The 72,089-nt window shown below is 40.7% G+C and overlaps 6 protein-coding genes and 1 pseudogene across 6 annotated transcripts in view; all 7 read left to right on the top strand.

Moving 5' to 3' along the window:
* Positions 1-674, top strand: part of LOC113933422 (olfactory receptor 6N2) — a 954-nt gene extending 280 nt beyond the window's left edge. Inside the window, exon 1 of the mRNA XM_027613486.1 lies at positions 1-674. This exon is cut by the window's left edge and continues 280 nt beyond it. Within this exon, the coding sequence (XP_027469287.1) occupies positions 1-674 (674 nt within the window).
* A 5,473-nt stretch (positions 675-6,147) lies between these two features.
* On the top strand, positions 6,148-9,393 carry LOC113932662 (olfactory receptor 6N1). The gene is given in 3 exon segments (XM_027611950.1): positions 6,148-6,247; positions 8,259-8,645; positions 8,647-9,393. Coding segments are annotated over 2 exon segments (1,116 nt in total). The 5' UTR covers positions 6,148-6,247; positions 8,259-8,276.
* Positions 9,394-28,784: 19,391 nt separating this feature from the next.
* On the top strand, positions 28,785-29,735 carry LOC113932663 (olfactory receptor 6K3-like). The gene is given in 1 exon segment (XM_027611951.2): positions 28,785-29,735. A coding segment is annotated over 1 exon segment (951 nt).
* A 3,166-nt stretch (positions 29,736-32,901) lies between these two features.
* On the top strand, positions 32,902-46,248 carry LOC113932664 (olfactory receptor 6K3-like). Its single transcript, XM_027611952.1, has 5 exons — positions 32,902-32,959; positions 35,985-36,110; positions 41,561-41,643; positions 41,701-42,556; positions 46,097-46,248. Exons 1-5 carry the CDS (start codon positions 32,902-32,904, stop codon positions 46,246-46,248), a joined length of 1,275 nt encoding a protein of 424 aa, XP_027467753.1.
* Positions 46,249-46,830: 582 nt separating this feature from the next.
* Positions 46,831-47,556, top strand: LOC113932665 (annotated as a pseudogene).
* Positions 47,557-51,938: 4,382 nt separating this feature from the next.
* On the top strand, positions 51,939-60,539 carry LOC113932666 (olfactory receptor 6K3-like). Its single transcript, XM_027611953.2, has 3 exons — positions 51,939-52,071; positions 52,174-52,957; positions 60,482-60,539. Exons 1-3 carry the CDS (start codon positions 51,939-51,941, stop codon positions 60,537-60,539), a joined length of 975 nt encoding a protein of 324 aa, XP_027467754.2.
* A 3,375-nt stretch (positions 60,540-63,914) lies between these two features.
* On the top strand, positions 63,915-64,868 carry LOC113933486 (olfactory receptor 6K2). Its single transcript, XM_035722549.1, is given in 5 exon segments — positions 63,915-63,955; positions 63,957-64,171; positions 64,174-64,605; positions 64,608-64,747; positions 64,749-64,868. Coding segments are annotated over 5 exon segments (948 nt in total).
* The last annotated feature ends 7,221 nt before the right edge of the window (positions 64,869-72,089 follow it).

Below are 72,089 nucleotides of genomic sequence, written 5' to 3'. Positions count from 1 at the left end.
TTGCAGGATGCCTCCTTCAGACCTACTTCTTCCACTCCCTAGGGGCCTCTGAATGCTACCTTCTTACAGCCATGGCCTATGACCGATACCTGGCCATCTGCCGGCCCCTCCACTACCCTGCAGTCATGACCCCAACACTCTGTGGCAAGATGGCTGCTGCCTGTTGGACTTGTGGCTTCCTGTGTCCCATTTCTGAAGTCATCCTGGTCTCCCAGCTCCCCTTCTGTGGCTATAATGAAATTCAACACATCTTCTGTGACTTTCCACCTCTGCTGAGCCTGGCCTGCAAGGACACAACCACTAATGTCCTCGTTGACTTTGCCATCAATGCCTTCATCATTCTTATCACCTTCCTCTTTATTATGGTTTCTTATGGAAGAATCATTGGTGCCATACTGAAGATAAAAACAGCAGCGGGGAGAAAGAAGGCCTTCTCCACCTGTGCCTCACATCTCACGGTGGTTCTCATTTTTTTTGGCAGCATCATCTTCATGTATGTGCGCCTAAAGAAGAGCTACTCTCTGACACTTGACCCGTCACTTGCTGTAGTCTACTCTGTACTGACACCACTGGTCAACCCAATTATCTACAGTCTTCGTAACAAGGAACTCATTAAGGCCATCAAGAGGACCGTCTTCCGGAAAGGGGGGAGAGCTAGTCCTACTCACCACTGACTCTCTACCAAGGTCCTTCTTCCACTTCAATGTTGGCCTCAGAAAAGTTCCATGCACCTTTGTACTGACCTTGAATAATCTTCCCATTATCACACCTCTGTGGATCTCATCTCCTCTTGCCTTCTCAAAGACATAATTTACGTTTTTCTTTAATTTCCTACATCTTTATGGTTTTCCATTTTGTACTTGATCCATGCTTTCAGCACTTAAGAATACTTTAGAATCTCCCTTCTTAATAAGCACACATATCTCCTTGGCATACATTCTAAGCCAGCTAGAAGTGCATTTCTCTGCTCTCATTTCCGATTAAACTTCACAATGTGATTAATGACACAATCTACCTCCTCTTCTTCACTTCCTACCCACTTTACATCCCATTGCAATCTGGCTTTGGCTCAGCCTGCTGAACAATACTTTGCCAAGATCATTAATGACCTCCATGCTGAATCCATTAGACCCTCCTGGTCTTTCCTCTTTCTTGAACTCTTGATACACGTGACCGGCTCTTACTTCTTAAAAACAGTTTGTCTCTTAGCTTCCTTTGCATCATTATCTTTTCATTTTCTCCTTATTCCTTGAATCCATCTTTCTATCTTTTTTGTCCTGTCTTACTAGATGCTTGAGTTATTCTTGCAGCTTTAAATTTCCTACCTAGGCCAGAACTCTTTGAGTTCTTCAAATACATTAAGATCTGTATGGCTCCAAGAACTTCGCACTGTTCCCCCCCAACACTTCATTTGGTTCACTTCTCATTGTGTGAGTGTTTGTTCAAACGTCACATTCAAGTGACATTATCTTCGAGGGCATAATATATGTGATCACCTAATGTATGTTACCTAATATATGTTACTCATTTTTTTCTCTTTTTTAAATTATGTTTGTTTCCTTCCAAATATGTATCACAACTTATATGTATCTATGTAGATAGATACTGACTGGTATCAGTATAGATATAATTTATTCTTCTTTCCTACAAGTCTATAAACTGCATTTGGTCTGAAATCGTGTCAGTTTTGTTACTTGCTCTATGTCCAGAATCTAACAAGTGTCTAAACTTGCTGAGTATCAATAAAAATGTGAAGAATGAAAAATATAATGAATCTGACCCACTCGTCTCACTAACACATTCTGCTCCCTACTCTAATCACTACTGGAACCCACTCTTTTGTACAGTGCCTTGATCCACTCCAGTTGAACATGCCCCTGTCTCCTCTACAACCAGCTTCAACTTGTCCTACCTCTGCCATTTAAATCTCTGGATAATACCGACAACCCTCACTAATCACTAACTCTGCGCTACTCTCAGTTATTTTTCCTGGATCTCTACTTCTTTATTCACAAACTGTGGTGGGCAGGTAAGCTGTCTTTAGGTGATGTTCACCGCTAACATTATATGGTTCTAAGACCCCATTTAACCCTTGACTTTCTTTTACCTCAAAAGATGTCTTTTGGGGTCTTGAATTCCAAGACTAGCCATTTGTCAGAAAATGAGAGTTTTTTTCTGAGTCACAAGTTTCCCAGACTCTTTTTAGATTAAGATTTTTATCTTAGAATTAAGATTAAGAATTTTATCTTAAAATACATTTATTAAATTTTCTAAGTATTCAAGCAATTACTTCAAACATAAGACTTTTCTTAGCCATGCAGATTAATTGAACATTGAAACTATTTTTCTTGTGTACAGATATGGATATGAAGTTATAGAAGTTCCATATTTATGTGTGTATGTACTTACATATGTATATATATAGACACACAATATGCAAACATATAAACATAAATAAACATACAACTTCTGCAGAACAAAGAGGGAAGAAATCATGATCCTCCTTTATGGATGAGACTGCTTCACTATTTCTTTACCTATATTTTAATTTCTCTCCTTTGCTATTTCTGCATCCATTTTTCTCTCTATATTATTGTATGTTACAACTATTATTTCTCCATATGGTCCTTAGACATATATGGAGAGCAGAAAGCTTTCACACTATCCCTTCCTATTCTCTACTCTGAGAAAGACAACATATTCCTCCTCTCCCCTCCCTCTCCTCCATGCTTAGTTTAAATAGAGCAGAATGAGAATTTCCATGGAAAACAGAAAGCAAAGCCTTCAGAAATTATAGAAGGGAGCACTCACCCGTCTTTTGGCTTGTTTCCTAGTTTGTTTTACACCCTCTATCTGATTTGTTTTATTCTACTTCACTCTAAGTAAATTGTGCACTTTGTGCAGCTACTGTGTTTGGAACCATAACCTTTTATTATACAGAACACACAATTTAGCAAAGAAATGAAAAAGTGTAAGCTAGAAGGTGACTCTGGATCTTAAAAGGTATTGAAATATCCATACAGAACACTCAGTAATGTGCAACTCAGTGAACTTTCACAGATTCAATCTTTATGTAAGGACAGGATTCAGAACAGGACAGTGGAAACATCTCCAAAATTTCCCCCATGCTCCCTTACATCCAACACAACTCCTCTCCCGCCCCGTGTGTGACCACTTACCCGACATCTAACACTGTAGGTGGATTTTATGTGTTTTGGTATTTTATATAAATTTGTTCATACAGTTTACATTCTTGTTTCTGCTTTCTTTCACTCAACATTATGTTTATGAGCTTTACCTCTATGTCATTTCATTGTAGTTCTTTTCCTCTTGTGGCTGTTGTAGAATATACCACAATTTGATGTTATTTATTTACCTTCCACCATTTCTTGCGCTCTTCATTTCTTTGTGTAGTTAGGAATTTCTATCTAGTATTATTTCCCTCTGCCTGAAGAATTTTCTTCGACATTTTTTGTAATGCATGTCTACTGACAATAATTTCTTTCACTCTTTTCCTGAAAATGTCTTTATCTCACCTCTTTAAAAATGTTTATTTTTTTATTGTGACATATGGTTGCAAAGGACCCAAGTAAGATAAATGCTAATTTATACATGTGTTAGGTTTTATAAGAGCCCTGATTCCAATATCAGGAGACCAATGAGAGGAGATGAGTAGTTGATGAGTTAAGGATCTGGACTACTCATCCTGATCATCATCAATTTTTTCATTTTTCACCACAACTGTGAGACATCAGACACTGTGCCAAGCACTCTAGGAGGTGGGGCATAAAGTGAGATTTTAATTTCAAAAACCTCACAGAGAGTTGCTTTGGAATGATAAGATGTATGAGAGGAAAATATCGCAGCACAGGACAGGGTAGAGTTGGAAGCAAAGTGAGGAAGGACTACTGGGAATTCAGATGTGGGAAAGATTGGTGTTCGCCACAGACAGTCAAGGAAAGAAAGTGGGGGTCTGGGTGCCCAGATTGTTAGATGTCTGTGGATGGCCTTAGGAGGAGGTATGTTCTCAGGAGGGTACGCTGCAAACAGAAGGGTCAAGACTAAACACAGGGACCCGTTTGGCAAACAGTGAAATGTCTATGATGATGCTGAAAACAGTATTTATAGCACGAATCTGGACGAGAACAACAGGGATTTTCCACAGAGCAGAACTAGGGATAGTGGGTGAAACTCAGATGTCAGGTCAATGGAGGGACTCAGTTTATCACTGAAGCACTTCAACAACAGAGAGAATTGTCTTATGGGGAAGAAGCTTCAGCCTCCCCTTTCTTTTCTTTTCTTTTTTTGGTGGTGTGGTTTGAAAAGATCTTTTATTTTTATGAATTGATGGGAATATCTGTTGCATTTAAAATATTTTTAATGATCCAATGAAACCCAAGACTATGGCAGTACAAAGAGAATTGATATTTCCTAAAGTTTCTTCCAACATGGACTCAATGTCTCTTGGTGCTGGAAACTGAATTACAATAGTAATTAGAAATAGTAAAAGAAAATGAAATAAAAAAATGTAAAGGGAAAACCATCAGTAATTTTCTTTTTCTATACCGAGTGGGGGAAAGTGAGGGAAAGAAGGGAGTGGTCAGAATCCCGAGAATTATGACCTAGGGAATTGAGAGGATGTGCAGAACCAGTTTCAGGGGGGAAATAATGTTTGGCTTGGCCATGTTGACTTTGTGTGACTTTGATGTCCCAGGATCCAGGGAGCGAAGAACAGCAGGACATCGGTGAGCAGAGAAGCAATGTGCGGGGTCCCCTTATCTGCGGGGGACACGTTCCAAGAGCCCCAGGGAAGCCTGAAACCACAGATAGTACTAAACCCTACATATACTATGTTTTTTCCTATACATACATACCAATGATAAAGTTTGATTTGTAAATTAGAGTTAAATTTTTAATTATAAACAAGTAGAAGTTAAGTTTTATAGAAGTATAAAATAAATATAAATATACTGTAAGAAAAGTTAGGTGAATGTAGTCTTTTTCTCTCTCTCAAAATATCTTACTGTAGGGCACCCACTCTTCTCATGATGATGTGAGATGATAAAATGCCTACATGATGAGATGAAGGAGGTAGGTGATGTAGGCATCATGATGTAGTGTGAGGCTACTCCTGACTTTTGGATGATCCGTCAGAAGGAGGGTCATCTGCTTCCAGACTGCAGTGGACTGCAGGCCGATAAGAGGGACTACTCTATAGCTTGAGACTAAGTCTTTGGAGTCACGTGGAAGCCCTACCCTCCAAAGAAGGAAAGGGCAAGACATTGCCTTCCAATATTCAACCGTGAGGCCGGCCCCCCATTCATCTGGAAGTTTAGTCAAAGTCACTGGACAACTCATCTGTGAGTGCAGTCGGGAGGCCAGAGATGGAGCAGCCGCTCCAGGAATGGTGCTTTGTATTTATACCTGGAGGGGAAGGAACGTAAAACATCCACAATAAATATGATCTGAGTTGGATAGAAATGTTGAGATAATCTTTTCTAGGAGGCACATCTGCACCTCAGATTTGAAGGAGGTAGAAGGCAGAATTGGACAATGGACAGATATGGATTTGGAGTGAAGAAAACTAAGGCAGAGGGGAAATATCTAATATTAAGATGGCTATTAAGGTCTTGCTGGAGAAAGATCACTCATAAGGATCCCGCCCAGAAATAGCCCTCCCGCATCTTCGTAGAGAAACATCCTATCTTCAGAATGAGAAAGCTCTTGGTAGAAGACGGGGTATGTTGTCTAGGTTTAGAAGATAGTGCAGCCAGGAACCAGCAGAGTACATAAAATTGGGTTTGACTGTGATGAGGGGACTGGAGGACAGAAAGAGGAGACTGAATGCCTTCGTAACACTTTGCTTTTACACAAGTGTTCCCTTGTGCCTAGAATACCTTTCTTTCCTTTTTTCCACCTGGCAAATTCTGACACTTTATTTCAAATAAGAATGATGTCTTCTGTGAGGTGGTCCTGACATCCATGCCCAGCCCACGGCTCATCCCCAGCTCCTCTGGCTCCTGCGTATGCAAATGAACGGTTATCCTACCCAATTTGCTTATTCACTTAACAAATATTTATTGAATCATTATCATGTTCCAGACACAGCTGTGGGCCCTTGAGAGTCATCGGTGGATGAACGGAACAGAAAAACTCCCTGCGCTCTGGGGCTCACATTCTCGAAGAGGACAGAAACAACAAATCATTGCGACAACAGACAAGGGCGTTGGTGATATGCTAGGACGTGGTAAGTCCCGTGCAAAGGATTAACTGTGGATGGAAGGGTGGCGCTGGGACAGGACAGGGCTGTGTGTATGTTGGGGGGCAGTGCTCAGGCAGGGCTGCCGGGCAGGGCGGATCTGCACGAAGGCTCCGAATGAACAGAGAGGCAACCCAAGTGGAAACTTGGTGGGAAACAGCTGCGACAGAGACTATAAAGTGTCAAGTCACTGAAAAGGTTTGAGCAGGGAATTGACTTAACATCAAAAGGACAGTGTGGCTGCTGTGTCGAGATAGGTGACGGACAAACAGGGAGGATCTGGTAGGAGGCGATTACAGTGATGGAGGTGAGAGATGTCATGGCTTGAACCCAGTGAAAATAGATCCTGGATTTGAGAGAAAGACAGAAACAAGGAGCATGGTGAGGATTTGGGCCCGTGAGCCGCAAGACCGTGACTGCCTAGGTTGGAGAGGGGAGGCCGGGGTGGGGGCGCCTGCAGGAGTGAGGTTTGAGATGGCTGTTAGTCGTCCTGAGGGAGGTGGGACCAGGCAGCTGTGTCTGGAGTAGGAGAGGCAGTGTTGGCTGGGAATTGATTTGGAAAGTCTTCAACATATATGGTGCTTTCAGCCGTGACATTGGATGGCATTGACAAAGGAGTGAGTTTACAAAACAAAGAAAAAGGACAAATCAACACTGAGCTCTGTGAATTAGAAAGGTAGGGCAGAGAGAAAGAACTAGCAGGGGCAGCTGAGGCGTGACCACTCGGGTAGGAAGAATCTGAAGGATGGCGCCCTGAGAACCAAGGAGGAGAGTATGTCAAGGAGCGGGACACAGACCTTGGTCAAGGCCGGCCGACAGTCGGGCAAGCCAAGGAATGGGAACTGGCAGATCTTACATAACTGGTGTGAGTGAGGAGGCGCGATCTGATGGACTGCCCGGTGGGGAAGGTCTGATTAGAATGGTTTTAGAGAAAACTGACGCTTTGCGGAAGTGTTGCTGCAGGAACAGGGGAGGAAAAAAGACCAGTGGCTGTGGGATAAGTGAGTCAAGAGAAGGAATTTGGGGGGCTTGTTTTTTAATTGTTGAATAAGTGAGAATAGGAGCATGTTTGCACGACGAGGGAATGTTCCAACACACAGCAGGTTAGCAATTAGTTGCTTCTCTATTTTCTCTATTAGAATATTCATTTCCTAACTTCAGGTCTCCTATGTTACTCATCTGTTTAGCTCCTGTTCTAAGAATAATGCTTCCAATACAAAAAGATGTTCAATAAAGTTTTGTTACATTGACCTCCTAATACAATTTAAATATTTACCATCTGTGAAGCAATAAATCCGAAAAGGGCACTTGAGGTTGGTGGAGGCAGACAGTAGAAGGGAGGAAGTGGCCACAGTTTGCAATAGAAATGCAAGAGATAGATTTGCCTCCTCGTTTTCTGTGACTCTCAGATTTACTCAACCCCCCTTCGCCTTGACTAAGATTCATGCCAGTGTCCAGAAGACTGACACTCTGACCTCCGTGCCCCTGGAGGATGCTGCTAGACCTGAGTCTCCATTAGGACACAGGAGGGAGCCCAGGGTGAAAGGGAAGATTCTTTGGTATCCAGAAAGTTGAAGAAGAAAATAAATTGAAATTATTAAAAAAATGTGCAATTGAAATGATGTAATCTTGGTCCACTACACACTACCAGTATTTCATCCCTATAAAGGATAATTTATACCTAAGACAAGGAATATAGATAAATAATATATGATAAGCCTTAGATGAAGAATACTAAAGTTTCTCAAGCCTATATAGTTTCCATTAAGCAAGATAATTGGGTAACAGGATGGATTATGGGGGCCACAAAATGGGCTGTGAGACCAGAGGACTTAAAAATCTGGTGACAAGAGTGGTCACTCGAAGGAGGCTGCTGGCGGGGATCCAAACTCTGGCCTCTGAAAGCATTTGCTGGGAACACTTTACTCTGGAGGTGGCAGAGGATTCTTGCTCACTTCCATGGCTCCTTCTTTCTCGTCCTTCCATGCCTCACATCTAGGGACATGAGTGGTGAACCATGGACCATGGGAACTGGAGCCAGGTGACAGAGTTCATCTTGGGCTTTCCCCTCCTTCAGGGGGTCCAGGCTTACCTCTTCATCTTGTTACTTCTCATCTATCTCACCACCATCCTGGGAAACCTGCTGATAATCCTGGTGGTGTGCCTGGACTCCCGGCTCCACACCCCCACGTACCACTTTGTCAACGCCCTCTCCTTACTGGAGCTCGGCTACGCCGCTGCCACCGTCCCCAAGATGCTGCCGAACCTGCTCAGCGAGGAGAAGACCATTTCTTTCTCTGGATGCCTCCTGCAAATCTATTTCTTTCACTCCCTTGGGGCTATTGAGTGCTATCTCCTCACAGCTATGGCTTCTGACAGGTACTTAAGCCGTCTGCCGGCCCCTCCACTATGCCACCCTCATGACCTCAGAACTCTGTGTCAAGATTGCTGTTGGCTGTTGGTTGGGAGGCCTGGCTGGGCCGGTGACTGAAATTTCCTTAGCGTCTGGTCTCCCTTTCTGTGGCCCCAATCGCATTCAGCACATCTTTTGTGATTTCCCTCCTGTACTGAGCTTGGCTTGTACTGACACATCTATCAATGTCCTGGTGGACTTTGTTATCAATTCCTGCAAGATCCTGGCCACCTTCCTGTTGACCCTCAGCTCCTATGTCCAGATCATCCGCACCGTGCTCAGGATCCCTTCAGTTGCAGGCAAGAAGAAGGCCTTCTCCGCCTGTGCCTCCCACCTGACCATGGTTCTCATCTTCTATGGGAGCATTCTCTTCACGTATGTGCGGCCGAAGAAGGACTCGCTGGACTGTGACCGTGCCCTGGCCGTGATCTACTCCGTGCTCACGCCCTTCCTCAACCCCTTCATCTACAGCTTTCGCAACAAGGATATTAAGGAGGCCATGAGGAGGCAGCTAACGAGCTCAGGGATATGGGATGAAGGTGGGGAGGGCAGGCCAAGCGGGAAGGCGATGTATGGTGACTCTGGGTGTCGTCAGTCACTACAGATGAGAAATCAAGCATCGAGTGCTTTTCTGCACGGGACGCAGAGCTGGGCCAAGAGCTGCCTGGTTCTCAGTGCCGACACAAACACCATACTGTGCTGGAGCCACACACGCAGCTAGCAGCCAGATGGGAACATGGTACAGTGTGGTGGTTTTCAAATCCCAGATGTTTGTATAGCACACATGGGATTTTTGTCAGCTCTGTGTCTAACCTACTATGAATATATATATATATATATGCATATATATACACACACACAGCAAATTTGATGTATATTTAATATAAATGCATTTAGTCATATTCTAAACAATCATATTTGTGAAATAAATTTTAGAACAAAAATAAATTGTTTTTCATGCACCACTTACCCTTAAATGGTATTTCATGTGTACCAATTATTTATGTATTAAAATGGGAGACACAGGCATAGTAGAAGAAAACATTTTAACAACATACATCTGGGTTTAAATCCTAGTTCATTCAGTTACTTATTAATTACATGATCTTTAGAAAGTAACTCAAAATCTTGGAGTCTTAATTTCATCTGTTAAAAATATTTTTTTTTTATTTTTTTAATTGTTATGTTAATCACCATATATTACATCATTAGTTTTTGATGTAGTGTTCCATGATTCATTGTTTGTTCATAACACCCAGTGCTCCATGCAGAACGTGCCCTCCTCAATACCCATCACCAGGCTAACCCATCCCCCTACCCCCCTCCCCTCTAGAACCCTGTTTGTTTTTCAGAGTCCATCATCTCTCATGGTTCGTCTCCCCCTCTGACATACTCCCCTTTTCTTCCTCTCCTGTTATCTTCTTCTTTTTCTTTTTTCTTAAAATATGTTGCGTTATTTGTTTCAGAAGTACAGAACTGTGATTCAACAGTCTTGCACAATTCACAGCGCTCACCATAGCACATACCCTCCCCAATGTCTATCACCCAGCCACCCCGTCCCTCCCACCCCCGACCACTCCAGTAACACTCAGTTTCTTTCCTGAGATTAAGAACTCCTCATATCAGTGAGGTCATGTGATACATGTCTTTCTCTGATTGACTTATTTCACTCAGCATAATACCCTCCAGTTCTATCCACGTCGTTGCAAATGGCAAGATCTCATTCCTTTTGATGGCTGCATAATATTCCATTGTGTATCTATACCACATCTTCTTTATCCATTCATCTGTCGATGGGCATCTTGGCTCTTTCCACAGTTCATCTGTTAAAAATATTTTCTTGAAGGTTGTTTTGAGAATTAGTGATAAGGTCTATATACCACAGACAAAGTGTCTGGCATGTAACTGATAGCAATATGTATACATATATATATATATATATATATATATATATTATTCTGCCCCAAACCTCTCATCATTATACTGGGCCTTAGAATAATATCCAGGAAAATGTAATTATGCAAGAATATGCAAAAAAATTCCCAGATACTGTTCCCCAGAGGAAAGGAGCGAAGGAGCCAGAGGGTGTACTAGAGAGGCGAGCCAGCTGGCTGCCCTTGGGTTCTGGCCAGCTGTGCGTGTCAGTCTTGGGGGCCTTGACGTCCATTCCCAGTGGGAGTGCAGGCGTCGAGCCACTGGCAGGAAATAGGATTACTCTTTACATTGGACTAGTTCTCTATTCTGCTTTAAGCTAATTATTTCCTTAAACAAATGAAAATACGTGAAAAATAATCTTATATCTTAGCATATGAGCTATGTGGTGATTTAATTATTTAGCTGGTGTTAGGGATTATTATGCATCTGAATATCTACTATGAGTAGAGAATCAAACATTGACTATAAGAAAACTTGCAATTTTGTAGAACTTTCAACAAAAGCCCCCAAGTGTTTCTATTCCCACCATCTTAAAGATACCCATCCATCCACCCATCCAGTCCAGTAAGCACATGGCTATTTAGCTCTAACTCTATATCTGGTGCCATGCTAAGGCTTACATAAAAGGATGAACAAAACAGAATCTGTCCAGTCCCTGCCCTTAGGCTGGTTGGAAAGAATTGAGAATATAGATATCAACATTATCATTAATTTATACTCAGTTACAGTAAGTTAATAAAAATTGTGGTAATTAGTAATAAAACACATACACTCTCTCTTCGGGAGGAAGTTACACTGAAGCTGAAAACTAAAGGATACATCAGAATCAGCCATTTCATGAGAGCAATGATTGTATTCACTTCATAAAATTGGAAATTTAGACCCAGGAAGGTGGAAAGACTTGCCAACAGTACAGGAAAACAAAATCTTCGGCCTCCCAGCTGGGACCCTCTAGTCTTTAAAAGGTCCCAGAAAGCAGAGGAAAAAAGGAGAAAAAAGATGAAAGTACCAGTGAAAATAGTTGATAGCTAGGTTATGGGTCTGGAAACAAGCAGGCAGAGGCCGCCAGGGTGCTGGCAACTGAGGATTTGCAACGGCAGGGGTGAAAGCAGGGCTCACATTCAAGAGAGTGAAGGACAACCCACAGAATAAGAAAAATTATTTGCAAACCATGTATCTGGTAAGGGTCTTATGTCTATCATATATAAAACACTCTTACAGCTCAATAATACAAAGGCAAATAACACAATTGAAAAATGAACAGAGAATCTGAGCAGACGCTTATTCAAAGAAGATAATGCAAGTGGCCAATAAGCACATGAAAAGATGCTCAGCATCATTAGTCATCAGGGAAATGCAAACCAAACCCACAATGAGATTGCACTTCACACCCCATCGGGTGGCTAGCATCACAGGGCCTGATACCCCCATAAGCTGGTGGTGGGCGGGAATCATGACCCTCACTCAAGGCTTGTGGAAATGTAAAGCCCTGCAGCCACTTTGGAGAACAGCCTGGCATTTCCCCAAAAGATTAAACATAGAGTTGTCACATGACCCAGCAATTCTACTCCTACGTGTACATCCAAGAGAAATGAAATGAAAATATATGCTCACACAAAAACGTGTACCTGAGTATTGAATGGGGACCATCCAGAGGTCTACTGATGGAGAACTGAATGAACTAAACGTGTACATATCTAAACACTGGATTATATTCATACAGAACAAGCAATGGAGTCCTCATACCTACCACAGCATGGATGAACCTTGCAAGTATTATTCTGCATAGAAGAAGCCAGACACAAAAAAAGGCCACGTACTCTGTGATATCATTCATACAAAATATAAGGGATAGAAAAAATCTGTAAAACAAAAACTGGATTAGTGGCAGAAGTGTGTATGGGGGGGCACCTGAGTAGGGGGTAGTGATGGCTAAAGGATACAGAGTTTCTGATGAATCAGTAAATTCTATCCCCGAAACTAATAATACACTATATGTTAACTAACTTGAATTTAAATAAAATCTAAAAAAACTACTCGAACCTAAAAAAAAAAGATGCAGAATTTCTTTTTGAGGTGTTTAAAAAGTTCTGAAGTTGACTGTAGTGATGGTTGCATGTATCTGTGAATTTATTAAAAGCCATTCTATTGTATACTTTAAATGGGTGAATTGTATGGTTTGTAAATTGTATCTCAGTAAAGCTGTTTTAAAAAGTAGGGCTGAAGTTCGGCTCACTTGATGAATATTTGCTTTACAACCGACTGCAGTGTACTGGCTGGAAGTTTGATGGGAGGCTCTGGGCTTAACAGGTGCATGAATACAGTCTCCCGGGAACACCACCACACTGTCCCCTGGCTTGTTGACTGGACTTTGCTCTGGATGTCTCCACGGGGCAGACATCTTTAAACATGATTCTTAGATTTAGGGAGACAGACAAAGAGAGAGACATGAAGTGGGGAAGGGGGGAGGTGGAGGGTGAGTGAGCACGAGAGAACTACTCTAAGTTAAAAAAGACTTAGATGGGGGCGCCTGGGTGGCTCAGTTGTTAGGCATCTGCCTTCGGCTCCGGTCATGATCCCAGGGTCCTGGGATCAAGCCCCACGTCGGGGTCCCTGCTCTGTGGGAAGCCTGCTTCTCCCTCGCCCTCTGCTTGCCTCTCTGCCTGCTTGTGCTCTCCCTCTCTCTCTCTTTGTCAAATAAATAGAGAAAATCTTAAAAAAAAAAAAACTTAGACGACACAACACAGAGTAACATGTCACAGAGTAACATGAATCTTCATTCAAATCAACCAAAAGTGAAAGGACATTTATGGGGTGGGTGGAGGCACTCGACTGTGGACTGGGTATCACGTGCTATTGAGAAATTGTTGACTCTTTAGAGTGTGACAGTGTATTGTGGTTAGTAAAGAAAATGTGTTTAGGAGGAAATGTCAACATCTTTGGAATTTATTTTAAAATATCTTGGGGGCACCTGGGTGGCTCAGTTGGTTAAGCGTCTGCCTTCAGCTCAGGTCATGATCCCAGAGTCCTGGGATCGAGTCCCATGTTGGAATGCCTGCTCAGCAGGGAGCTTGTTTGTCTTCTCCCTCTGCCTGCAGCTCCCCGGCTTGTGCTCTCTCGTTCTCTCTGTGCATCAAATAAATGGATAAAATCTTTTAAAAATACATTTTTAAAAAAGAGATGAGGTAAAAATGACAAAATATTGTGTATTATTAAAATTTGAGATCTAGGGGCTTACTATTTTCTATACTTTCATGAATGTTTATAAATATTGCATAATAAAACATTAAAAAAAACCATATTTAAAAAACAACAAGGAAAAAGGGGTGCCTGGGTGGCTCAGTCCATTAAGCGTCTGAGTCTTGATTTTAGGCTCTAGTCATGATCTCAGGGTTGTGGGATGGAGCCCCTTGGTAGGCTCTGTGTTCAGCTCAGAGTCTGCTTGAGATTCTCTTCCTCGCCCTCTGCCCCTCCCCCCACTCGCGGGTTCTCTTTCTCTCTCTCTAAAATAATAAATAAATCAATCTTTAAAATAAACAAACAAATAAAAAACAAGGAAAAAGGATAATCATTAAAAGGAGAATTATTTTCTGTATTTTCAAACTAGCAGAGAAAAACGTTTGTAGTGAAAAATATAAGAAATTCCATCAATCCAACTAGAAAAAGAAAGGAAGGAACAAATTTTGAGAGAAACGAATGAAGAAAACAGAAACCATAAGTATTTTGGTAAAAACACTTCCAAACCTTCTAATTAGACCACAAAACATGTAAATGGTTAATTAAGCCCACCTATTATAATACAAAGATTATCATACTAGATTTTTTAATGCAGCTATTTGCTTCTTATAAGAGAATCGATCTAAATGTACAGACACACAGAGACAAAGTATGGAAGGAAACATAGAGAACATGTTTGGTGCAGTGATATTAATAACAAGATAGAATTTATGACAAAGGCATATTAGCAACAATATTGAGAGGAACTCTCAAGATATTATAAGGAAAATTCCACCCCAAACATAGCATTCTCATCTGGGTTGCATCCAACAACCTAGCTTTGAAGCATGTAAAAAAGTGACAAAAATATGGGAAGAAACTAAAGCTTTTTGACATCTTTCCGAAAGAAGTGAAAATAAGTGTGCCAGGAAATAATAAGGATATGGAAAAATCAAACTAAAGCTATATGATTAAGCTTTAGTTGTATGTAACATATAAATTATATACATCAATACAATATAGAAGTTACATATATTATATATAAAGTTATAAAGTTCTATGTGTACAACTTTGTATATAGATAGATCCTGCATATCAAACATATAGGGGAAATACTTATATATGAAGCATTTGTAGAGTTGATATAGCTTGTAAAGAAATTCTGTTTTGAAATATAGTTATCTTAGTGACTACTTTCTCTGAACATAATGATTTTAGGTGGATGAAGGGAATGGGTTGAGAAGAGATTATTTAAAGGGGAGAAATACATCAAATTAACTGTTATCTCCATGATTATTGTACTTTACCCAACATGGGAGTTGATTAGTCCAAAGATATGACACATGGAAGGCGATCTAGTGTAGCCAAAGAATAAAACACTTATTTTTTTATAAGAAAAATATGCATGCAGTTGAGGGGTATCACTGGTTAAATTGACCCAAACCAGAGGTTTGTGTGGTCAGCCCATGTGCCTTAGGCAAGCTTGGTGCTTTGTTCCCTGGGATTTCAATCCCTGTTTGAGGGGATGAGAATCTCCTATCCCGGTCTCAGAGGAGCAGTATCTCATCCCACGCTCTGAGAATATCGGACTCTTTTGCTAAGGGATTTAGTTATAAGTCCGATCATTTTCCACTTCTAAAATAAAAAGAACTGTGTCTTATGAAATATGGTAAATGCCCAACACGAGGAAACACCATACGTCCTAAACAGGACCCTGTTATCTACACGGGCAAGGTGTTCTTCTGTTTTGTGCCGAAAACCATACAACAATGATAATTTGTGGCCCTGTGAAACCTAGGGGATTCAGCATTTGCTACTGGGATCCCAGAAAGCAAAAAGTAAAGATTGAGTGGTATCCCCTGGAGTTGTACCACATGAGACCCTGGAAGTAATTTTCAGCTCAGAGCAATAATAAAAGTAACAAAAGCATTAAATAATAATAATTAACATTTGATAAATATTATAGGCATGGAATTATCAGCTTAGCCTGGCTCCTTTGGATCTGGCCTCCACACAGACGACAGACCCTCCCCTCTGTGCTGCTTCTCTTTCTGCTGCCTTGGGCAGATATGGGAACTGCCAGTCATTGTCACCAACGTTCTTCTCTCTGTTGCCTCTGTTCTTACAGGCATCGATCCACCTGTAAGATTAGTTGGTCCACAAGTCAAGAACAAAGCTTGGCTGGTTGACAGCCTGTCAACAGAACCCTGTGCTGAAGGCTGTGGTGTTAAGGATGAGGGAAACTTCTTCCTGCTGTCTGTGTGCCCTTTAATCCCATAGGAGGTGCGGGGCAAGCAGGAAACCAGAGAGAAGCAGAAAGACAGAAAGCAAGCCACGTTCAGACAAGGGCCCGCGTTGGTCCTGACACCAATGGTAGCAATATTAGTGTGAGGAATCTTTTCTTGAAGATTCCAGTAATCTGGAATAATGTTGAGAAGTAGGGGACAATGGACAAAAATAACCATCCCTGAGCTTTAATCCCAAATGTTAGTATGTCCTTGTGAAAAGAATCAATGGGCAGAGTTGAGAGAGAATACACAAAAGGGTGTGTATTCTAAGAGGTGTGTAACACAAATAGCACATTTGGGAAAGTTTAAAGGAAATAGAATAATCTAATGGCTGGGAACAGCAAGTGCACAGGGGCAATTGCATCTTGCGCCAAGAAAACCAGCCAATTTGATGGATAATGACATTCTTGTTAAGAGCAGCTAATGAATCGCTAGACTTCAAGGTCTCCAGAAGCCACCCTACTGGTGTGACAGTTGCCAAGTGAATCCTCTGCACCTAACACAGGACCCAACATAGAATTGCTACTCAAACGTTTTTTAATGAATCAATCTTGAAATCTGGAGGAGCAAACCCTTTCAGGACTTCCTGTATAATAATTAGTGACCACATTTCCTCTGGAGCTTTTTCTGGGTTTCGAGACCGGTCTTGGGATGACAGCCTCGTGAAGCAGGCACAGATCACGGTGAAGAAGTCCCGGCTCTGGGAGCAGATGTAATTGTGTTTCGGCCCTGGTTTCCTAAATCATTAACTCTGTGAACTCGGACTACTTTTTGAAATTCTGTGCTTTGCATTTCTCATTTGGAACAGTCAGGGTTAATATTGCTTCCACAGGATTGCTGTGAGTATAAACGAGACAGGACATGTAAGGTACTTGTCCCAAGCTCAGATGTTATTAAAAAATGTCAGCGCTTATAAATCTCAAAGGGTCCCAGGCTGGAGACGATCTTAGTGACCATCTAATGCAGCTGCTCCCAACTCTGACCCATTCTCAGAATGTTCGAGTCAGCTTTCCAGATGCAGGTGCATGCATGGGCTTCCCTTGCAGATTTTCTAAGTTATAAGTTCTGATGACCAATTGGTTTGGGGGAACCACTCATCTGATCCAGCCAGAATTTTACAGGTACAGAAACAGCACAACTTAGTGGCAAAACAGGTATAAAATCTGGTTTGAATGAGACTGTTTCTGTGATGCCACAGTCCTCTGAGTGAGGGCTGGAAGCTCATGAAGGACGGAGTCAGTGACTCCTACAGCTCATTGGAGACTGGTGGGTTTCATGAAACTTTTGGGGAAAGACGGTATAATTTCATTTCTTTTTTTAATGATTTATTTACTTATTTGAGAGCGAGAGCGAGCGAGAGAGAGAGAGAACAAGCATGAGTGGGGGGCGGGGGCAGAGGGAAAGAATCTTCAAGCAGACTCCCTGCTGAGCACAGAGCCCGATGCTGGGGCTCGATCTTACGACCCTGAAACCATGAGCTGAGCCAAAACCAAGAGTTGGACACTCAACTGACTAAGCCACCCAGGCTCCCGGGTATAATTTCATTTCTTGAACACCAAATAGATCAAACAAAAGTATGTATTTACTGGGGACAGTGGATGAAGTAGAGCCCTGAGGTCCAGACCAGCTCTGTCACTAAGCTCCTATGTAACCTCAGGCAAGTCAGTAAACTTCTCTGAGCATCAGTTCCAACATGTAAATAATGGTGATTTCTGACTTAATTACTTTAGGATACTTTAAATTTAAAGAGGACTCATACATGTGAATATATTTCAAATGGTAGATTGCTAAAGAAGCAGAGTGGACTATTTCCACTCTGCATTTGTATGTCACTCCTTTGGGTCTCAAATTCTCTCATGCCTGGTTGATCAGGGCACGGAGGCTGACTTGAGTTTGTGGGTTAAATAAGCTAAAGATGGAGCCTGTCTCTCTTTAGCATCAGGAAGTTGTTTATTCATGTGGGGGGCTGAGCAGCAGGGGGATTCAGGAACGGAGAGAGGATTGGGGGCAAGCTGCCAGGAGCAAATGGTCAGAACGACAATGCCGTCTTTCACATCCCGTCCGTCCTGCCGTCCGGCCGCACCGGCGTGTGAGATGTGGAGCCGCAGAGGGCAGGGACAGGAGCCCAGCTGGGGGGGCAATAAAAACAAGAGGCCACCTTGATGCAGAGGTGGCAACACAGAGAAAAGGAACTCAGTCACCCGAGTCTGACTCCCACTGGTCACCATCTGCGTCATCTGCGAGGGAAAGAAAGGAGACAAACTCCTGGAATTGGGGGTGGGGAGACCATCCACTGCAAACCACTCCACCCCTTTCTGTGACCAGCTCCTTAAGCTGACTCTGGGACCCTAGTCAGGCCAGTTAGAAATATCTCGTAGCTCCACCTCCACGCCAGAAACACCTGGAATATTTGTTTTTGGACGCCTCAATGCCTCTTTTGTAAACATCTTCAACTGACGCAAAGGAAACACAAAGCGACACACAAATTAATTCTCTGGAAATATCTTCTCGAGTCTCAGTCACTTCTTTAACTTCTTGGTTCTTCCCCGCACTCTCTGCCCTCGGCGTTTAGCTTTAAAATGTGTACTTTTCTTTTTTTTTTTTTTAAGATTTTATTTACTTATGAGAGAGAGAGAGCGCGCACGCGTGCGAGAGAGCATGAGCGGGAGAGAGGCAGAGGGAGAGGGAGAAGCAGGCTTCCCGCGGAGCAGGGAGCCCGACACGGGGCTCGATCCCAGGACCCTGAGATCATGATCTGAGCCGAAGGCAGACGCTTAACCGACCGAGCCACCCAGGCGCCCCCAAAATGTGTACTTCTCTTTCTGTTTTTCACTCCTGTTCTTCAGAGTGATTTAAAAAAAAATAATACAGAGACGCCGGTAGGAGCCCTGGTCTCAATAATTCCTCATGTTGCTGTCCCATCTTTTCTGGCCCTGATCCCTAATCTGAGGCTGGCTAAAGGGTCGTCTTCACCTCTGCCTTGTTTCTGTTCGTCTCATGGTGACATCTGTTTCTCGCTAGATGCTAAGTGCCCAGATGTCAGGAAATATTCCTCCTCACATTCCTTCCCTTCTCCCCTCCCCCCCCCCCCCCAGTGGTTCACACTGATAGCTGCTCAGGCCAAGAGTCTCTCTAGAACCATTTTGCAACTATTGGTCACTGAACTTTGGACAAGCATATAACTCCACCTCCCATATCCCACCCCTCCTGGGCCGCATCTAAGAGCCATTGGATAAAAAAAAAATCGCTTCTAACCTAACTATGGCTGTCTCAGGAAGGAAGTGTCACAAAACCCAGCTGCAATAGAAATCAGACCAGCATCTACTTGTTAGGGAGACGGGCAACTACACTTTTTGTGAGGCTAATTAAAGTTCGGGATAGGGCGCCTGGGTGGCTCAGTCGGTTGAGCGACTGCCTTCGGCTCAGGTCATGATCCTGGAGTCCCGGGATCGAGTCCCGCATCGGGCTCCCTGCTCGGCGGGGAGCCTGCTTCTCCCTCTGATCTCCCCCCTCTCATGCTCTCTCTCTATCTCATTCTATCTCTCAAATAAATAAAATCATTAAAATAAATAAATAAAATCTTAAAAAAAAAGTTCGGGATAGTAATGTACATTACCTCTCACCTTGACTATTTTAACATCTTTTTCACTGGTTTCCTTACCTCCAACAAGTCATTCTGCAGATGAGTATGGCTTTTACTGTCCCTGTTCTTTTCAAAATGATTCAAGGATAAGCCCCACGGATCTTAGCCTGAAACTCATTGTCTTTCTCTGATCTGGTTCCAGTCAAATTTTAGAGCCAAATATTTTTCTACATACTCAACAGCTCAGCCAAATAGGGTGACTTCCTGTGTTTCTATTTCTGCTTATGTCCTTCCTTTGGTTTTCTTTCTGTCTTCCTCTTGGAATCCTGGTTGCCGGCGTCCAGCAAACCCTCTTATATCACCCCGCTCCCACGGGCCTGCACGGCCGGAAGTTAGCCCTCTGTCCTCCGACCCGCAAGCGCGCTGGGAATTCTCCGCTTCCAGGACTCCGAACACATGCTTCCTACGCTCTAAATGTTTGTGTATCAACGGTGTCCAGCCCCCCAAGTGGACTGAAAGCTCCATAGAGGAATCATAAGGGATGAATGAAGTAGTGTTAGTGCAGAGCTCCCTGGTGACGGTCATGACGCCAGACTTTACATATTTTATCTCATTTATTTCTACCTGTGACAGAGAGATTATTATTATTGTTCTATAAGTGCAAAAATTGGGAACCAGAGGGGAGAAATAACTTGTTCAAATCCGTATTTCTGGGATCCAAAACAACGGGAAGCCTGGTCTGTAGGCTTTAAAATTCCACTATTATTATTATTATTTATGTATTTAAATTCCACTATTATTTTTTGTACCAAGGTGAGACATTTAGGTCAAGAGTCACCAGTCATCCTGTCTGCTTCCTACTCTGAGCACCACTTTATCCTCAGGTGTGTCCCGGAGCGTGAAAGGAGAGACCAGAGGTGTTTTATGTTTGGTTTGTTTTTTTGCGGGTCACAAGCAGATTAAAATAAATGTATTGCAGATTAAGAAAATGAATTCCTACAAAACACTTCTTGCCTTAAGGCTCAAGCCTGGAGGAAGGCTTTGGAAGGGAGGAAACGTCAGTGCTGGGCAGAGGGCAGAGCCTGCATGGGGACAGGTGAGAGATGGGAGGGCTCTCGGGCCGAAGCAGTCCTGTCTCTGTCCTTTCTCCACCTGAGCACAGCCCGTGGCCACGCTGAGTGGTCCTTATGGTCAACGTGGCTGGACAAAGCAGGAAGCGATGGAGTTCTAAGAAAAGGCAAGCAAGTTCGGCACAGATCGGCTCATAAAAGGCAATAGAGTGTCTACTTTGCCCTCGGTGAGGCCCTTCTCACTGGGAAGACTGCATCATTGTTCATCATTCGCACATTTATTCAGTTAACATTTACATATTGATCGACCCTCTCTATTTGCCAATCACTATTATAGGTTCAGGGGCTACATGAAGGTGGATTAAACAGTATTCTTGCTCCTGAAACACATGAAGAACACTTTTAAGATTCCTAGAATGACAGATAATCAGCTGTGCCCAAGGAGCTCACCCTACAAATATTTGTTGTATGGTTAAAAGAGACTCAAATTAGATTTTAGTCCTGGGGGGAAAAAGCAGTAAATTTCTCTGTGACTCCCCAGGAATCTGTAATTCTTTGGGCTTCAACAAAATTTTAGTGTTGGGAAGACCTTAGATGGTATCCGTATCTTCACCTGTTAGCTGCACTATGTTTGTTCTAACGGCTTTTCTAGATTTCATGTCTTATTATTTTAATTTTTTCACTCATGCAATCAAGTTCTAAAAATATGAAATGTTAGCCCCTGCATTGAGGAAACTTTACCTGGAAAGTGAGGGCAAGTTTGGGTCCAGAGGAGTGAAGGGTACAAGGGAAGGAGAGGGCAGGGGGAGGTGAGGCAGCTGAGCAGGTGGATGGTTTCCTGTCAACAGTCTTTCACACTGACCTTGCCTGAGCCCACGGCGACATTCCTCAGAGTCTCCGCAGCTACCAGCCCCTCTGCCAGTTTGTCGACAAGGATATTGATGTCTTAGAAGGCTCTTTGGGGAATTTCTAGAGGGGAAAAAGTCCTTTCCTGGGACTTTCTCCTTAGATGATGCAGGATCTCAAGGAAAGTGGTGCATTCTGCTCTCCTCTCTGAGGGATAAATTAAGGGAAAAGTCTCACACAGTAATTAAATATTCCCCGGGGTCAAGTCTCAAAAGCTTCCCGTGGCCAAATAACTTTGTATCTCCCAGGGGGTGTAGAGCTGAGCCCTGGGGCTGGAGTAGCTGTGGGTATCAGAGTAGACCCATCAGGACCACACTGTTCGGGCAACAGTAAAGAAACACTCAGTAAACATTGCTTTGTTCTCAACCATTCACTCAACTTTCACTGTGCTTTCCATTCTTTCTGCTGCTCTAAAAATAATGATGATGATAATGATAAATCATTTGGAATATCAACAAAACCCGGGAACTATAAATGATGGGTTATAGATAAATGTAGTACTTTGTAAAACTCTTGGAAGACACCGAACACCTAAATAAATGGGCTGATATGATGTATTAATGAATAGAATGTCTCAGTTACAGAAACATGCCAAATCTACACAAATCTATTACTTCAATGCAACTTCTATGAAAATTCCGTTTGGGTAGTGGGGAGTAGATTGTGTCAGGGTGAGGGACAGACAGATATTTTGAAGAAGATTAAAATGGCAAGGCTTGTCCTATTGTACATCAAAGGTTATAACAGAGCAGTGTAACAAGCTAATGGAAGCCAAGAAATAAATGGACACAGTGTGGAGCTTTGACAGATGGCCAAACCGAAACATCAGAACCCGGGGCGGGGGGTGGGGAGGATGGGCAGAGCCGGCACAGAGGGTCTGTGGAGAAAGGGCTGATCGTTAATCGTGGTCCTAGAGCCTCTGTTTAAGCATATGAGAAACATAAAATAAAATTTGTCCTGACCTCATTACATTCCCACAAGTCTACAGATAGAATGAAAGTTTAATATGAGAAGTCAACTTTAATACTTTATTTTTTTAGAATGAAGAGGAGTAAATCGGAGGGGGAGATGAACCATGAGAGACGATGGACTCTGAAAAACAAACTGAGGGTTCTAGAGGGGAGGGGGGTGGGGGGATGCGTTAGCCTGGTGATGGGTAATAAAGAGGGCACGTTCTGCGTGGAGCACTGGGTGTTATGCACAAACAATGAATCATGGAACACTACATCAAAAACTAATGATGTAATGTATGGTGATTAACATAACAATAAAAAAATTAAAAAAATAATACTTTAAAATAAAATTTGGGAGGATATTTTTATCACTTAAAGTAGAAAATAATCTTAAACAATTCAATAGAAATATAAACGATAAAGGAAAACACCATTAAATTCAGGTATATTAATATTTCCGTTTACCAAATGGTACCATAAAGAAAGTACAAATTACACATTAGGAGTCTGTATTTATAAATTATATAACTGAAAACAAATATTACTCAAAATATATAAAGAGCTCCTACAAATTAAAAAGAAAATGATTTTAAAAATCAGGTGAAGATATATGTATATACACACACACACACACACACACACACACACACACATAATATATACTCACATACACATGGCACTCAGCCTCACTGATAAGCAGAGAAATGCAAATCTAAACAATAGTGCATTATTTATACATACAACCAAACAGCAACAAATGTGACCACTCAAAATGTTAGAAAAGATGTGCAACAATAGAAACCCATGCTTTATTGATAGGATACAACCTTGAAAAACAATTTGGCAGTCTCCCCTAGAGCTGAAGATGTGAATGCTCTACAACAGAAAATGTTCGTCCCTAATGAATAATTTGTGTCACATTAATACGAGATGAAAGTGATTTTCTTTTAAAGCTGCAGCTAGATGCATTGACATGAATGATTCTCAAGAATACGTTGAGTGAATGAGCAAGATGTACAATAATACCTAAAATATAATTCAATTTATATAGAGTTAAATAGGCAAAACCAAACACTATGTTGTTTTTGACTGCATACCCACGTGCTTAACAGAGTAATGAACAAGAGGTGCAGGTTAATGGTGATACACAATATGGGGGGAAAGGACTGGACTGAGGAAGAGCAGTTAGTGGACTTCAAAGTTATTAATCATGTTCTATTTCTTCACTGGGGTCATGCGTTCCTGTGAATGAGAGGTGAAAAAGTACAAGCAGAAATAGACATAGGAGGGCAAACTACTCCCTAAAGAAAATAAAGACAGGGAGAATGAAGGCATTGTGGTGGCCAGCCCCAAAAGCAACTGTGTATACAGGACGAGTATATCTTTTAAGGTGAATACATTTATAAGCAGAGTGAGCAGAAGGCATAGAGAGGAAGAATTGAACATGTATAGAGAGGTAGGATGGCTGGAGAAGCAACATCTCTGGCCAAGATGATGTGAGCCCAGAGCTTCAGGGCACGTGGGGAGCAATGTGTCTTCGCTGCGAAGGTGCTCACAGGGAGACCAGAGTGGAAGAGGGAAGCATGAGAGAGATTGCAGACCAGCCCAACACTGGCTCACTGTCTGATTCTTAAAATTAGTTAATTCACCCTTTCACCCAATTATTTACTTATTTAACTGTGTATCCATTCCTCAAATGGGAGGGAGGAAGGAAGGAAGGAAGGAAGAAAGGAAGGAAGGAAGGAAGGAAGGAAGGAAGGAAGGAAGGAAGGAAGGAAGGAAGGAAGGAAGGAAGGAAGGAAGGAATCCCTCTGGTTGTATTCCCCACTCATTATGTGGGGGGCTTGTTGAACCCCAGTTCTCTCCAAGGGCTAGCTTGCATGTGCTCATCGATGTATCTTTCCTGTGGCAAGAAAGGCTGTCCTCAAACCCTTTCCTTTCCAGCCCCTTAGGGACACCTGCCGCTGGGACCACTGAAGCATGTGACATACATGGACGGGAGCCCCTCATTCCTGCCATGACTGCTAATGGCCCTGTGACCCCCTGGACCCCCCTGGGAAGTTCTGCAGAGCCATGCTGGGCCACTGCTGGCAGAATCTTCAATCATGCCCCTCAGAGCTGCTGTATGTCACTGAACTGCTGCTTCATTGTGAAGTGGAGAAAACGTTCTGTCTTCAAACCACATTGTTAGCTCGACTCTTCGTGTTCCTTATCCTTCCTCTGTCTCAGCAGATACTTTATATAGAAACAATTCTCTCAACCCTTGAACAGAAAAGAAAACCAGGTGTCTCTTTCCATCTGAGGTCTAGCCTGACTCAAAGACCTATCTTCCTGAAGGTGGGGCCACCTCACGAAAGGCAAGCATGGCAGCAAGTTCTCCCCTAACTAACCACATGGGACATGGAGTTGCTTTCCCAGGGACTGGGGAGAACCTTCCTGAAGAAAGCCTTTCTCCCACTGGATGATTCCCTGAGACACCCAGCGTCGTGGTTGCAGTTATAACAATCCTGTTTGCTGGACTTCAGAACGATGGAGATGAAGACATTTGGCAAACAGAGGTGGCCCCTTAGGTCCTGAAAGAGGTGGCTATGGGATGAGGGGTGGGCTCTGTACTTTGGAGGGTGCATGGGCGGCATCTTTGGCTATATATTGGGGAAGACTGCCACAGAACCCAAATATTTTTTCTGTTGGTTTTCAGTGAAGACCTGTGGAAACTTCACTGAGGTTTTACAGACACATGAGGTAGGGGGAAAGACCATAGCTCAGGGATGAGGGATTGGTGGATTTGTGTCCCAGGACTGACGGCTGTACCAAACATCTATTAAATTTTGTCTGTGCCACTAGCTCTATGACTCTTTTCACCTCCACTGATTTCTGGGTTAAATTCTGATGTAGGATGCTTGCATTTTATTTAGTCAAGTCAAAAGATGCTCTTTTTTGATTAACAAGTCAGGAAACGACAGATGTTGGTAAGGATGCAGAGAAAGGGGAACCCTCCTACACTGTTGGTGGGAATGCAAGGTGGTGTATCCACTCTGGAAAACAGTATGGAGGTTCCTCAAACAGTTGAAAATCAGAAAATGTTCTTAAGATAAAGCAATGCTGTGGCAACCCGCGGAGCTTTCTAGTTGAGATTCCAGGCCATCCATTCTTCCAGAAAATATATGAGTCCAGTTAGATACGGTTTTGGGCCCAAGTAACTTCAAATTGCCTTCCTATGTGTATGTTCTTTCCTTCTGAAAGACTCAAGTTTCTCTTCTCTTTCAGAGTAGTTTCTCTTGCCAGTTTTCTCCTTTTCTGAGTTTCCATCTCCTAATTCCAAAATGTGCTGCCACTGAGCATAGTGCTAATTTCCTTATTTATCTCCCATCTGCCTCTGAGAGAAGAAACGAGAACATTAGAAGAGTGTTAACTTCTGTCATTTGAGGAAATCATATAGGGGGTAATAGAACCAAGAGATATTGGGATGCCAAAATGATTAAAAAATCTCATATACATTCATATTATTGATCATGCTAAGAAGTTCAGGCTCTATTTGGAAGCCTGTGTGATCCACCTCCAGGTCTGTTTTCAGACACAGTATTGACAGCTTTGTATTTAAGAAAGATTATTCCAGAAGCTGGGTGGAGGGTAAATTGGGACAAATCAAGTTTGAAAACAGTGAGTCTAGGTAAGAGTAATTAAGGCAAGAAACCATCAGAGCATACATTATGTTTTCTTGTGAATCTCTGTTTGTTTAGGTAGAAGTTTTCTTAAAGAAAAACGAAGGGAAATTTTGTCTCTTATATTTCTCCTGTTTCAACACAGATGTAATATTCTAATGTATCTATAAAAAACGAGAACAAAAATAAACTAAAAATATTTGGTTGTCATATACCAAGCTGACTTTCTGTTTAAATCCTCTGGTATTCTGGTTTCAAAAGAATTTTATCTACTTTTTATATCTTTTGCCAGTTCACAATTGTCTGACTCCTTTTGGTAGATAGCAGTAGTTTTCTCCATTTACATATTTTAATTAAAAAAATTGAGATATAATTGGCATTTAACGTTGCATAAGTTTAAAGTGTGCATGTTGATGTGCTGGGATCGTATACTGCACTATGATTCCTGTCACACCACAGTCACGTCATGCCATTGTGGAGTTCCATCTCTAACAACGTCACCCCCAGGCGGTTTCCTAGAGTGGAGGCAAGTCTCAGAATTCTGCCCCATTTGCAAACGTTTATGAGTAAGCAGGCACAGAAAACATTATCAAAGCTGTTCTTAGAAGCTCACGCAAGTCCCAACCCTATTCTCGCTTCTTTATTATTGAAATATAATTGACATACAATGTCATGTTGGTTTGGGGTGCACAACATGGCGATTCAACAATTGTATATGTTATGCAATGTTCACCATGATAAGTGTAGCTGTCTTCTGTCGCTGTGCCCTGTTATGAAAATATCATTGATTCTATTGATTCTGTTTCCTGTGCTGTGCTTTTCATTCCCATGACTTACAACTGCAAGTTGGTGCCTCCTAATCCCCTTCACCCAAATCTCTGTACTTTCGGCTCTCTGATTAGAAGAAGGAATAAAAGTCTCCATCAAAGATAAGATTTAATAATTCTCCCTGGTAGAGAAGCTAACGCGGTGCTGGAGATCAGGTGATGGATCTCTGTTACGGGGCATCACAGGACCGGACACATCATGGACCTACTGCGCCCTCCCAGCTTTAGAGGTGGCTTGGCTCACTGTCTTATTTTATCACCTCAGGGGAAAGTTTAGGTATATTTCTAGCCAATCCACATATCTTGGTCACTGGGTTTTTCAGTACCCCCTCACTCCCCATGAATTCTAATGTTCTATATGCCACTGGTTCTCAACTGGGGCAATTTTACTTCCTCTCCTCCCCTGCAGGGACATTTGGCAATTTCTAGAGACATTTTGGTGATCATGACAGGCTAAGGGGCTTGTGCCGCTGACACCTAGTAGACAGAGGCCAGCATTGCTGCTAAACATTCTACAATGCACAGGAAAGCTTCCCACCTTTCACCCCCAGCAAAGAATTACCTGGTCCAAATGTCAGTTTCTCGAGCAGATCTGCTCTATGCTATTTAATGAACCCGACGGTGTGGGTACAGATATGGGTATCTGAAGCTCTTGCCAGACCTGCTGTTGGATGTAGACCACTGCTGAGTCTTTCAAATGTCACCAAACCACTCCTAGAGTCTGATTTCTAGATTTGTATACAACTATTAACTAATCCCCTTTGGTACAAGTTAAGGTGAATTTGCACACACAGACATAGTGCATGGCTCTAAGCTGTTATATTTGAAAGTAAACTAAAATGAGTATTATATTTGGCTTTATCTTTTTACTCATTGGTTGATAATGAGGCTGGTCAAGGGAAGCCTGTACAGGCACTTCCTTGTTTAAGACACCTGCTCTATTTTATTATTATTTTTTAAAGATTTTGTTTATTTATTTGACAGAGAGAGAGAGAGAGAGAGAGAGAAATCACAAGCAGGGGGAGTGGCAGAGGGAGAGGGAGAAGCAGCTCAGCGGGGAGCCTGATGCAGGACTCGACACCAGAACCCTGGGATCATGACCTGAGCCGAAAGCAGACGCTTCACCGACTGAGCCTCCCAGGTGTCCCAAGACACTCTTTAAATGGTCTTATTCTTACCCACAGAGGGAACCATTTTGTCACAACTCGTTTTTTTATGTCTTCAACATTTCATCTCAAACAATAAAAATGCCTACCTTACCTAAGTTGTTTCTAATTTGCTATTATAATAAATATTCCAATCAATCTTTAAATTTTAATATTCAAAATATTTTTCTTATGCTCTATGGTGAAAGGCAGGCTGTAAACAGTCTCAAGAGTCTCAATAAAAATTGCCAAAATGCCACTCAGAGGAGTTTGTACTAAATTAAATGTCCAAATAACAAAATTATTTGCTTAGCTAACAGAATAGGTGATAATGTAAGATATCATAATTACTGATAAGTATTTGCAAGTTAGACAGGATCGCTTTACAGTTTGCAAAGCAACCCACATACATATTTTACTTAATGGACCTCATTTCAAAGCTCTTGAGCTATGTGTTATTTGAATGCAGGAGGGGTTCTGACTGTCTGTATTTGATTCATCAGCAAACAAGAAAACCCACTGAAAAGATGGATCAGGAGAACCGGACGGTGGTGGCCGAGTTCTGTTTCTCTGATTTCCCTCAGTTTGAGAACGGCAACCTCTTACTCTTCGTTCCTCTGCTGTTTATTTATGTGTTCATTATTGTTGGAAATTTCACGATCCTCTCTGCTGTCCGGCTGGACACCCGTCTCCACGATCCCATGTACAATTTCATCAGCATCTTCTCCTTCCTGGAGATCGGGTACACCACGGCCACCATTCCCAAGATGCTCTCCAACCTCATCAGTGAGAAGAAGACCATCTCCATTACTGGCTGCCTCCTGCAGATGTATTTTTTCCACTCGCTTGGGGTCACAGAAGCCCTAGTCCTCACAGTGATGGCCATCGACAGGTACGTTGCCATCTGCAACCCCCTCCGCTATGCAATCATTATGACCCCTCGGCTGTGTGTCCAGCTCTCCACTGGCTCTTGAATCTTTGGCTTCCTTATTCTGCTGCCAGAGATTGTGTGGATTTCTACTCTTCCCTTCTGTGGCCCGAACCAAATCCATCAACTCTTCTGTGACTTTGAACCCGTGCTGCAGTTGGCCTGTACGGACATGTCCATGATTCTGGTCGAAGACGTGATCCATGCTATTTCCATCCTGACTTCTGTGTCTATCATCAGCCTTTCATATTTAAGAATCATCACTATGATCCTGAAAATTCCCTCAGGGGAGAGCCGTCAGAAGGCGTGCTCCACCTGTGCAGCCCACATTGCTATTTTCTTGCTGTTTTTTGGCAGTGTGGTCCTCATGTACCTGCGTTTCTCTGTCACATTCGCACCTCTCCTGGACAAGGCCACCGTCCTGATGTTTGCTGTCCTCACCCCACTGTTCAACACGATAATCTACAGTCTGAGGAACAAAGACATGAAAGATGCCATCAGGAGAGTTCTCTGTTTTCAATAAAGGTTCAATGTCTCTGGTAGCCAGTGAGACTTCATACACATCTGTTCCAAGAAATATCTCTGTAAGTTTAAAATGTTAACAAATCAGTTTCTGAAATTACTGTGTACACTTTTCATGTTGCTGTTTGGGTATTTTGTCCCAACTTTCTCAACTAAGAACTATTGTTTGATCTGATGGGGGAGGTCTTCTGTGATTCACCCATCTTCATATCATTTACAGATTACAATAGGATATTTTTCCCCTTTGTAGCTCCACATAGGGTGGTATTCTCTTCTCCAAATCAATGGCAAATACCAGGCTGAACAATAATCATACTTATTTCTTACATATCAAAACACTCTCCTTTCCTGCTCTTTTATTTTATATACACAATACATTTATATCAGGTTCTTTTTTTTTTCAGTTTAAAAAATTAACAAGCTGTGCAGCAGTGAGATGGTTTTAGCCTGCACTAGGAGCTCTGATTCCTAACACTCATCCCAGATTGTGGTCTGACACGTGACAGTGACAATGCAGCACATACAGCCACTGGCTTTGTGACATCTGTGTCATCCTGCCATCATCAACGCCATTGTGGTTATGTTTCACATTTTCTTAAAAATTCCAGAGCAGACAACTTTGGAAACTGAAAGATTGAATAGATGAAATATATAGGCTTGGGACCAAAGCAAAAAAACACATAAATTATGTAAAGACATATACTTGCCCATTTTTAAAATTAACATCATTATATTAAAATGCTCTGTTTGTGTTAGGTTGTATCAAAATATCAACATCAGTTTCACCTTGGTGTCTTTGTTCTTACTGCCTTTCTGCCCCGGGAGCTGTTTCTCCCTAGCTCCTTCTCTGCCATGGAAACTATACTCAAAAAATCACAGGCATTCTATCCTCTGGGATGAAGGTCTCTGCCTTCCTCCCAAAGTACATGAGTAGTTTTAGGGGCTGAGTGAAATGTCTCTAGAAAAAGAAATGTTGGTTCAGCTTCTGTGGGAAGCAAACCAAGAACACAAGACAATTGTTAGGGGTTTCATAGAGTAAGAAGCCAGCCAGAAAGGTGGGGGAAGAAGAGAGAGGTGTCGAGAATGAAAATATCAGTAGGATAAGACAAAAGAAGCAAGTCTTGGTCAGCTCCAGACAGGCAGCTGGATAAATTCTTGGATCCATTTGGGTGTGTTGATGAGGAAGAAGAGCTAGCTGCGTCCTGGGGGACCAGCAGCATCCTTTATCCCCTCACTCCTGGAAATGCAAATCCTCTCCTATATTTTTGTGAGCTTTTGGAAACTTAAGAAAAAACATTTCTGTGTAAAGAAAATTATACAGAAGTTTCTTTGGTTATAAAATCAAACTAAATTTATTTGAGGTAAATACTAAGGAATCTAGTTATTTGATACTTGAATTCCTGCTTAAAAACCTCAGTATTCCATTTACAAATCTAATAGATTTTATCATTTGTTATGAAAGATGTTTGACAAATATTTGGTCTGATTTATAAACTTGGCAATTAAATCCTTTTAAACCACATTTAAATATGATATACACTCTTGCTTTTAAGCACCTCAATTTTCTGACTTAATAAAGCCTCCACAGGTTTTAAAAACAACCTTTAAAATATAAAGAGAATAAACAAAAAAATTACGACTATGGCTAATCCCAAATCCTTTTAAATGTTTCCAGACTGTGATAGACATGGTAAAATTTCAGTTTTAAATAACAAGCCTAATATTTTGCATTTCATTAACTATAACTTTAACCTCAGTGAAGTTGATTTTAAAAAAGTACAAATTATTTGCTCTATTACAAATTTAAAATTAGAATTACAAGTTAGATTTGGTATTCTAATAGATCAAACTGTCTTAAATAATGCAAATACATAAAATATAAATATATATAAATTCCTTAGAGCAAAAAATAAATAACAGGTTTTGATTCTATTACGTATTTGTATAGTTAGCTCTAAAATCTTGCTGAGTTTATTTTTTTTAAAGATTTTTATTTATTGAGAGAGAGAGAGAATGGTAGAGAGAGAGCATGAGAGGGAGGAAGGTCAGAGGGAGAAGCAGACTCCCTACCGAGCAGGGAGCCCGATGTGGGACTCGATCCTGGGACTCTGGGATCATGACCTGAGCCGAAGGCAGTCGCTTAACCAACTGAGCCACCCAGGCACGCAATCTTGATGAGTTTAAAAGATGCTAAACCACTACAGAAATTATTATGTGACCCATTTCTGAAACAAATACTGAGGCTACTACAATTGAGAAAAATTTCCTGCCTTTATGTATCTAACACTATGGTGAGGGGAGATATTTTTTTAAAATACATATTCATAATAAACCAGAAAACTAACAAATTATATGAAACTGTGTTCTGTGGGAAATAGAAGAGAAAATGTTGCAGGAAAAGGGGGTCTGCTAGGAGTAAGGAGACCATAATTTTAAGTCAAGTGGTCATGTTGGACCTCATTTAGAAGGTCACATATGGACAAGGAGTTAGTCATATGGACATGAGGAAGGAGAATAGTCCAGGCAGCAGGAAAAGCTAGTGAGAGAGCCCCAAGGTGGGCAAGCACTGGCTTGTTCAAGGACTCAAGGAGGCCACTGTGCTTGAAATGGATTGAAGGTGGAGTTAGACCACTGCAAGATGAGTGCAAGGAAATAAAAGATGGATCCTATAGGGCCCCGAAGGCCAATGTAAAGATTTATATTTTCCTAACTTACTCTGAGAATGGGAGCCATCAAGAGTTTGGAGCACAGGAGGGTTATTATCTGATTTGAATTTTAAAAGAACCATGCTTGTTTCTTTTTGAGAAGACAATGAAGGGAGGCAGGGGGGAAGCTGGGTTCCTCAGGAGGCTATTGCAATAATCCTGGGAGAGATGATAGTGGCTCAGGTCAGAATGGTAACAATGGAGGTGAAGAAATGCGGGTCAGTTCTAGATATAATTTGACAACAGAGCTAACAGGGTTTTCTGGTAGATTGAGGAATGAAGTGTGAAAGAGAAGAGTCACCAACTGGAATGGGAGAGTTGCCACTATCTGAGACGAGGAGACTTCAAGAAGGTTATGTTGGGAGGAGAAAAATCAGAAGTTTAGTTTTGCACATTTTAAGCATAAGTGGACTATTACACAACTAAAATATTGACCAACTGGGTACATGAGTTAGACATTTAGGAGTGAAGCCTACGAGGAAGATATACATGGCAAGGATCAGCAACTATGTATTTGAAGCCACAAGACTGGAGGAAATCACCCAGGGTATGAGTTTTAGGGCACTGTACTGTTACAGATTTGGGGAAAATAGGAAGAATCAGAAAATGTGACTCAGAAGGAGTGACCAATAAGATAGAAAAAAAAATCCCAAGCATTCCAAAAGCCAAATGAACACAATAAATAAAGGAGGAAGAAGTGATTGACTCTGCCAAATCCTGCCAATAGTCAAGTAAGACGGAGTCTGAAAATTGACCACCTGGAGGCCAGTACTGAACTCAGTGAGAGAAATGTGCCTGAAGTGTTGCAGGCAAAAGGCTGACGAGTAATTTTATAGAAAAGGATCAAAGGGAAGTTGGAAATTCCAAGTACAGACAATTCTTTCATGGACTTTTAGTACTGATGAAAGTAGAGAAATGTATTAAGGAGCAAGAGGGATCACTAATATATGTTAACTGTGATTCACAATAAAGAATATATTTTAAATCACAATATAAGATCCATATACATACGTATTAATTCCTGTATTTGTAACAAACACATTTTATGAAACAAAACTTACAGTTACTCCATGTGGTGCTTCTTTATCTTTTGTATTCTTTTTTTCTCCCTTATTCTATTTTGTTAAAAACATTGGAACTGATTCCACCACTCACTAAAGGGTTGTGACTCTAAGTATGAACACAAAAAGAACTTTAACTTAATGAATCTTTAGCTCTAATTACCTTTGGATACAAATTTAACAGGCCATTTCTGTTTTTTTAAAGACTTATTTATTCATTTTAGAGAGGGGGTGAAAGGCAGAGAGAGAGAGAAGATCTCAAGCAGACTCCATGCTAAGGGTGAAATCCTACATGGGGCTTGATCTCAAGACCCTGAGATCAAGGCCTGAGCCAAAACCAAGAGACGAATGCTTAATGGATTGAGCCACCCATGTGCCCCAGGTTGCTTCTATTTTTATCTTTGTATTTATCTATAGTTTCTAATGTATTTATAATAAAGTATTGCATTTTATTAAAAACCAAGTTTTACCTTTAAAAATGATAGTTTAAATGTGTTGAAGAAAATACACACTCTCCAACAGCACCGATGAGATGTTGACGTGGCACAATCTTTTCTAGAGTGATTTAACAAAATGTGTCAAAAGAATTAATAAAAGTGCATATCTATTTAGAAGTAGGGCCACAGAAGTCTTCCTTGATGTAGCAGCATTTAAGTTGACACTTGAAGACTAAAAAGGCATCAGCCAGGAAAGTATGAAAGAGAAATCATTTGTGCAAATGCCCTGAGGTGATAAGCAGCCGAGGGCACTAAAGGAACCAAGCACAGATGTGCGGATGGGAGACAGTGAGAGTCATGGGATGAAGGCTAGAGGCCAGATATGCAGAACCTTGGAGGTCATGTTGTGGGATATTGGAATTTATCCCAATTGCCAAGTGAGGACATTGGACAGATTTAAGTAAGCAACTATATTCTTAGAATAACATTTTATTGTTGTATCCACAGTGGATCAGAGCGGAGGAAAAGTAGGGTGGAAAGAGACCATATCCATTATCTTTCGCTACAGAAAAAAACCTTCCCCCAGATTAGCGACTTAAAACAGAAACTATTTGTCTCGTAATTTATGGGTTGACAATTTGGGCTGGAATCAAGTAGGTGGTTCTTCTTGTCCTGGTTCACTCGTGTATCCAGGGTCCAAAGCTAGCTGAACCAGTCTGATATTAGCTAAGAGTGTTGTACTCTCTTCCCTCTGTTCCATCCCCTTCCACAGGCTAGTTTGTGTTGTTCATACAGTGCCTGGTATGGGCATTGAGACAGAGCCTAGGTATGTAGGGCTTCTTGAGCACCAGGTTCAGAACTGGCTCACGATGCCTTCCATTGTATTCAGTGGCTAAATCATATCAGGAGAGGGACTCAGAGGAGGGAAAGAGACTCCACTTCTTGATGAGGAGAGCTGCCAAATCACATTGTAAGGGGCTAGGATACAGGGAAGAGTTAGGATTGTGCCATTTCCTTTGCAATAGAGATTATTGGTGTCTTCATGTTGTGCTGAAATCTTCAATGGAACCATTGGAACTAACCACATATATGGGCTCAAAGAATGGGGTAATGAATGGTTTGTATTTGGAACTGGTGGTAAAGGAGTTACTCATATATATATATGTAATATACCACTAGATATCTACTCGGCCATGAAAAAGGAAATTCTACCATTGGCCACAACATGGATGGACCTTAAGGACATTATGCTAAGTAAAATAAGTCAAACAGAGAAAGACAAATATTATATGATCTCACTTATATGTGGAATTTTTAAAAGCAAAACTCATAGAAAAAGATCTGACTCCAGTAGAGGTGATGAGGAACTGGAGGAAGGTGGTAAAAAGGTACAAACTTCCAGTTATAACATAAATAAGTCCTAGAGATGTAATGACATAGTGAATGATTAGAGCTAATGTTGTATGGTATATAGGAGAGTTGTTAAGAGGAAATTCTAAGACTTCTCAACACAAGGAGAAAATCTTTTTCCTTTTCTTCTTTATTCTTTTCTTTGCATTATATCTATGTGGGAAGGTGGATGTTAGATGAACCTATTATAATCATTTCACAATAAATGTAAATCAAACCATCATGTTGTACATATTAAACTTTTACAGTGATGAATGTCATTTTTTTCTCAATAAAACTGGAAAAAATATGTATTTATATAATCTATTTATTCTGAGCAAATCTATCAAAGGAGGCTCATACTTTATGTTTTTTTAAAGATTTTATTTATTTGAGAAAGAGAATGAGAGAGAGCACAAGAGAGAAGAGGGTCAGAGGGAGAAGCAGACTCCCTGCTGAGCAGGGAGCCCAATGTGGGCCTTGATCCCGGGACTGCAGGATTATGACCTGAGCCGAAGGCAGTCACTTAACCAACTGAGCCACTCAGGCACCCAGGAGACTCATACTTTAAAAGGACTCTTGGAGTTCCTCTCACTAAGGAGAACTAACAAAGAAAGATCAGAGGAGGAAGTCCCACTAATTAATCTGTAGGGAAATGGAACTGATGCTTTTCTCTTGTCATCAGGGAAGTATCCAGTAGAGAAATCTTCCCAAGAAGGCTTTAGAAACAGGCACAATGGTCCACCTGATGAGCTGAAGGGGCTTCAGCCACATAAATCCGGGAAAGGATCCCCCTTCATCTCTGCCGGAGGTAAGAGGAGAAGGCATGTGCGTCCAAGATGCAGGCTTGTCCTGTGTCAAGTCAAGGGGAAAGTGAGTTGCCTACGGGGTAGAAGAAAATGACACTTAGCTTGTGCTCGTTCTATTGACTTAAATAACAGTATTTGTGGACATGTTCCAGGTTGCATGAATGGCTGAGTGGAATTAGGCTCAGGAGGAGGAGATACACTTGTAGGATTAAAAATTAGTGATGATGTTATGTTTTGTCTGGGGTGTGATGATGGAATAATAAGACTTTTCCCCTAATAATGATACTGTTCCTCTGCTTTCACAGCCTCACAGTTTCTCTAAATTAATTCTGATCCAGGAGGATACCATTTTACATACTGGTCTCTGTTCCTAGTCATATGAATATAAACCAAATAAGATCATGAATAAAGAGGTCAGATACACCTGAGGAGTCTATTCCTGAAAATCTTATTCTGAGGAATTGAGTCAAATTGAACACGGTCTGTATCCCCCCACACTAATTTTTATATTCACTTTCCTTTCTCCTGGTGGGACTGGGTCAGCTCATTTCTCTCTTTCCAGTTTCCAATGGATAAACTTCGAATTGGCACATTAATTTCTGTAAAGTAGAACATTGATTTTGCTAAAACATAAGCACCCCAGATTCTATTAAAAAGATTAATATCACTCACTTAGGGGAAATAAATAGAAGCACCAGAAACACGATAAGACAATAACTCTGACTGCCTTGGGGGTCCAAAATACCTCAGTTCTAAGGCAGTAGTTGTAGACATCTTTACAGTGATTTGTAAATGGAGATAATAGAAACCTGCTCTGCCCCTTCCCTGAATCTCTTTGAGTGTGTCAGGGGTTCAGCTGAACAGTGAGTGTCAGAGTAGCAGATTAAAATAACACTGAGCCCCAATGAACGTAACCATGAAGCTTTTGATCACTTACTGTGATAGTCATTTGCTATGACAGTATGAGCAAAACGTTGAAAGCAGAGAAATACCTCCCCCAGGCCCCTATCATATTCCCTGAGAAAATGAGCCCTGATCAAGGATCAGGTGCATCAGTGCAGATGTGAGGGTTATTTTATCGTCGAAGGAGCCCTGAACAAAAGGCTCCAGCAGTTTCATGGACCCTGAGATGGAGAGGAGGACACAGAGTGGACTAAGTCAGAGTGGGGAGAAGTGACCCCAGGGTTTCTCTCTCTCTTCCCCTAAAGAAGCCTCAGAAAGGGTGCCTGAAGAGGACTTTGGCCCAAGGCTGCAAATAGAGATGTAGGAGTGCATTTGCTGGGGCAAATGGAAACATGCAAAGGGTATGAGTGGGCAAAGGAGCCTTAGTCCTTGCTGTAACTCTCTTAGACACTTCAGTGCATGGGCTGAGACCTGGTGCCAGGGATGGCTTTCCCTGGGAAACCTGCCTGGGAAAGCCTTTGTAATCTCCTGCAGTCAGGTCTGAAAATCACACAGGGTTTCAGCCAGACTCCTCGGTGCATATATATTTTTGAGGCGGAGGGTAGAGCAGGAGATCTCCTGTTCCCTTATTATTTTTTTTCCTATGCCTTGGACTCTTAAGTCATTTATTCACAAACTTTTACATAACCTAAATGTCTTCCCTTTCTCAACCATAAGCTAATTCCATCCCCCTGGGGCTTGGGCCAGCCTAACATTTCTGTGAACTTCAGGTCAGCCCAGATCTTCCATCCTTTCCTGGGTTTCTCCAAGCCCCACCATTCACGTGTTCTAAGTTTCACAGAGTCCAGAAGACCAGGAAGGGCAAGTCTGTTCCAGTGGACTTCCATGGGCCCACACTGCTCTCCTGATCTACCTGGAGTTGAGTTTGGAAAGAGTAGAGTGATGAGTCAAAGTTACTACTGATGATCACCCTACAGATGTGGGTCACTACCGCATTCCATCCACCTGGGACTGAGATTTTCTCAGGCACAAAATACTTTCTCTTAAACTCTTGCAGCCTCTGCCCCTTTCTCAGTTTCAAGGCTGCTCCCAGATTTTTAAGTATTCATTAGAGTAGGACCCCTAACTCCTTGATACTAATTTCTATCTTAATTCATTCAGGCTGCTATAACAGAAGTATCAGAGAAGGGGTGGCTTACACAACACACATTTGTATGTAACACCTCTGCAGCCTGGGAGTTTGAGGTCTAGGTCAGGAAGACTTGGTGTTTGCTTTGTCGATGACTGCTTCTTTCTGTATCTCCACATGGCAGACAGCAGAGGGAAGAAGTTCTCTCCAGACTCTTAGAAGGGAAATAATGCTGCTCGTGAGCTCATCTAATTCTTATTACCTTCCCAAAGCCCCATCTCTTAGTACTGTCACATTGGGAGGTGAGGTTTGAACATGGGAATGAGAGCGGCAGGGAGCAAAAACATTCAGTCCACAATAGTCATATAAATGGAATCATACAATATGTAGCTTTTGGCTCCTTCCCTTTATCACAATGCATTTGAGATTAATCTGCATTGAGTGTATACTTTTCGTTTTCATTGCTGAGTGGTAGCTCATTACATGGATGTACCAAGTTCATTTATCCCTTTACCAGTTAGAGGCCTTTTGAGTTGTTTACAGTTTTATAAATAAAGCCACTATAAATATTTGTTTACAGGTGTTGTGATCATAAACTTTCAGTTTTTCCCCAAGTTTCTATTTAAATTCTAGTTAGTTAACATGTATGCTAAAATAGGTTTCAGGTATAGAATTTAGTGACATAAACAAACTTTCATTTCTTTTGGGTTAATACTTAGGAGTGCAGTTGCTGGATGACATGTTAAGGGTATGTTTGACTTTATAAGAAACTACTAAACTCTTCCCTAGTGGCTGCACCATTTTGTATTCCCATCAGCCTATAGGAGAGATCTAGTTGCTCTATACTTTCCCTAGCATTTGGCCTCACCAGCTGTTTTGTTAAAAAAAAAAAATGTGATTGTTCTTATAGATGTGTTATGACGATGTATCTCATTGTGGTTTTAAGAATTTTGAGTTTTCATGTATTCTGGATATGTCTTTTGTTGGATACATGTCTCACAAATATTTTCTCCCAGAATGGATTTTCTTTTCAGTCCCTTAATTTTGCTGAGTTTGCAAAGCAATCAATTTTGGTGAAGTTCAATTTATCATTTTTTTTCTTTTACATACTGTACTTTTGATGTTATAGCATATACATTTTTGTTGAACCAAAGGTCATAAAGATGTTCTCTTCTAGTTTCTGGGAGATATTGTTTTTGGTTTTACATTTAGGTCTATGATCCATTTTGTGTTAATTCTCATGTATGATGCAAGATGTTTTTAGCACATCTGTTTTCAGTTTTCCCAGTGCCATTTGCCAGAAATACTTTCTTCTCGCTGTTGAATGGCTTGGCCGTATATATGAGTGTCCATTTTTGTACTCTGTTTGGTTCCATTGATCTATGTGTCTATTCTTTTTTTTTTAAAGATTTTATTTACTTATTTGAGAGAGAAAGAATGAGACAGAGAGAGCAAGAGAGGGGGAGGGTCAGAGGGAGAAGCAGACTCCCTGCTGAGCAGGGAGCCCGATGCAGGGCTCGATCCCAGGACTCCAGGATCATGACCTGAGCCGAAGGCAGTCGCTTAACCAACTGAGCCACCCAGGCGCCCATCTGTGTGTCTATTCTTTTGACAATACTACACTATCTTGATTTTTTTTAGTGTTATAGTGAGTCTGGAAATGTATATCAGCAGTTCTGTCCTCTAAATTTGTTCTCTTTTTTTCAAGATGTTTTGCCTAGTCCCTTGTCTTTTCATATATATTTTAGAATTAGCTTCTTAATATCTAAAAAAAACACTCTACCTGGATTTTAACTGAGATTGCATTGAATGAATCTATCTATTATACGTAATATATAATGTATACATTCTTATATATGCATATTTATGTACCAGATGTTCTATAACCAGTAGGAAAATTAATGACAATTGATATGTGTAGAACAACCCTTACAATAATCTTATTTTATGAAAACCTGAGGGATTTACATGTATACATGTAATAATCAACATTTCCTAGTTCTCTGTGGGCACTTAGTTTTCTACAAGCTGCTGAACTGATATTTGTCAAATTTAGTCTATATAAAGCAGTTCTTAAAAGATCTTTTTCAAAATATGTATTTAGTTTTATAATGAGATCTCTGAAAAAATCTCTGAATGAGCCAAATATTTTTTCTTTGGTTCCATCTATGTTTCAAATGCCTCATGTTAATTTGGAATTTCAAATGCCATTCTTCAATAAAGTTGTAAGCTTACATTGATTCTGCTTATAAGTAATTTTTCAAATAGTATCGGCTCAGGGGAAATATTTGGCTGCCTTCCCAGGGGAATATTGGCATACAGCATAATCAAGTGTTCTAATTTAATCATACAAGGGGCTCATTTTTAAAGGACTCTACATTGTGTCAAAAGAGAACTTATATTTCAAATTCCTTGGTGTTCTCAACATTTCTCTTTGATTGATTTTTCTATCTCCGTCAGACCAGGTTTTTGAATTGCCAGGGGAATAGTCCCAGGTGCACCTGATGAGTTTCCTTGTACTACCTTTAGAGACCTCTTCATGCTTCATGCCACTTTCAAGGGATCTAAATTGTGCTGGACTCTCACATTTTGGCCCTCACTTTCTCATTCCTTGATGGTCTTTTTTAAGGTATAAATGATCTGCACAGGGAGACTTAGCTATCTCCATAAGACTCTCTGCTTCTCTTCATATCCCTGATGGACTGACATTTAGAAGACTGATTGAAAGATTTCAAGAACTAGGTTCTAAAGAGAGAACTCCCAGTTCACCCACTGGGCCTTCTTTGTTCTTCCAGAACCCTCTAAAGCTCAGTTTCTCTCACCTCTTTTCCCTCTGTGCTGGCCAGTTTCCACTAGCTTTATCTCTTCTGCTGCTTGGAATAGTTTCCTACCATAGCTTCACCTTGATATATTTGCCTAAAAACATTGCCTTCTTCTCTAACCACACTCAGAGCTCCTCTGTGGTCTGAAAAAGGAAGAGAATATTTAAAACTGGAGATTTTTGAAAAAGTGCAGAATACAACTTTACAATAACTATGTAGAGAAGAAAATAACTAAAAGTTTTGATTGTCTAATCCATAGTCAGGAAACATTAGAGAATTTATCTGGTATGTGATTCAAAATGATTTGGGGAAATTCTTATAAAAGGTGATTCCTATTAGTACCCTTAATGTTCTACTTTATTTTAGCTAGCATAACTTATAAACATGACATTATTAATACCTTGTTTGTTATTATTTGCCTCCTTCGTTGAAATATAATCTCCATGAAAACAGAGTGCTTTCTTCACTACTGAATTTAACAAGCCTACAGTTGTACTTGGCACATAATAGAAACTAAATGGATATCTGTTTAATTAATCCAGGAATGATGGAGTAAATCATCTACCTAAAGCATTTCTTCCTTTTACTCTTATATGAGCCAAGAGATCTAACTCTTTATATTTCATCTGGGGAGTGAGCTGTGTCTTTCTACCCATAACAATTAAGGCCATTGAGATCATGGTAAGAACTAACCAAACTTCTACGGTGACAGAGTTTCTCTTCTCTGGATTTCCCCAGTTTGAAGATGGTAGCCTCCTCCTCTTCATTCCTTTGTTCATCATCTACACATTCATTGTTGTCGGGAATCTCACTATATTTTTTGCAGTCAGGATGGACACCCATCTCCACAATCCCATGTACAATTTCATCAGCATCTTCTCCTTCCTGGAGATCTGGTACACCACAGCCACCATTCCCAAGATGCTCTCCAACCTCATCAGTGAGAAGAAGACTATCTCCATTACTGGCTGCCTCTTGCAGATGTACTTCTTCCATTCACTTGGAAACTCGGAGGGGATCTTGTTGACCACCATGGCCATTGACAGGTATGTTGCTATCTGCAACCCACTCCGCTACCCTACCATTATGACCCCCCAGCTGTGTGCTCAGCTATCTGCAGGCTCTTGCATCTTTGGCTTTCTTGTGTTGCTCCCAGAGATTGCATGGATTTCCACACTGCCCTTCTGTGGGCCCAACCAAATCCATCAGATATTCTGTGACTTTGAGCCTGTGCTGCACTTGGCCTGTACAGACACGTCCGTGATTCTAATTGAGGATGTGATCCATGCTGTGGCCATCATCTTCTCTGTCCTGATTATTGCTCTCTCTTATATCAGAATCATCACTGTGATCCTGAGGATCCCTTCTGCTGAAGGCCGCCAGAAGGCCTTTTCCACCTGTGCATCTCATCTTGGTGTCTTTCTGATGTTCTATGGCAGTGTGTCACTCATGTACCTGCGATTTGCTGCCACTTTCCCACCAATTTTGGACACAGTTATTGCACTGATGTTTGCTGTTCTTGCTCCCCTTTTCAATCCTATCATCTATAGCTTGAGAAACAAGGATATGAAGATTGCAATTAAGAAGCTTCTCTGTCCTGGGTTGCCTGGGTGGCTCAGTCGGTGAAGCATCTGCCTTTGGCTCTTTGGCTCAGGTCATGATCCCAGGGTCCTGGGATCGAGCTCCGCATCAGACTTCCTGCTCAGTGGGGAGTCTGCTTCTCCCTTTCCCTCTGCCCCCACCCCAACTCGTGCTCTCTCTCTTTCTCTCAAATAAATAGATAAAATCTTAAAAAAATAAACTTCCTTGCCTTCAGAAAGTGTTTAATGCATCTGCAAGTTGATGTTAGCTAGCTCTTAGCACCTCTCACTTTGGATGTTTCCTTGACATACTAAACCATAAAACTAACATATATAACTCATTCATTGTCACACTGATAGTTTCTATTTATTCCAGTTCACATGTTTATTCTATTTATACACATTTAATATATCATGGACTACCTGTTGAGACTTGCATAGAAGGATAGATAATAGAAAGGAAATATAATGTTTAAGCCATTAAAATAGATCTTATAAACATCAATTTTATTGCTACTATGTAAGTATTATTATTATTATTATTCCAAAGGCATTAGAAATAACTACAGATTATAAAATAGAGTGGTTAAGAGTGTAAGATCTGTAGAAGAGGTTAAGATTCATATTTTACTGTATTTTACTGTACTACATACAAGCGTTGTGATCTTAAATATGAAGCAACTCTAGGAGGTGTTGGATACATTTATTACTTCACTGTGGTGATTATATATGGTGTTTGTGTATGTTCACACTCATCACATTGTATACATTACATATGTTCTTTGTATACAAATTATATCTCAAAAAAGTTGTTAAAAATGAAATAGACCGGTTCACACTATGCTAAATCATTAGAAATACAATTTTACCAATTAAAATTTTTTCAGATCCCTCATGTGATTTTTTTCTTTAACTTGACTGTAGTTGACACACAACGTTACATTAGTTTCAGGTGTACAATATAGTGATTCAACTTCCCTATATGTCATGCTGTGCTCCCCACAAATGTAGACACCATCTGTCACCACACAACACTATTACAACATCACTGACATTGAATATATCAGATGATATATTCCCTATGCTGTAACTTTTATTCCCATGGCTTATTATTATTTTTGAATTGCACAGAAAGTATTATAAGAAGTTAGACAAGGAAAATAGGCCCCAAGTCACAGGAATAAATGTTAGACAACACTCAAGAGAGAAAGAAAGCATGTCTTCCCATCCAAAATCTGATACTTATTTTCAAGAAGATTCTATAACAAAAGAAACTAGATTATAGAGAAGAAGGGGGAAGAGGGGAAAGAGAAGGAAGCGGAGGAGGAAAACTTTGGGTTTTCAACAGAGCACAGAGCAGTGGATTGAGCACATAGAGTACAGAATAATCCTGTGAAAAAAGGTGAGACATTGACTGTCAATAGAGAGGTGAGCAGGGCCAATGTGAGTTGTTCAGGGTAAGAGAAATCCACATGCATTTGTGGCATGAGAAAAAAACGACATTGTCCCCTCACTTCAATATTGGCACAAAACCCCAATGACATGTCTGTTATGAAATGATCTTATTTTCTATTAAATATTTTTTCAAGTTTTTTTTTTCTGGTGTCCGTATTTTTCCTTCAAGACTTTCCACACATGTGTGTTCGTGTGAGAAGAGCAGGACCAACACAAAAGTGCTCTTTGCATGACTCCCTGATGGACACTCATATCTGGGGCAATAGCCATTGTGCTAGAGAAAGTAGTTTGCCATGTTCAGAGTGATAAGTACAATCAGGAAAAAATACTTGATAACAACTTTGATCCTAAAATCTAATGAGAGAAGAGTATGGTGGGGATCTCTCTCCTAATTAACCCCACGAGCAAAAGTGATGCTCTCCACTGTGGTGCAGGGCAGGAATCCCCTATGATACCCACTTCCCCTTCCTGCTATTCGCTGGGATGCCTATGAAAATAGCTCTAAGTCCCATTTTGGAGGTTGGAGGAATATCAAGGAAGGATGCAGAGACCCAGACAGGGGAGCCCCTGTGGTCTTTGGTAGAAGTGAGTGCAGAAGGCTGTCTTGAGAAAGAATTCACTCACCATGCATGTAAGAACGTCAGAACCCGGGGACTCAGAAGCTTCCAATGTTGGTGGGGTGCAACAGCAAGTGTAGGGGGAGACTCTGCCAGGCACAGGTGTATATAAAACAGAATACTCCATTATGATGCCATCTTTTGAGAGGTGATTTTTTCCAGACTTGATTAAGACTGTCACTCAAAGTAAATTGTCATACTGCCCTTTCCAAACAGTCCCTAATTTTCTTTTTCACTTGTCCAAGGCTGTCTCGTGGGCTAAATTATAATTTCACCCAGTAGCTTGGCTCCAAGTTAATTTATTTGACACCAACCATTTTTTACATGCCAACCCTGTTCTAGCTTACTGCCCTGGAGGAAGAGCCTGGCCTGGAGAACAAAAAACAGGTAGTTGATAATTATTTTGAAACATGATACATACACTACAGAAACCCCAGTGTAATAGCGCCCAATATTCTGGAGTGTTTACTACATTCCTGACACTACTTTAAAGCACTGAAATTATGTGTGCACATATTGGTAGGGGCAGTCAAGTGTCTGGGTTGGAGCGTGTCACTAGAGATACAGTACACGGATTTATATTCTGACTTCAGCTGAGCATCCCTGGGCAGTGTTTCATCTGTCTGTGCCCAAGTCTTCTCATCTGTAAAATGGGGATAATCTTACCTCATTAGAGCATTAGCAAGAAATATAGCCTGTGCTTGGGGCAGTGCTTGCCTCAGTAAGTGATTCAATACCCCAGCACACTATACAGTGCTGTTATTGTTATTGAAAGTGTCTACCTATTCTTGAAACCTTATGTGCCAGTATTAATATTTTCTTCATCTTACAAAAGAGGAATTAAAGACATAGAAAGGCTAAATAACTTGAGACAGGTCAGCGGGTTTATAAGTAGTGGAGAGGACCTGTTTCTGACATGCAGACTTTTGACCAGGATTACATATTGCTTTTGTGTCAAGAGAGGAGGCAGAGCGAGGAGTGGCGACTATGCCACAAGTCAGAAGACATGGCAGACTCAGGAGCCCATGGTGATCCCACAAAGCAGTGTGCATGAGGAGACTCTAGGGAAACAGCATTGGGGATGCTAGGAGAGGAAGCTGGAGCGAGTTCTGGGCCAGATGTGTGGGTTTGGAGCTCATGAACCAGCTGGGGGAAAACATCTGTAAGTTGTAATAGTTGAGATCTTCTAAGTGGATGAGATCACCACAGGAGCAAATAGAATTATCAACAGCAGGGTGGATGAGCAGATAGAGCTACTGAGAACAGAGAGCCTGAGGGAAATGAGCACCTGGGGAAGAGTTTAAGAAAAGCAGCCATGTTAATAAGAGAGAGATGAGGAGAAGTAAGAGTAAGGATGGTAGAATGAATACAACCAAGTGGAATAAAAGAAAAGGCCCAAGCCAGAACCACCTCTGAGAGCCACTGGGAATATATACTGTAACTCCTATTATGTTTATTTTTATTCATGCCTCTTACTCTTAGGGATGGAATCCCAGAAGTGGAGGAGAAAAGCCTCAGGTAACAGTGATGAACAGTGTCCAGTGCCAGAGGACAGCAGAGTCTCTATTAGCATGGGCAGACAGGGCTTCGTGAAGCTTGGTGGGAAGAGCGTCAGTGCAGAAGTGGGGGAGTGAGTAAACAGCAGTGTTGTAGGAACATGAGAGGCGCAGGGAGTCGGGTTTTACCACTTTTCAAGAAGTTGCCTGTTGGGCAATGATTAAGTCCTGTGCAGATATTCGCTTAATCTTCAGATTCCCTATTAGATAGGTACTATTTTTAATCTCACTTTTGCAAATGAGTACTTGAGCCTGAAAGATTAAGTGATTTGCCAAAAGACATGTAGATAGTAAGAGGCTCAATTGGTGTTTCAGGGTAGACTCCAGGCCTATTATAATATATGCATATATTTTGAATTATTAAATCATAATACAGTAAGCGTGTGCAACTTACAAATGCAAATAGTTATATTACAGGTTAATTGCACAATTAAAAACATTTGGAGACACCTGTTTCTGTGATTGTGCCTCTGAAGGAGTGAGAAAGCATGTCAAATACTAGTCAATATGCACAAGAGTGTGACATTAGGAAAAAATAAAACCTTCAGATTATTTCGTTATTCATTTGAGTTATTTAGCTGTACACCATCCTTTCTTCTCCACCTTCTTGTGAGCTGGAGTGTGCCTTCTCCTTCAATCACAGGGAGCTCTGCTGAGTGTATGGAGAGTGCAGACGTGTCAGCAGTGACGGAATTTATCTTCACTCGCTTTCCCCAGCCCCAGGATGGTGACCTCCTGTTCTTTCCCTTGATGTACATCTTCCATTCACTTGGAAATTCGGAGGGGATCTTGTTGACCACCATGGCCATTGACAGGTACGTTGCCATCTGCAACCCTCTCTGCTACAATGATCATGACCCCCTGGCTGTGTGCCCAGCTCTCTGTGTCTTCAGCTTCCTCATCCTGCTTCCTGAGATTGTAATGATTTCCACATTGCCCTTCTGTGGGCCCAACCAAATCCATCAGAACTACTGTGACCTGGTCCTCATGCTGAGGCTGGCCTGTATTGACATGTCCATGATTCTGGTTAAAGATGTGATCCATGCTGTGGCCATCATCACTACCATCCTAATCATTGCCCTGTTTTATATCAGATTTGTCACTGTGATCTTGAGGATACCCTCGGCTGAGGGTCGGCAAAAGACCTTTCTACCTGTGTCGGCCATCTCACTGTCTTCCTGATTTTTTTTGGCACTGTGTCCCTCGTGTACTTGCATTTCAATGCCACCTATCCCCCAGTTTTGGACACAACTATTGCACTGATGTTTACTATCCTTGCCCCCATTCTTCAATCCCATCATTCATAGTCTGAGAAACAAGGACATGAAGAATGCAATTAGAAAACTCTTCCATCTTTGGAAAGAGTTGAACACATCTAGAGGTTAATTCTGAGCTGCATGTCCCCTTCAACTGTTTTAACGTTTCTCTAACAGATTAAAAAATGAAACCACTCTATACCTATTTCTTGTCACACTGAACTTTCTGTCTGTTCTCCTGATTACTTTCCTTATATCTAGGAAAACACATTTGTACTCTCTGTCATAGCTATAACACCTGATGTATATATGGTCAAGAATTTTATTACGGGATTGAAGGCTTTGCTTGCTTTCTTCTGAAGAGTTGTAATTAAAGGAAAACTCACTCACCACTTCAGAAGCTGGCCATGTGCTTCAGGTACTGGATCTCGGGAAAGTTTTCTATTTCATGACAAATCACGGATTACCTGATAAGGTTTGTCTGGAAGCAGATATCTTAAAAAAAGCAAAAATAATACTTAAGGAAGTAAATTATACTTTTATTTTTAGTTGTGTAATTCACTCTCCATTAGAATAATAAGCATATACATTTAGTAAGACTAAATTATTACTACCGTAATAATGGCATGCCAAGTAAAGTTGGGACATGTTTGCTTCAAAAGTCTGAGTTTAGGATGCCACCACCAACAGAGAAAAGGTGCACATTAGTGACCACCTCTAATAGACTTGGTCTACACCCATATTTGCCATAAGAATTCTGAGTCCTATCACAGAAACAATTAAAATTAAAGGGCTGAACAAACTTCAGTCCTACACGGCATCCCACGCTGTACCCAGTGATTTTGAACATGAGTCATAGTCATCAAAAATAAAGAAAGCAAACAAAAGTGGATAAGGAAACAAAAAATTATCCAACAAAATCTATACTTGACTAAGGCGTGCACCTCATGGCTTCATGGTACCCTTGCCAGAAAATGTGTATTCCTGCTCTGTGGGCAACCAGAATTCACATGGTTGTGTCAGCATTCCTAAGTCTGCAGCAGCAGGTGTTGGAGAGACAAATGCACCAGGGGAGCAGGAGAATCCACAGAAAGACCGTGGAGTACGTGTAATGCATTTGAGATACGCTCCCACATGCCGACACTCGTTATTGTCAGTTAAGTATTATATAACTTCCCATACCGAAGGAAAACAAACCAAAAGATTTAGAAATGATTCTGTTAATCTAAAAGTGTACTGATTTCTCCAAGTGTCACAAAGGGTTTGATATAGTTCAACTGTTCATACTTTTCTTGTGGTGCATTTAAAACAAGAGTGGGGAGAAGAAATTTTTTCTTGCTTCTGAAAGCAACAAACTTGTTGGAATTAGAGAATAAAGAGACTGTGCAAATATGTCCTTCCAAATTGCTGCCACTGGTGCCCATCTGCCAACAAGAGGCTCACTTGAGTTCCACTGGGGCAACTCTTAAGATTCACGCTGACAGAGGAGGCAGGTCTGCTAACAAGGGGACATTATTAAGAAGGGGGCACTATAGTCATTCAACCCTTTCACTCTCTAGACTTCCCAACACCTGGATGAGGACCAATTCAGACTAATGAAGCATTTCTTTTTCTTAAAGCAAATTAAGTCACTCTCCTTTCTTGTTAATTTATGCATTTTGTCATAGAAATAATTTTATTTCTGGAAACAGTGAACAGATGAACCACAGATTATATCTGAAAAGTAAAGTTGCCAAATGTTGCTGATACTAAAAACAGGTTAGTTTCTATTGGGGGAAATAGATAATCTAGATGAAATTGCATATTCAAGGGAGCATATAAAATATTTTTTAGCAATAAATTTCTGTAGTAGTACTACACTTGATAGAGAATCACGAAGGAAAAAGATCTTCCCTGATTATTTTCAGTGGTTAAAAATAAATGTATCTTATGCAATGGTAATTAATATGAATTTGTTTTTGTAATGTATTCTAAGAAGTCACCAACTTCCTTCTTCCTAACACTGCATACATTTGAGCCACGTTCACTAATCACATTCACAATGAAGGACATGACCCCATTGTTATACTACTGTATCAAGAAACTTCTAAGATATTTTCTATAAGAATGATGAATAGAAAAAAAGTTAATGTATATTTGTTGTCAACGTTTGCAACAAACTGTAAATAAAATGGTATACAAGAACTATACACCAATCTTTCATATATTTTGTTGAGAAAAATAGGAAATTTAAAGAGTTCATCAGAATCAATGGGAATAATTTGAAGGAGAGCCCTGTGTACGTTGTCGGAAGGAAAAAGTGGATATTCCTCCACTGTCTTCTTTAGTACTGGCTCATTTTTCCAAATGACATGTTTTCACAGAAATTGTTCTATTTTTTCTTCACTAATTTATTCACAATACTTAAACATGCCAACAAATCACCTTCAACACTGTCCTATTTCTTGTGTGTTTTTTAAGGATGGGGTCCTACAAAAGCTGTCCTTTGTATGGAAGCCTCCCCATTCCATACCAAGATGGAGACTGGTTAAAATCATAATGAGAATAAGGAAAAGGTGGTAACAATGGTCACCAGGATCTGTGAATCTTCCTTGGAGCATTGACTCCCCTTTGACCTGGGGATCTAATGAGAAGAAAGTGCAGAAGTATTCTGATGATTGACCCCATGAGAGAAAAGATTGCTTTCTACTTATTAACAGGAGATAAAGCCTCAGTGGAGCTCATTTCCCCTCTAGTGTGTTCTGTAGGATGTCTATAACAACCCTTCCAGAGAGGGTGAAAGGACATTTGGAAATGCAGAGACCCAGGGAAAGACGCATTTGGCAGAGGTGAGTTTAGGGTCACTGAAGTCTGGGGAGATAGCATCGATTTCCTATACTTGGGATGAAACACAACCTGAAGACTCAGTGAAGATTTGGGGTGGCTTGAATTTGGCACTGTCCTAAGGCTTCTGAGAAAGTTCTATCTTGGGGCTCTGGGCTCTGCATATTTTCAATCAGAAATTATACCCTGTTATTTAGACCATATGATGGTCTAAGATACGAATGCTTATACTTTCCTTCCCACCTGCCTTGCTTCTGGATTTTTCTGGTTTTAATGATGTTTGTAGTCTGCTCCAAACCTATTCATTATAAAAGAAGCTACTTTCAAGTGCTTAAGACATGCTAAGAGGTATGAAAGACAAAAAGCTGATCCCGCCCTGATCGAAGCTCACCATGTAGTGAAATTAAACAGAAAGAATTACAGTGAAAAATGGTAAGTTTTATGGTAAAGGCCCTGTGGAGGACACATAGATGAGAAAGCTCAGATGTGTGTGTGTGTGTGTGTGTGTGTGAATGTGTGCACACGTGTGCATATGTGTGAGCACATGCACACATGTGTGAATGTCAGAAAGGAGGTGATGGCACAGCAACAGTCGTGGGGCTTCTGACAGGATACAGTGGCTGAGCTGAAACCTGAAGGAAGCCCAGGAATATCCTGGTGAAGAAGAGTGAGTGAGTCCAAAGGCCTTCCAAGACAAGGGTTGATATTCACAAAGCCATCCCAGGGAAATGGTGGTGAGCTCTGAAAACTGCCATAGCAGAGCAGGAGAGAGGCGCAGGTGGGGATACAGGATCTGTGGGTCTAAAGTCCAGGAAACACACCTGTGCTGGAGACAGAGGTTTGATAACTATGCACTGCTCATCAACAGACAGTGCAGAAGGATGTGATTTTAGGGGCCGCTGCAGGAACTTGCAATATATAGCCATGTACCAAATGGGTAGAGAAGATGGGTCCATAACACATAGAATAAGGAAACAATGATATAACACACAGCTGGGAGGAAGCTTCCATATAAAACAGGGCAAACCTGGAGTGGAGTTTCATGAGAGCCACGGGAGAAAATCTTCAAGTAGCAGTGATCAGGAATTTCTGGAGCAAAAGTATGGTCATAATATAATAATGGAAACTTTCTATTGTTTTGCAGTTATCATGTCACTGACACACAGGACAGAATGGTTTCTGTAAGTGGCAGTAAAGAAAGATTTCACACAGCAAATGCTTGAGGAGAGAACAAATCTGAACAAGATGTTGTTAATATTACTCTTTCAGAAACCTGATCTAGGAAGGAAATGGTAACAGATATTGAGCATTAATGCCAGGGACTTTGAGACATTAATTCATTTAATACTCACAACTCTGATCGGACTAATATGTTTTCAACTACAGAAGAAGATGCTGAGTCTCAGAGAGATTACATAACCGGTCCATTATCATCCAAATAACAGGTGGCAGGATGAGAATTCAGGCTTAGTATGTTTGATTGGATCTCACGCTACTAATCATTAATACTGTCTCCCAAATAAAAAGATTACAGATACAGGCAAGTCACTGGTTACTTTGAACCTGGGAAATGTCAAAACACAAAACACCAGGTAACCAAAATAATATTTATGTTTACACTGCATTGATTTCCTTCTCTGTTAGTTGGGTATAACCTCTCCCTCATTCACAGGTAGCTCTTCTGGGGATATGGAGAGTGCAAAGCTATCTGCAGTGACTGCATTGCTCTTCACTGGCTCCCCCCAGCTCCAGGAGAGTGGCTTCCTATACTTTTTTCCTTTACTTTTCATCTACACCTATTTCCAAATTAATACAGATGAAAAGTAAAATACTTATTAGCCTGAATTGGAAGCTTTTTGTTATTCTGGATTTGCATAGCCTTCGAAATACTAATTTCTTACTGATGCCTAAGATATGTGAGGTTTCCTCTTTGCTGTGAGACCGGACACCCATCTCCACGATCCCATGTACAATTTCATCAGCATCTTCTCCTTCCTGGAGATCTGGTACACCGCCGCCACCATCCCTAAGATGCTCTCCAACCTCATCAGTGAGAAGAAGACCATCTCTTTTATTGGCTGCCTCTTGCAGATGTACTTCTTCCATTCACTTGGAAACACTGAAGGAGACTTGCTGACTGTCATGGCCATTGACAGGTACCTCGCCAACTGTAACCCACTCTGCTACCCGACCATCATGACCCCCCAAATACGCGCTCAGCTCTCTGCAGGCTCTTGTGTCTTTGGTTTCCTCATCCTTCTACCTGAGATTGTGTGGATTTCTAGCCTGCCTTTCTGTGGCCCCAACCAAATCCACCAGATCTTCTGTGATTTCACACTGTTATTACATTTAGCCTGTACGGATGCCTCTGTGATCTTAGTGCTAGATGTGATTCATGCTCTGGCCATTCTGATAACAGGTCTGATTATTTCTTTTTCTTACATCAGAATTGTCATTGTGATCCTGGGCTTCCCTTCAGTGGAGGGTCGTAAAAAGGACTTCTCCACCTTTGCTGCCCACATTGCTGTCTTCCTGCTATTTTTTGGCAATGTGGCCCTCATGTATCTCAGATTCTCTGCCACGTATACCCCATTTGGGGATGCTGCCATCACTCTAACCTTCTCTGTCCTTACTCCCTTTTTCAATCCCATAATATACAGCCTGAGAAATAAGGATATGAAAGATACTATTAAGAAGCTTCTTTGCAGGCACCTGGGTGGCTCAGTTGGTTAAGCAACTGCCTTCAGCTCAGGTCATGATCCCAGAGTGCCAGGATTGAGTTCCGCATCGGGCTCCCTGTTCAGCAGGGAGTCTGCTTCTCCCTTGGACCCTCCCCGCTCGTGCTCTGTCTCTCGCTATCTCTCTCAAATAAATAAAAAATCTTAAAAAAAATATTCGGGGTCTCTTCAGGTTCCATACAAATTTTAGGATTATTTGTTCCATTTCTTTGAAAAAAGTGGATGGTATTTTGATGGGGATTGCATTGAATGTGTAGATTGCTCTAGGTAGCATTGACATCTTCACAATGTTTGTTCTTCCAATCCATGAGCATGGAACGTTTTTCCATTTCTTTGTGTCTTCTTCAATGTCTTTCATGAGTATTTTATAGTTTTCTGAGTACAGATCCTTTGCCTCTTTGGTTCAATTTATTCCTAGGTATCTTATGGTTTTGGGTGCCATTGTAAATGGGATCGACTCCTTGATTTGTCTCTCTTCTGTCTTGTTGTTGGTGTATAGGAATGCCACTGATTTCTGTGCATTGATTTTATATCCTGCCACTTTACTGAATTCCTGTATGAGTTCTAGCAGTTTTGGGGTGGAGTCTTTTGGGTTTTCCACATACAGTATCATATCATCTGCAAAGAGTGAGAGTTTGACTTCCTCCTCGCCGATTTGGATGCCTTTGATTTCTTTTTGTTGTCTGATTGCTGTGACTAGGACTTCTAATACTATGTTGAATAGCAGTGGTGAGAGTAGACATCCCTGCCGCGTTCCTGACCTTAGGGGGAGAGCTCTCAGCTTTTCCCCATTGAGAATGATATTTGCTGTAGGTTTTTCGTAGATGGCTTTTATAACATTGAGGTAGGTACCCTCTATCACTATACTCTAAAGAGTTATGATCAAGAAAGGATGCTGTACTTTGTCAAATGCTTTCTCTGCATCTATTGAGAGGATCATATGATTCTTGTTCTTTCTTTTGTTAATGTATTGTATCACGTTGATTGATTTGCGGATGTTGAACCAACCTTGCAGCCCAGGGATAAATCCCACTTGGTCATGGTGAATAATATTTTAATGTACTGTTGGATCCTATTGGCTAGTATTTTGGTGAGAATTTTTGCATCCATGTTCATCAAGGATATTGGTCTGTAATTCTCCTTTTTGATGGGGTCTTTGTCTGGTTTTGGGATCAAGGTAATGGTGGCCTCATAAAATGAGTTTGGAAGTTTTCCTTCCATTTCTACTTTTTGGAACAGTTTCAGAAGAATAGGTATTAATTCTTCTTTAAATGTTTGGTAGAATTCCCCTGGGAAGCCATCTGGCCCTGGGCTTTTGTTTGTTAGAAGATTTTTGATGACTGCTTCAATTTCCTTAGTGGCTATAGGTGTGTTCAGGTTTTCTATTTCTTCCTGGTTCAGTTTTGGTAGTTGATACATCTCTACGAATGCATCCATTTCTTCTAGGTTATCTAATTTGCTGGCATAGAGTTGCTCATAATATGTTCTTATAATTGTTTGTATTTCTTTGGTGTTGGTTGTGATCTCTCCTCTTTCATTCAGGATTTTGTTGATTTGGGGCATTTCTCTTTTCTTTTGGATAAGTCTGGCCAGGGGTTTATCAATCTTGTTAATTCTTTCAAAGAACCAGCTCCTAGTTTTGTTGATCTGTTTTCCTGTTCTTTTGGTTTCTATTTCATTGATTTTTGCTCTGATCTTTATTATTTCTCTTCTCCTGCTGGGTTTAGGCTTTATTTGCTGTTTTTTCTCTAGCTCCTTTAGGTGTAGGGTTAGGTTGTGTATTTGAGACCTTTCTTGTTTCTTGAGAAAGGCTTGTATTGCTATATACTTTCCTCTTAGGACTGCCTTTGCTGCATCCTAAAGATGTTGAACAGCTGTATTTTCATTTTCATTGGTTTCCATAAATTTTTTTAATTCTTCTTTAATTTCCTGGTTGACCCATTCATTCTTTAGTAGGATGCTCTTTAGCCTCCATGTATTTGAGTTCCTTCTGACTTTCCTCTTGTGATTGAGTTCTAGTTTCAAAGCACTGTGGTCTGAAAATATGCAGGGAATCATCCCAATCTTTTGGTACCGGTTGAGACCTGATTTGTGACCTCGGAAGTGATCTATTCTGGAGAATGTTCCGTGGGCACAAGAGAAGAATGTGTATTCCGTTGCTTTGGGATGGAATGTTCTGAATATGTCTGTGAAATCCATTTGGTCCAGTGTGTCATTTAAAGTCTTTATTTCCTTGTTGATCTTTTGCTTAGATGATCTGTCCATTTCAGTCAGGGGGGTGTTAAAATCCCCCAATATTACTGTATTGTTGTCAATATGTTTCTTTGCTTTTGTTCTTAATTGCTTATTGTTAATTGGCTGCTCCCATGTTAGGGGCATAGATATTTACAATTGTTAAATCTTCTTGTTGGATAGACCCTTTAAGTAGGATATAGTGTCCTTCCTCATCTCTTATTACAGTCTTTGTTTTAAAATCTAGTTTGTCTGATATAAGGATTGCCACCCCAGCTTTCTTTTGGTGTCCATTAGCATGGTAAAGGGTTTTCCACCCCCTCACTTTCAATCTGGGGGTGTCTTTGGGTCTAAAATGAGTCTCTTGCAGACAGCATATGGATGGGTCTTGTTTTTTAATCCAATATGATAGCCTGTGTCTTTTGATTGGGGCATTTAGCTCATTTACATTCAGGGTAACTATTGAAAGATAGGAATTTAGTGCCACTCTCTTGCCTGTAAGATGACTGTTACTCTATATTGTCTGTGTTCCTTTCTGGTCTATGCTGCTTTTAGGCTCTCTCTTTGCTTAGAGGACCCCTTTCAATATTTCTTGGAGGGCTGGCTTCATGTTTGCAAATTCCTTTAGTTTTTGTTTGTCCCGGGAGCTTTTTATCTCTCCTTCTATTTTCAATGACAGTCTAGCTGGATATAGTATTCTTGGCTGCATATTTTTCTCATTTAGTGCTCTGAAGATATCATGCCAGTCCTTTCTGGCCTGCCAGGTCTCTGTGGATAGGTCTGTTGCCAATCTAATGTTTCTACCATTATAGGTTACATATCTCTTCTCCTGAGCTGCTTTCAAGATTTTCTCTTTGTCTCTGAGACTCGTAAGTTTTACTCTTAGATGATGGGGTGTTGACCTATTTTTATTGATTTTGAGAGGGGTTCTCTGTGCCTCCTGGATTTTGATGCCTGTTTCCTTCCTCACATTAGGGACGTTCTCTGCCATAATTTGCTCCAATATACCTTCTGCCCCTCTCTCTCTTTCTTCTTCTTCTGGGATCCCAATTATTCTAATGTTGTTTTGTCTTAACGTATCGCTCCTCTCTCAAATTCTGCCCTCGTGATCCAGTAGTTGCTTATCTCTCTTTTTCTCGGCTTTCTTATTTTCCATCATTTGGTCTTCTATATCACTAATTCTCTCTTCTGCCTCATTTATCGTAGCAGTTAGTGCCCCCATTTTTGATTGCACCTCATTAATAGCCTTTTTGATTTCGACTTGGTTAGATTTTAGTTCTTTTATTTCTCCAGGAAGGGTTTCTCTAATAACTTCCATGCTTTTTTCAAGACCAGCTAGTGTCTTTAAAATCATGATTCTGAACTCTAGGTCCGACATCATACTAATGTCCGTATTGAGTAGGTCCCTGTCAGACGGTACTACCTCTTGTTCTTTTTGTTGTGGTGATTTTTTCCGTCTTATCATTTTGTCCAGAGGAGAATAGATGAATGAGAGAACACCATGCTAACAGGTTAACAACATCCCCAGAAAATGTACTCTAAACAAATCAGAAAAGACCTGAACCCAGGGGAAAAGAAAGGGAAAGAAAGAAAAAAGAAAGAGAGGAAAAAAAAGAGAAAGATAAAAACAAACAAAAACAGAACAAAACAAATAAAAACAAAATATGATCAAATATGATCAGGCTAGTGCATAGATCAGTGCCACACACTAGATTTTGGGTGTATTTTGGTCTCTTAGAAGAAAGTGCCTCCTAAAATTTTAAAGAAAGAAAGACTTATATATGTACAAAATAAGGGTTGATACGATGAAGGGATGGAACATGACTGTAAAGATGAAAATTATAAAAAATTTTTAAAAAGGAATTGATAAGGTGCTTGAAGAAAAAAAGAAGAGGATTGAAAAAAAAAGAAAGAAAGAAAGAAAAAAAAGGGGAGAGAATGTGATCAGGCAGGAGACCAGAACAAAGTCATACACGAGAGATTTAGGGTATATTTTGATATGTTGGAAGAAACTGTATCTCACAATTTTAAAGAGAGAACAACTTATATATATATATATATATATATATATATATATGCCAAAAATAAGGGTAACTACTATGAAGGGATGGATTATGACTCTAAAATGAAAAATAAAAAAAATTTTTTTAAAAAGGGGATTGATAAGATGTTGGTTGAAAAAGGGACAAAGAAAAATTTAAAAAAAAAAACAGTTAAAAAAATTAACTTTGAAAGACTAATGAATCATGGTAAAAAAAAGCCATGAATTCAATGTGCAGTATTCCCCCAGCGCTGGAGTTCTGCCTTTCTCATGGATCGGTAAACTTGGTCTTGGTTGGCTGTTCGTGCTAACCTTCTGGGGGAAGGGCCTGTTGCCGTGGTTCCCAAATGTCTTTGCTGGAGGCGGAATTGCCCCGCCCTTGCTGGTCCGGGCTAAGCAATCTGCTCGGGTTTGCTCTCAGGAGCTTTTGTTCCCTGCAAGCTTTCCATACAGCTTTGGAGGACGAGAGTGAAAATGGCAGCCTCCCAGTCTCCACCCTGGAGGAGTCGAGAACTCGGGGCTCTGCTCCTCAGTGCGCCCCCAGAGAAAAGCAGTCACTCCCGTCTCCCCGGTCTCCGGCCGCACTCCGTGCTCACCCGGCCTGTGACCGAGCATTTCTATCTCTGGCACCCGACCCCGTGTGGAGTCTCCAAACCCAGCAGATCCCTGCGGTGCGCTCCCGCGCTGCTCCTCCCCGGGGAGAAAGGGGAGTCTCCCCGGATCTGCCGCTTGTTGGGTCCCTGCTGGAGGAGCAGTGGCCCGACTGGGCCACGGATCACGGTTTATGGCCACCCCGAGCTGAGAGCCCGCGCCTCGGCTCCGCCTCTGCAGCCGGCTTCCCCGCTCCGATACCTGGGAGCTCTGCCGCACTCAGGCACCCCCGGTCTTTCTGTGACCCCGAGGGTCCTGAGACCACACTGTCCCGGGAGGGTTCCACCCCCGCTTAGCCACTGGACCGACGTCCCTCCGCGGAGCCGACTTCTAAAAGTTCCGATTTTGTGCTCCGCGGCTCTAGCACTTGCCAGAAGCGGCCGATGGAGGCCCCCTCCCCCGGTGTTTATCCTCCCGAATATCGCCTCGGATTCACTTCTCTACACGTCCTACCTTCCAGAAAGTGGTCGCTTCTCTGTTCAGAGAGTTGTTGCCATTCCCTTCTTCGATCTCCTGTTGAGTTCGTAGGTGTTCAGAATGGTTTGATCCCTATTCAGCTGAATTCCTGAGACCAGATGAAATCCAGGTCTCCTACTCCTCCGCCATCTTGCTCCGCCCCCTCTGTTGCTCTCCTTAACTCTTAATTATTATGTGTTGACAGTTTTTCCATTGAGCCCTTTGTTTTATAAAATTTCATATACTATCATATTACAATTTCATATAATTTATGAAAATAGTGGTTTTTCTCAATAAATCTAAAATGACTGGAACTATATAAGTTTCTTAGACATGACTTCATATACTACTCGAAGGCAACCATTATCTGAGTTTGGAATTGATGATACAGCATTAAATGTCATTGTGGGTTTCCAAATAAATGTGTTTCTATGTAATAATCAATATCTTTCACGGAGTCTCCTAAGTACAATGCTTAAAATTATGTAGGATTTCAAATTCCAGATTAATTTTCAGAGTAATATTTTAAAGTGAGAAGGGATATAGCAGATACTGTTGGCTCAGTTGTCTAATCCGAGACCCATTGCTAAACCTATTATTCTTTGCCCACCTCTGTTAAGAGGGTCTCACCGTCGAGATATTGGCAACAATTTGCTAGGATTTCTGGGAGAGCTTTTGCTGATGGACTCTCAGTCACACAATTTTCTGCCCTGAGTATGCAAATGATGCCTGGTACTTAGAGATCTACTTTGCAACCATAAGGAAAAGTCCAAGAGAATCACTTGTCAATTTGGGATCAAATAAGCAAAGAATATTCCTAACTGATACAAGTATAAATTATTATTTAATTATAAAGTAAGAATCAATAAGCAGTCATCTTTTGAAGTACAATGTTAGCATCAAGTTGAACTTTTTAATGTGAACATGCAATTTTTAGGAAAATATATTTTTAGCTGCCAATTCCCATGTAAAATATACTAAAAGGACAAAAAAAAGTAATTTCCTAAAATTCAGATTTGGTTTTCTAATTGTTGTCTTCAGTAATGAAACTAGAACTTTTTAAAGAAGAGCTTATTCCACAACATGGGGAAGGAGAAATTCAAAGAGAAAATGGAAAACTTATGGCTTAAAAGCAAGGTTACATTTTCCTAAATTTGGCTTACTGGCCTGGAAATAAGTAATCATGATGTAAGTTCAACTCTCACTTTTCATTGTTCCACCAATTTCTCCCCTTTGCTGTATCAGCTTCCTTCAAATCTGAGTCTTGGATCTTCAGCATTCTGATTCAGTTAAAAGCCAATCCAACCAGAAGTACACAGAAAAAGGAAGCTTATAAAAATACATTTATTCCAATGCCTCAGGCTCCCAGGCTATCGCATTTGTCTGGGATTGAAGTTCCCCAGAACTGGGGTTCTCCTAACTGCCAGGCTGAACTGTTTTTCCTAATTGAAGCCATTACAGGAATGATTGTTTTCTTATCTTAATTAGTCTATGTAAAATTCCCAAGAGAGTCTATCTTCCCATTCTAGTTACACTCAGAAAAAGATACATACATGCATATGGGAGGGAGGGAGACAGCTCTACAGGGAGCATCATATCTACAAATCACTGCCTGGGAAAGGAGATACAGTATAGATGGAGGACTCAGGGTAGGAACATAGCAGAAGAGTGAAGGAAGTTGATGGTTGGCCACATCAGGGCAGGGAAAGATAGAGTCTTCATCTGTGTTTGTCCAACTTTGGAAGCCAATAGCAGCGAGGTCAGTGAATTAACTAATTTTGGGGAACTGGAGATATCTAGAGAAAGAACAATTCACCTGCATAAGAACAGATAACCCTAGGGTGCATGCAGATACTGTGAATAACTAACTGTTGAGAAGATTTTGAGCAAGGAGCAATCAGGAAAAAAATTATATAGTGCAAGTTAGTACAAAGCATAAATATTTTAAATATAAAAATTTCCCAGGAAATGGAGCCAAGGCTTAAGTGATTACTTTAAAACCACAAATGAACATTGTGATTGATTTCTTAAATGTTTCATAAATCAATGTTTCGGGAATCAAGTGAGATTTCCGTTTAGCTGTTTGTCATAAACATCATTAACATTTGCACTAGATCTAAGATTACTAAGTTTCGGATGAAGATAGAGGAGGGTTCAGTGGGGAAAGTCTAATGGTTTTTCTTTCAGGTTTAGATCTTCCTTATCCTATTTTTTACTTGATCACATCTCTTCAGGAGATTAGGGAATTAGGTCTAGGTCTGCTCAGAAGCACCTTCTTGAACTAGTAGCTTGGTTCAATTTGTAGAACCCTGCCCTGGGGGCCATAGTTAGAAGATGTGGTGACTACCACTGGGGACATCAAGACTTATGGGAAAGATCAGATATGTAAAAGGAAAAAAATATTTTAAAAGGAATAGATAGATAATAATACATAGATGGATAGAAATGATAGATGATCAATAGGTATATATATATATATATACAGAGAGAGAGATAATAGGTTAATAGTTAGACATAGATTGATATAGATGATTGATAGATGGTAGATGAGAGGTAGATAGATGGATATAGATGATAGAGAGAGAGATAATAGAGATAGATCACAAGGAATAGAAAGAATGATTCAAGACATGTGGGATTAGCTTGCTGAAACTAGAAAAGACACATGTACAATTCAGTGAGGTTAAAAAAAAAAGGCAGAGTTTTGAAGGAAGATGAGGATATTTCAGGTAAGAGAGATTTCCTTTAAGGGTGTTTGGAGACCAGAAAATGAAACTGACATGTTTGGAATAATTACAGGTTTACTAAACTGGATTGGTGATTAAAAATTTGCCATAGCAACAGAAGATAAGGTGGGTTTTTGTATAAATAACAAAAAAAAAATTCTGTACAGTCTTAAAGGAAGATGACGTAGCAGATGGTGTAGGAATTTGATGGGGCTTAATTACATAATCAGTGAACACACACATCCGTAGCTAATCTAAGTAAGAAACTATAATAATGTGCCCTTTTCTAATAAATACACAAAGCAAGACACTAATGAATGACAAACAAAAGGAGCTTATGACTTCCTATTCCAGTGATTAAGAAAGTGTTATCCTAGAGGACTTGAATTTGTTACCTTTTTAAAGCAGAGACACCTCAGAAGAAGTAGAATGGTGAGAACGTGAAACTCAAGTAGAGGATGGAAGGAGGTCACATGCACAAACTGATGTTCTAGCAAGACAACCTTCGAGGGAATGAAAGATTATATGGAGAAGTAAGACCTCTGGAAACCTGTTATAATAGTGTAAGTGTTATGAGTAGGCATCAAGTTCAGGTGAAGGCAGTGGGAATAAAAGATATTGATGATAGAACAAGAAAAAAATAAGTTAAGCAGCCCTTGATGTTTAATTGGGTTTGAGAAATGAGGGCACAATGGATATAAAATGAGTAATGTTGGTATCTAGATGAACAAAATTAAGAAACTTAGCAAGGGACTCTGGTGGCATGCTCTGGGTGAGGATGGTACGACAGCCTGCTGGGGCTGCAGTGACCAAGTATCACAGACTGAGCGCCTTAAACAACAGGAATTTATTTTCTTACAATTCTGGAAGCTAGAAGTCTGAGTTCCACATTTGGGCAGAGTTGCTTTCTTCTGAGGCTTTTCTCTGTGGTTTGTATGACTCCCTTCTCCCTGAGTCTTCCTAGGGTCCTCCCTCTGAAACTATCTGTGTCCACATTTCCTCTCCTGAGATGTTCACTAGTCGTATCAGATTAGGGTCCACCCTCGTGTCCTCATTTTGATTTAATTATCTCCTTAAAGACCCTTTCTCCAAATAAAAGTCACATTCTGAGGTACCAGGGGTTAGAACTTCAACATGTGAACTTTGGGAGGACAGAATTCAGCCTGTAACAGGTGGCGATGGCACATTTGGGTCAAGGTGAGACCTCTAAGTGGGAGCGTTCTGAAGAAAATGTGGGGCTCAGGAGAGAGATCCAAAATAAAGAATTCTGGAGTCACATTAGTTAATGAGAGTAGGAGGCCAATAGGAGTTGATGAAGTTTTGAAGAAATAAGATTCTGTGTAAAAAAATATGGAGTTAGAAACAAAGAACAAAGATAGAAATTTGGGAGGTGGAAGACAGAATAGCCAATGAGGGAAACCAGGAAGGTGTGGTGTCAAAAAGACAAAAAAAAAAAAAAAAAAAAAAGATTTTCAAGGATCAGGTGATTGACCTTTGGAGGTTAGTGGAAATGAGGACAGAGGGAGGCCATTGAATTTTTAATCAGAAATCCACTGATATACTTTAAGAAAAGAGATATGGAGTATTGAGAGATCATTGATTCAAAGGGATTGAGGAGGGAATGAAGACAATAAATATATATTCATGTATTAGGGGAAAATGATGTTGGTACAAAGGAGAGAAATCGTCTGTGTAGATTCAGTACTTTTCTCTCAAGATAAGATTTATGCACATTGATAGCAGAAAAAAGAGAATCAATGAAGAGAATAAAACAAATGATTCTGAAAAGGGAATAAATTAACAGTACCCTATCCTGCGGTGTGTTGCTTATATTGTGTTCCACAGAGCCTGCAGCCTCTCTCTCCATCCCAGTGCCCCAGACAATCCCACCGGAGCAGCTCTGCATTTATGGCTTCACATAGTCATTTTCCATTAATTATGGCATTTGACCAAAGCCTTCTGGCACAAAACACATCTGAGATCCATTTTCCTAGAAGAGGGAGAAGGGAAGGAACTGGAGAAGGTAGAGTAGCCCATTTTTTTAAAGAAAAATAACGTAAAAATTGCTATCATTTGTCTTCTCTGAATATTGTCTGAATAACTATTACATATACATGTTATGTATATTATACATACATATGGAGATAGAGAAAGAGGATGTATTAGAGACAGAAAGGGAAGGAAGAGGGTGAAATTCACCAGTGATGGTTTGTTTTTGCTATGAAAATATTCAATTAAAACATATGCCAAGAATCAGATGAGGAACTGAGAGCTGGAGGAAAGAATTTTGAAGCCATTGTGGGGAGGTTGTTAGGGAATCAGTAAGACCTGAATACAGGAAAAAAATATCACCTCGCTGTACCTTCACTGCCTTGTCTAGTTCTTTCTTTGTCTGAACACAATGGTTTTAAAATGGGGTCCCCCTAACCGGTAGGATTAGAATCACCTAGAAATGTGTTAGGCATGCAAATTGTTTGGCCTTATCCCAGATCTACTGAATTGGAAACTCTCAGGATAGGAACTAGCAATCTGAGTTTCAACGGCCCTCCATATGGTTCTGAAGCATGCAAAAATTAGAGAATCATTGGTCTAAAATATTGATTGTCTTTCTGACTGGAGATTTTCCCATACTATAACTTCAGTTGTAAACATCTGTGGAGTATGGACTACTTCCTTCTTCCTTTGTCTTCCACCACATCCTCAGTACACGGATCTACACAGAGTTGGCGTTTGGTAATCACATGTACTCTCTGACCGATAGTAGGCATCTCCTATAGGGTTGAGTGCACTGGGACTTGGAAGTCCTTTTTTCAACTAGAAAATGGACAGCCCCAATCAAAGCACCACTCAGGAGTTCATCTTCTTATTCCTGGGAATGTCCTGTCACCTGTTTTGTTTCACTGCTCTTCGTTTACACTTTCATTGTCTTTGGAAACCTGGTCATCACCGCAGTGGTCCAGCTGAATGTTCACCTCCACACTCCCATGTACTTCTTCATCAGCACCCTTTTTGTCCTGGAGATCTGGTGCACCACATCGACCATACCAAAGATGCTCACCAGCCTGCTGAGTGAAAAAAGAACATTTCCTTAAATGGTTGTCTCCTGCAGATGTATTTCTTCCATTCCACCGGCATCAGCGAGGTTTGTCTCTTGACAGCTATGGCCTTTGACCACTACCTGGCCATCTGTAACCCTCTTCATTATCCCACTATCATGACGCCCGGGCTGTGTGCCCAGCTGACTTTCAGTTGCTGTGTTTGTGATTTTATCACACCCCTTCCTGAGATTGCCTGGATCTCCACGCTGCCATTTTGTGGCTCAAAGCCCCTTGAGCATATCTTCTGTGACTTCCTCCCCGTGCTACGCTTGGCCTGCACAGACCCACAAGCCACTGTCATGATTCAGGTAGTGGATGTTGTCCATGCAGTGGAGATTATTACGGCCGTGATGCTCATTTTCATGTCCTATGTTGGTATTGCGGCTATGATTCTACATATTCGGCCAGCTGAAGGCGGACACAGGCATTTTCCACGTGCATTTCCCACCTCACTGTCTTTCTGCTCTTCTTTGGCAGTGTGACCCTCATGTACCTTTGCTTCTCTGCCACCTACTCCATATTTGGGGATACAGTCATTGCTCTGGCCTTCGCAGTTTTTTTCCCCCTTCTTCAACCCCATAATCTATAGTCTGAGGAATAAAGAAATAAAGGAAGCTATAAAAAAACACTGGGGTCAAGCTAAAATCTTTTTTCATAAGACCAAGGACCTCAAGTAAGATCTAATTATTGGAAGTCTACATAGTTGTTGGTGACTTTTCATTCATAACTCTCTGTGATCTGTCTTTTCCCATCAGCCTTTTACGGAAACTGGTCTTCCAGAGGTTACCAAGAAACAAAATTCACTAAAAACTAAATTTAATAGTTTCTTTCACTCTTTATCCAACCTGACATATGGTTGGATCTGACTTTTTTAAATAAGCTTTCTGCCACTCAGCTTAGTCAGGATAAATTCAGCTCGTGGAAATGATCTGGGTCAACATTTAATTTTAACGTAGTCAAAGTGTTTGTGAGATATGGTAATTGAAAAATCATCTTCATAAGACTAAGTTCTCTCCATGGTACCACCAATGGATATAGTTGAGAAATAATCTTAATTCCTAAATTAAGCATTCATTATTTTTTGTTTAAATTCAGTTAGTCAACATATAGTACATACTTAGTTTCAGAGGTAGTATTCAATAATTTATCAGTTGTGAATAACACCCAGTATTCATTATTGATAAATAACTGTATAGACATATTTCAGCAGGTGCTCTTATGACTCACCTGCTCCATTTGCCCTTAGGCCAAGAAGATCATTGAATAATATTGTAAATGCAAAAACAAAATTTAAAACTTGGCCTTAAAAAAGTAAAGCAATAATAACCATCAGTGAATCAGTATTTTTTTCATAATAAGTCAAAAAACTTAATCTTTGTTTTCTATGTAATTAAGGATACTGTGTGAATTAAGCAACAACATCAATGAACCCCCATTGGATGAGTAAACCAATACGGCCACACTGCATTCTGAATGTTTCAGCTGGTTGGTCAACAGTATTGAACAACTCTTCTCTTTTCCCTTGGCTTGGAGGATACTGGACTTTTCTTGTCCTGTTTTGTTTGAGGGCTCTTTCTCTTGCTGACTCTTCTTATACATGCTTCATAAAGGGTGATTTCCTCTAGGGCTCACAGCCCGGTTAGGACATGGTAAAGCTTACCACTAGGAGATTTTCCCCCTCCCTAGCCCACCACACAAATCCTATGGTTGTCAGCCTCATTATCCCACGACTGTACCACAGCCATGCGCTCATCCTCATGCCTAAATGTTATGATACCAGATGGAAAGACAGGAGTTAGGGGGAAGGGCTGGTAAGAAGAGGCTAATATCTAATAAAGATCTTAGATAGAGAAGGGAAGGTAAATGAGAGAAAACCCATAGGTTGTGGGTGAAAACGTCCTGAGAAGGAAAGCCTTCAACATATACTTGAAGAAGAAAATGAGGGAATAGAGGAAAAGCGAGACCAGTAGTGTTGCTGGGTTTAAGTAGTGCATCTATTTCTCATGTTCTTCCAGAGAAATGAGGAACAGAATTACTTCCCCGATTGACTGACTAGTTATTTGAACTGTACCTTCCCCAGTGCGATATTGGTGGAGAACTGCTACCCATGAATCTCCAGCAGGGGAAAGGGTTCCACACTTTTCTTAACTGTTCTCTCCACTTTTTGTATTATATAATCCTTTCCTAGATGTTATCAATGTCCCTAAAACTTCATGTAGCTAAAACTATTTCTCTCACATCCATACTTTTCTACCTTCAGGCTGCTCTCCCAACTGAGGCTGAATTATTTATTGAAACTTAGATCTGATCACTTTATTACTTCGCTTAAAAACCTATGACTAAACCCATCCTACTCCAGATTGTGAATGGAATTTTACTAGGTAGCCTGTGTGTGTGTGTGTGTGTGTGTGTGTGTGTGTGTGTGTGTGTGTTGACCACAGACAATTCCAAGCTGAGAGAAAAAACAAAAGCAAAGGAAACAGAAAAAAAAGTTCACGATGTGTTGACATTCATACATTACTTTCTAACTACGCCCTTAGTAAATGCATAGGTTTAAGGAAATGTGTGGCTTCTGACTTGGTGGGCACAGGAGCAGCTAACTTACTCTTCTTAATTTTAGATATATTTCTTTTATCAACAACTATGATGCATTTATTAATCATAGTTTTGCTTCTAATAACAAAATAACATTTTTATATTCACAGCAGCAGTTATATTTATTGATAATAACAATAATACAGTTTTTCCTTATTGGGCATGGACTGTATATAAGACATTGTAATAAATGTCTCCTGTATATATGTTACTCGATAACAATCTTAAGCAATAGCTATTATTATCATTCTTATTACCTAAGTAAGAAAACTGTGACTTACAAGAGTTAAGTGATTTGTCTAAGGACATACATTTAGGAAGAGGCTGGGCTGTGATTTGAACCCCATCCTATTTTACTTCAGAAGACTTGCTCTTAACCACCATGCTATAGTCCTAATATCGTGCTGATATTCTTGAGGAAAGAGAGAGGTGAGGAGGACTTGCTTCTCAGCAGCTACAGCATAGGCCATCCCTGAGGTTCTTGTTAGTGCTATTGAAATAGTTCATCGATTTCTTCAAGAAACTTTTAAAATGTATCACTATATGCAGTGGAAAGTGTAAGTGTTGGAATGATACTGGTATAAGGCCCATTCTCTGATGTGCAGAAGCTCACAATCTGGGACCAGAGTTGACATCAGTTGACCCATGAGCTGGATCCAGGTGGTGGGAGGTCCACACCCCTGCCCCTGTCTTTGGAACGTGGGTTGATCCCAGGACCCTAAGATCATGACCTGAACCAAAGTCAGATGCTTGACAGACTAAGCCACCCAGGAGCCCAGCTGTTTACTAAATAAAGATTGGTTCTTGCAACTTGAAGGTAGACATTTATAGCAGGTCTTACCAGGGTGTTGTCCCTTTGATAGTGAGATGATCAGAAAATCATTTCCTTTTGCTTTGAAGACTCTGGCTGTCCTCACCTTTCTCCTAATGCCCCGCGTCACTTCCTTTTGCCTACACCCACATGACATTCGCAGTGAGAAGGCTCATCTCTGGACCAGTTTTTGAAAGACCAGAAAGCAGTACTAATTTTCTCCAAAGTCACCTCAAAAATAGTTCTGGGATTCTCTTCACCGAAATTCCTCTGAATCCTACGACACTAATTGATCAAAGTGTGGTCTTATCTTTTAATTTGTTTCCTAAAAGGCAAAAAGATGATATAATGGAACTTTCGTTGTAGACTTGAAAATGTCTTATCTTTTAGTGATGGATTTACAAATGTCCTGGGTCAAGTGACTTATAACAAACCATTCTTCCACCTTTTTTGTTAGAAACCATTGTTTTCATGAGAAAATCAAATGTTACTGACATCAGTTTGCTTGTTGCATTTGCATGCAACCAACTGTAAACACAGGGACCATTGGCATATTCTTATTACATATGTAATGTGAAAAGTGGGCCCTCTGTTTTGTAACTCCTCGAGAATAGGCATCTTGCTTTGTTCACCTCTTTGTTCCCAGTGACTGTTAGAATTCTTTGTCCATAGAAATGCTCAATAATAGTTTGCTCAAAGAGTAAAGTTTTAGAATAGAGGTAGTCTATGTTTCTTGACAAATTTCAAGTGATAAAAAAATTAAGTTATAGAAAAAACTCAGACTATTCCCACATTCACCAGAGAAGCACAGGGGAGGGGAGATAATGGGCAAAGGCAAGATATCTGGTCTATCTGCAGTTGCATATACAGCCAATTTTAATAGTGGAATGAAGCCATGTCACAGATAATCCACTTAAATTTCTATGACTGGCATATATTTAGATGTCAAGTAGAACTTCCATTGATATCCTGGGACTCCAGTCCCTTAAATGTAAGCATAGTTTAGTCATGGCTATGAAGGAGATAATATGCTCAGTCTTGGCACTTGGCTCCTCCTTTCCTTTATTTTTATGAGAATAATATTTTTTAGTTGAGCTCTTTTTTCCCTGAGTGGGGCCATGGCACCAAACCTGCTATTTTTATAAGGTTTATGAGGACTTAGGCTTATATAGTTTCCTTCAGCATTGCTGCACTCAAAGAAAATTATTAGTGGATGGGAACATCAAGCAGTTTTATGTGAGATTTTTAAATGATGAATTGCAAATCGTTCTTTAAAAGATACAACCTTAGCTTTATGAGGAATTAGCTCATAGCAGATCCCTGCCCTTTACTTTCTGATTTTCAAAATTAAAATAAAATGTATGACTTGTAACTGAAATATAAAATGAGCCATATAACAATTCTCTGAACGAGGTGGATGGGTCACTACTATCCCCATTATACACTTAACAAAATTAAAGCAAATTTCTAATGCTCATCTGGTTGTTAAATGGAGGAATCAAGCCTTTAAATTAGATGGTTCAGTTTCCAAATCCAGTGCACTTACCATTATCCCCACCTCTCCTTCTGCCTCAATCACATGGTTCATTGTATAAAGCAAATGTCATGGGTTTTGGTTTTTCTTATTCAGTGCAGTGATACTAAACAAAAAAAATAAAATAAAATAAGTAAGAGAGACGGAGAGAAGATTATAGTAGGGAGAAAAAGAGTTCTATTTTTTAATGATATATTTGCAATCTTGAATAATATATATTCTTTCTTTCTCTTAAAATTTTTTATTATTATGTTATGTTAATCACCATATATTACATCATTAGTTTTTGATGTAGCGTTCCATGATTCATTGTTTGCGCCTAACACCCGGTGCTCCACACAGAACGTGCCCTCTTTAATACCCATCACCAGGCTAACCCATCCCCCCACCCCCGTCCCCTCTAGAACCCTCAGTTTGTTTTTCAGAGTCCATCATCTCTCATGGTTCGTCTCCCCTTCTGATTTCCCCCCTTCATTCTTCCCCTCCTGCTATCTTCTTCTTTTTTTTTTTTTAATAATATATATTCTGAATAGAGTTAAGGCACAAGTAACTTTAGAGGATCTGAAGTGGTAAGAATTAACATCGATACGGTTAATTGTAAAAAGATCACTTTATGTTTTTGAATTATATTACCTAATATTCTAACCCATAAGAGACAAAAATTAGAGACATTTTAAAACGAGAACTAATTCTGGAGAAACAAAAATTTAAAATTTTAAAATAATAAAATAATAACGACCTTTATCCCATGGGAAAGAAATTGTTTTATGTTGAAATTAACAATTTTCATTGTTGGTAAATGAGCTGAGAATATGGAACTCCAGAAAATCCACAGTAAACGTGATATGAATGTTAATGCTGCCAGTTGGGGATACTCCAGAGTTTGGGGTATAGAGCATCTCTTCGAGTTTCTGGGCCCAGGAAAAGATCTGATAACTGAGGGGAGGCCCCAGGCAAGCTGGACAGAGCTGATTAAATGGGTATGTGAAGCACAGATCTGCCTAGTGCCGATAACCTTGACCCATACAAGAACCCTGCAAATTACTCCCGCCCTTGCAAAAGGGAAGGTAAGACTCCTCTCTGATGAAGTCAGGGGTGCACTCTAGCTCTCTCTGCAGCCACTCAGCACTCACTCACCTACAGAGCAACATGCAATTTTAAAGATAGCTCCAAATCTCCACTGTATTCGAATCAGAGTCTCTAGGTTGTCAGAGCCAGTGAGCATTCTTGGAAAACTATAAAAGTATCAAGAAGGTCAGGGTTCCAAGTGTTAAACCACTAGGATCTAAGATGTTCTCATCATGTCCCTCTGTCAATCCCAAGGGCACCCTGATTCTCGCCCCAACGTGGTAGTGCTCAGAGGACTGCAGCGACTCGGTCAGCCTAGAAGGACTCAGAAGATGGGGCAGGGCTGAGCCTCAAGGGCAGCTGCCGGACTAACATCTAGAGTGCAGCCAGAGAAGCTTGTCCCCTGAGTCTCTTCTGGCTGAAATGGCTGAAAACTCAAAGAACGCTGGGTCATGATGCATAAAACCTCTTCCCTGACTCTTGCGCACTTCCACATCACTCCCTGCTCTGAAGACTAGTGTTCTTGCCTACTTTTATTTTATTATTTCATGATGACCAATCCTGCTGATGGGGACCTGTTATTTCTTTGGTCATAAGGTTATCACAGGGTTGGCACCATTGGTGAGACGATTCTGGAACGGGACAACCAGAGATGTTGATGAATTAAGAGAAGCTTGGCTAGAACAGATAAAGAACAGGGTGGCATGGTGGTGATACTCACAGGAACTTGACTCTTTGTTTGCATACGTACAAACCAAAAGCCATGGGATGGGATGCCTCTCAGACACTACCACTGTTTGCAAATAAAAATAGGGATGGTAATACCTGCTTCAGAGAATCTTCTAAAGATCAGAAATTAATGTGAATCAATCATGTCAACATAAAAATTATATGTACATTAAGATAATTGATGGTGGTTCTTATCTCTTAGATAAAGATTCTTTTTAAAGATTTTACTTATTTATTTGAGAGAGAGAGAGAGAGAGAGCATGAGCAGGGGTGGGGGCAGGGGCAGAGGGAGAGGGAGAAGCAAGGTCCCCACTGAGCAGAGAGCTTGACCCCCTGGACCCTGGGATCATGACCAGAGCCAAAGGCAGATACTTAACCGACTGAGCCACCCAGGCGCCCCTCTCTTAGATACTAAGATTTTAGAATGTCTTCTCCCCACCCCAATTCCATCAGCGGTTTCTTGGTGCATGTGATATAATTCATTCTCTAAGAGTTGTGTTCCTGCCTTTAATACTCCAGTTTATTTGAATATAATGAAATGATATGGAAAAGTAAAGCAATACTAGATTTTCAAGAAAAGAATTTAAAGCTCTCTCAGTTGAAGACGAGAGAAGAGGGGGAACCAGAAGTGTAGAACCCAGCTCTACTCTAGTAGAGCATGAAGCTGGGGCATTTAAGTTGGAATCACACTAGAATGAAGTGTGGGGAGCATATCTAGCTCAGGTAGTCCTCTGCCTTGTAGGAGGGCCTGAAGCCATCCTACTATTTTCTTTTTGTTTGTTTCATTTTGTAAAGTTGCCAAAAAGAACTATGCCTTTGGAGAAGAATTTCTGCTTCCCTTTCTCTCCATTAAAAGTAATTCATAAAACAGGATGACTTTTACCCCACATTTTAGAACTCTGTCCCATTTTCAAAAATTTTGTGATTTCATTAGTTTGTCAAACGAGGTATCCTAATTTTTGCTTCATGAAATACAAATAAACACACATATATCTTCCTTCCTTCATTCCTTCCACTTGAATGATTAAGGGTACAACTAAAGCAGATTTTTGAAAACCCAATCTATGAAGCCAGGAATAAAATCTTCTTCCTACTTTGGCAAAGGCTCTACAGAGAGATTTAGGATACCTTGTTAACTTAAAGGCTGTTAAAAATCCGGCA

Source organism: Zalophus californianus, chromosome 10, assembly GCF_009762305.2.
Source record: "Zalophus californianus isolate mZalCal1 chromosome 10, mZalCal1.pri.v2, whole genome shotgun sequence".
NCBI classification, from domain to species: Eukaryota; Metazoa; Chordata; class Mammalia; order Carnivora; family Otariidae; genus Zalophus; species Zalophus californianus.
This window is presented reverse-complemented; position numbering and strand designations above follow the sequence as displayed.

Bases quoted from the DNA above. Each gene is read 5' to 3' on its own strand.
- LOC113932664 (XM_027611952.1), top strand. From the start codon at position 32,902: ATGGCAAGGATCAGCAACTATGTATTTGAAGCCACAAGACTGGAGGAA. The intron at 32,960-35,984 runs GTATGAGTTTTA...TCTTGTCATCAG, and splicing joins ACTGGAGGAAATCACCCAGG to GGAAGTATCCAGTAGAGAAA. The intron at 42,557-46,096 runs GTCCTGGGTTGC...TCTTACTCTTAG, and splicing joins TGCAATTAAGAAGCTTCTCT to GGATGGAATCCCAGAAGTGG.
- LOC113932666 (XM_027611953.2), top strand. From the start codon at position 51,939: ATGGAGAGTGCAAAGCTATCTGCAGTGACTGCATTGCTCTTCACTGGC. The intron at 52,072-52,173 runs AGTAAAATACTT...ATATGTGAGGTT, and splicing joins CCAAATTAATACAGATGAAA to TCCTCTTTGCTGTGAGACCG. The intron at 52,958-60,481 runs GCACCTGGGTGG...CATTTGCACTAG, and splicing joins ATTAAGAAGCTTCTTTGCAG to ATCTAAGATTACTAAGTTTC.